The following is a 70,839-nucleotide window of genomic DNA, read 5'->3' as shown; positions in this document are numbered from 1 at the left end:
TGTGTCAGTGTGTGTCAGTGTGTGTGTGTGTGTGTGTGTGCCCAGATGTATGAGGTGTACGTATGTGCACATACACATGCATGTGAGTATATAATCACACAGAGGCCAAACTCTACCATCATGTGTGCCCCCATCGCTTTCACCTTGTTTTCTGAGCAGGTGTCTCATTTCCTGAGCCAGCCCCACCGGCTAGGCCGGCAGAGTTTGAGCTCCAGTGGTCCTCCTGAGCTGGGGCTGCAGGCATGGGGGGGAGTTCTAGAATCTGAATTCTGCTCCTCATCTTGTGCAGCAAACACTCATAACTGCTGAGCCACATCTCCCTCTCCAGTTTTTGGCTCCTCCCCCCCCTTGGACACCATTTCACGTAGGCTATGTGAACCTTAAACTTACTACATACTCAGAGATGAACTTGAATTCATGACCTTGGCTAAACTTCTCTGTGCTTGGGCTACAGGGGTGAGTTACCACCCCAGCTTTATACTAATTTTTAAAAACTAGTAAGTAAGTAAGTGACAGAATCTAAGCCACACATAGTGGTTCATGCCAACAGTCCCAGCTACCCCGGCAGGATGCTGAAGCGGGAGGATCATATGAACCCACAAGCTCAGGGTCAGTCAGGCCAAAATGGCCATTTGTCTTTTAAAAAGAATTAGGATGAAACAGCTACGCCTCTGTGGAAACAGAACTGGGCCCTGCAGCACTGCCCTCACTCCCTCCACAGGCCCTAACAGACTATGGGATGGTAACTGCTGTACTGGGAAACCGACCTCATCGCTGATGAGCACGTGGATTCCTGTTGGCCCCTGCTTGTAAATCTGGCTGATCTGGTGAGGAGAAATACTGAAAAGCTGAGCAATTTTCTCTGTTAATTCAACAGCTGTCAGCTCTTCTAGGTAGATAGCATGGTACACTGCAAAAGAAACAACAGCAGTCAGTGCAAAGGTGTCCTCGGTGCAGGCCCTGCCTCGGTTTCCCTTTCTCCATGTGAGCCAGAAACACTTATTCCACAAGCCTAGTCACACCCTCTCCTAAGGGCTGGAGATGTGACAGTCTACACTATGGACATTACTGCCTTTAATAAGCCAAACATAAGAAGTACTGGAAATAACATGTATGGATTAGAGTTCAATCAACGTGAGCCACTGGCTTTCCTTCTAGAACTCCAACTAATGCTGTGCTGGTCCACACTCTCACCACACCTGCCAGGAGTCATCTCCTTTCTTCCTGCTCTGCCCAGAACAACCTACCAAAGAAAGTACCATTTGAATCCCCGTCCTCCTGCTTCTGTTGTGGCTGTGGCGGCTGCTGCTGCTGCTGCTCCCTCAACTGCAACGACTCCTGACAGACATAAATGGTTAGCCTTGGACGCACCACCCTATGTGGAGAAGGAAAAGGACCAGTTTACATGATGAAACCTATTACTGCCTGGGCGAAAAGCAATTTACTCATTTCCTTCTCTCAGTGGTAGCCTGGTTGGTTGTTTACACTGGTTCATTACAACAGGAGGCGCCATTTAAGCTTCTAAACTCTGGCTTTCACTGAAGTTAGATGTGGGGCCAGGGCAGGGCCGATGCCAGACTCTTGGCAGGGCAAGTTCAAAGCCCTGTGTTCTACTCTCAGCACTAAAAACGGAAGGGGAGAAGGAGAGTGGGGAGACAGGGTAAGAGAACACTATTGCTAGCTTTAGACCTGCAATTCGGGGTCTTCATTCTCCCAAGACTTCACATGACCATTTAGCTCCTGCAGTCATTTGGGTCTGTGAGCGTTGGAGTGATGGTTAGACATACCCAAGATGCAGGAGTAACTGTTTGACATGAGGCTCGGGCTCTAGACATGCTGCTTATTTACAATATTACCATATGGTAGGCAGGATGGCTTAGCTGGTGAAGACTCCCTGACATACATATGCCATGTGCACGTCTGTGTGTGTCTATGTGTATGTAGGAGGGGCACATATCCATGTACATGTGGAGGGAGGATGGACAACCTCTAGAGTACTTTTCTTCTACCGTATGTCTTTATCCACTGATTACAATTTTTCTTTTAGTGTTCTGACAAGACATACTTATTTGGGCAGAATGCTGTGAAAAATCCCCAAACACAAACTCATTTAAGATCCATTCTCACTGGCATCTTAACAGAAGTACACACCGGCCTTTTAATGCGTTAAAGAGTCTGATTCCATCTGCAGGGCCGCAGATTTGGATCACGTCATCTCTAGTTAGTTTCAGTAAGTCTGCCCCTGGGATAAACACAGAAACACAGGTTAGGCAGGAACACTGCAAGAGCACATCAGGATGTGACAGTCACCACCTGAGCAGCATGTCATACAGTGCTGTCTCCTAGGGCAGACAAAGCCCTTGTGGCCTTTGCCTCACCTCTGTCTCAATTCTCATCCGATTAACTTCTCCACCTAACCCTATGCTTTCAGCCTGACTGTTGCTTTTCCTTTCTGAAACACCTTCCCACAATCTGACAGGCTCACACCAGCCCCTCCAGCCTCACCTCACACACTTCTGCATGTGTTCATCTAGTGCGTCTCCTTCTGATGACGAAACCCCTCAAATCAGAACATCTTACCAAGGGTACATTCCCACACAGATGTTCACAGAAGGCGGCATAAAAGTGTACTGTGCAAGTAATATGTCCAGTGGTATGTGGTAGGGGGGAGTTCAGTCCATTTGTTCCTTGATAAGTACCAGATGAAAGATGCCTGTTTCCAGAGTTAGGCCATCCTGGAACTCACCATGCAGACCCGGTTGGCCTTGAACTCATAAAGATCTGCCTCCCTACTGGGACTTAAGGTATGTGCCACCATACCACATTTTAAGAGTGCGTTATAGAATAAACATTTTAAAGTTTAAATGAGTTCCAACTAAAAGCTGCTTTGTTTTAAGGACTCACAGCACCATTGCAGCTGGCTGAAAAGTCTGAAGTGTCTCATGAAATTCATTTTATTAGGAAAAAAAAAAAAAAAAAAAAAAACGGAGACATTTCCCTACACATCCCATATGGAGGTCAAAGGAAAAGGTAATCTAACCTGAGAAGTTGGTGAAAAGCCTCGTGAACGTGGAAAACCGGTTTCGATGCAGCCACTGCTGGGCTTCCTGAGGCGTGGTTGTTGGCAAGAGGTTCTGAAAGAAGAATGCATTCTTTGGTATCTGAATAGATTAATCTGCTACCTCATTAGAAAACACACAACCACTTCCTTCCACACTCTACAGCCACACTGGCTGCTAAGAACTGTTCCTATCACACAGGGTCGTCTCCACTCCACTATGAGACTGAAAACTCTTTCTATTCAAGGGATGGCATTGGGTAGTATCAGCTATGTGAGAAACCACCACACTACACCAGCCTGGGGAACAAGATGAGAGCCTCAGAAAGAAGGAAAAGCAGCCAGCTGAGACGGCATATGCCTGGAACCCAGCACTGGCCAGGCAGAGGCGGGACGGCTCAGTGCGTCCTAAGCTAGCCCGGGAAGCCTATAAGCAACAAACAAAACACCTCCCGGTCCTGCTTGCTTCTAGTCCCTAGTGCAGCTCCAGGTTAAAGGTGAAATTCAGGAAGCATTTGTGGAGTGCATGAACAGCATGTGACAGAATCGGTCACCACAGTCTTACACACTACAAAGAAGTGACATTGGCTTTAGACTTACGTCCGTGACTGGAGGGGGTGGCTCTGGCTGGTGGTTGGGTGAGCCGTTTCTAAGGAGAGACGGTGAAGGTGAAGGGTGAGCCCAAGGCACTCTGTGTACGTCAGTTCACGAGTCACTGGCACGGTAACTCTCAAGCTAGAGAGCTCAGAGAGTCTCTACTTTGTCTGAAACGCTCTTCTTGGACCCAGTACTTAAGCTGTGTGCTAATTAACTCAGAACTTTAGGGGAAGGGAAGAAACTGTGTCATTCGAGACAGTTTGGTTTTTGTTTTGTTTTGTTGTTTTTACTTCATGACCAAGGAAACTAGGGAAAAATATCAAAACTTCAGTAAATAGAAACCGATAGAATCAATTATGGCATAATAAACACTTGCAGGGGGTAGAAACATACATTAGCATAAAACATTTGCCTAGGATTCATGAGGCTCTAAGTTCAAAAAATACTGGGACATTAAAGTCCTCGTACATATCTCTTATATTAAACATATCAATATTCATGTGCACGTACACAGGAAGATTCAGGAGAAAATGTATACTATGATCATATACTGGGCTGGGCATGGGACACACACCTTTAATCCAGCACTTTGGGAGGCAGAGGCAGGTGGATCTCTTAGTTCACCTGGTCTATATAACCAGTTCCAGGACAGCCAAAGCTACAAAATGTGACCCTGTCTCAAAAAACCAAAGATAAACAAACAACAAAAAACCCCTATTTTGCTGTCCTGGGAATTGAACCCAGTTCTTTTCTAGCACGTGCTAGCAACTGCAATTCCCTGCACCACCTTAGCTCCGAAAAACTCCTGTTTCTGTGAGCTGCCATTTGCTGAGAACTGAACTGGGTCATTCAGAAAAGCAGCCACTGCTCCGAAGGGCTGAGGCGTCGCTCCGGCCCTTGTGCGTTTGTTTTTGACTCTGATTTATCACTGTTGGACCTGTGTGACACTGGTATGGTGTGGTGCATGTGAGAGGACAGCATGGTGGACAGACAACTCTTCCATCCTCACGGGCTCTGGGGATCCAAATTCAGAGCACTAGCCTTGAGAGCCCACTCTACCCTCTGGCTCTCTTGCCAGCCCAGTTTATTTCCAATGTACTTACTTAGCTTGTGTGTATGTGTGTGTGTATGTGTGTGTGTGTGTGTGTGTATGTGTGTGTGTGTGTGTGTGTGTGTGTAAGAGCACTCAAAGATACATGTCAGCATATATATCTAAATGTGGAGGCCAGAAGAGAGCATCAGGTTCCTTGGAGCTAGAGTTACAGGAGTTACACTGAGATGTGTGGTGTATTTCGTGGGTATTGGCATCCAAACTCCTGTTCTCATGATTGAAAAGTAAGTATTCTCACCCACTGAACCATATTTCTAGCTCCCCAACCATTACTGTTAAAGTTGATTCAAAATTAGTGCTAATTTGTGATTCAACATTTATCTCCACACTTTCTGTTCTTCTTAAAGCTTCTTTTGTTTGTTGTTTTTTAAAGACAAGGTTCCTCCAAATAACAGAGCCCTGGATGGCCTCAAACTCAGAGATCCTCCTGCCTCTGCCCAAAGTTCCAGGATTAAAGGCATGCACAGTCACACTCAGCTAGTTTCCCCCTCCCCCTTCTCCACACCCCATTGTTTAGTTTTTCCACACCTTTCCTGTGTAGCCTTAGTTGTCTTTGAACCCACTCTGTGGACCAGGCTGACCTTGAACTCAGAGATCAGCCTGCCTCTGTCTCCCGAATACTGGGATTAAAAGCCTGTGCTACCACCAACAAGCTATATTTTCTTTGAGAGAAAAATTTGAGAAAGAAAAAAAGTAAAACACAACCCTAAAATTAGACTTTTAAAATCAACTCCAAGTGGGCAGCACCACCTTTAGGAAAATAAGAAACCCCTATTCTCTGGACAGACGTGGAGCCAGTAGTCAGTCAGGATTGTCTGGCTCCAGAAGTTCAAGGCCATCTTAGAAAAACAGATAAAACTTACATGCAAACATACAGAGGAGAGACAGGGTGTGAGAACAGCACTAGGCGCCTGCAGGACTGTTGTGAACTCAGGGATGCCCTGTTATACGGTGACTCAAGACTAGACAGGAGTATACAGCAAGACCCTGTCTTGAAAAAACAAAAACCCTTTCTTCTTCACTTCTGTTGTAGCTGAAAAATTTAAGCTTGATATTCAGATTTTGAAATGGCATCAGGGTTATAAACGGATGTATTCCTTTTATAACTAATACCAAAAGAAAAGGTATTGGTTCTTACCTTTTAACATTTAAGCTCTTTTACACCTTTTAAGAAGTAGGTTGAACACAAAGTAAATAAATCCGAATCCAAACAATTGTCTTCTTTTATGTGTTTCTTAATTGTGATGCTGAAGACCAAACCCAAGGCTGAATTAATGCACACCACAGCCAAGCACTCTACCATTGAGTCACACCTCAGGGTTCTACAGTATTCTTTCTTATCCTATTTATTTTACTATACATCCCGCTTACTGCCTCTACTCACCCCCTCCCACAATGCTCCCCCAACCCCTTCTTCTCTCAGAGAGTGAAGTCGCCCCTGGATATCCCTCACCTTAGCACATCAAGTCTCTGTGGGGCGAGGCGCTTCCTCTCCCCTGAGGCCAAACAAGGCGGCCCAGCTAGAACACATCCCACAGACAGGCAACAGCTTTGGGACAGCCCCTGCTCCAGTTGTTCAGAACCCACCTGAAGAAGACCCAGCCGCACATATCTATACATTCTACAAGTATTCTTCACAAGAAAAGCAAACACACCCGACTGCCTGTGCAGCCTGCTTTCAATCCCCACTCCCCACTCTCTGGTACAAGCATGAAACATGAAAACCCACAAAGCATACAAGACAAGGTGCATCAGGAGTTCAAACCTCACTCTTACCACTAAAAATCTACCACAGGAGCAAGGACCCGACACTGTCCATGGAGGAAAGATTTTACGTAAAACACGTTGAAAGACCTTGCTGATGAGAATGTGCTTAAAGGACCCATATTTAGTACAAATATAATCAATTGCCTTTCCTAGACTTACCCTTCCCCAAGAGAGAAACTGCTATGGGAGCTGTTGAAGCCAGGGGATGGGGCATTGTTGACGTAGGTGATCTCGGGCCATGGAGAACACTGAAAAGAAAGGAAGACTTAGGCAACAAGGAAGCCACGCTTCTATCAAGCGCTCCTCTAGAGCTTGCTCACATCACTACTGCTTACCTGCAGTCAGGAAAATACGCTCAGAACCAAGCTCAGACCAAGGTGGAAAGGACGTGTGCCTGTGTGTGCGTGGCCGGGGCTGCAGCTCAGTGACAGTGCCTAACACACACAAGGCCCTAGGTCTGATCTTGAGCACCACGGAATGGCTCATGAATAAATGACTGAGACTGCAAATGTGAACGGAGAAATCCATTTACCTCTGTGAGTATGGTTGTCTCATAAGAAGGTTGGTATTTCTCTTTTTCATGGGGCGTCCGTTTCTCCATCTTCTCTCTGTCTATTTTTTGTTTTCTGTCTGCACCTTTAGGCTGAAATGAGAAATAAGTTGCTTTAAATTCAACCTTTGATCCCAGGGCTCCAGAGCCAGAAGCAGGCAGATCTGAGTTCAAGGTCAGCCTGGTTTACAAAGGCTGTTACACAGAAACCCAGTCATAAATAAATAAATGAAGGAAAGATGGAAGGAAGAACTAACTTACACTTTGACCCAGAAACACCACTTTCAAACACTTAAATATTCACACATAAAACATACACGTGTAACCTACTGTAGAGGCTGTGTGCGTCAGCCACAGTCTGAAAATAGGGTATTTAAATGTTTGAGCTAGTGGGAAAGATCATAGATGGAAAGACTCTAAAGCACAAAGCCAACTGAAAAAAAGATCAAATCTCACAACAACCCATACAGTGTACTCACATTTATGTTTCAAAGAAAGGAAAATGTCTACTATACATGCGTATTCACCAAAGAACTGGGGGGGGGGGGGCACATGTAGTAAACTGTGACAACGGTGACCTCTGGAGTGAGGTTAAGGACTCAAGGTAAGAGTAAAAAGGGAGATACAGTGTGGTGCCCCAAGCCCCACCTTCCCTCCCTCCTTCCCAGCTTCCTTTTGAACCTGGGGATCTACCTTGCTATGAGCCTCAGTTCACCTCACTTGAGATGTGCTCACACTATATGGACCTTGCAGCAACCGTGCCTCAGTGTCTCCAGTGCTAAACTTACAGGCCTGAGACACAGCACTTAGGTGTGATGTGTGCTGACAGCCCCGGTACTGGGATGCACTCAGCATAAGTCTATCAGCAGCCAAGGCTATTGGTGGCTTAGTAAATCTGAGGCGGCTCTTAGGCTACTTCTAACCCATTGCCTCACAACTGCCCCAAAACAACAAAACAATAAACAAACAGAAGTACAAACTATTAATGTACCTAAACCAGTCAACTTTGCATGATTTCTGTGATACAGAAGAGCTTACAAGTTGAACAAGAATCCAGTTTAGCCTGAACTTTAACAAGTTCTCATTACCCACACCAAACTCCATGTGAACTACATTTGTAAGAAGGAACCAAACTGAAGCCACTATGAATAAAATTTCCATTCTAAATAGGGGCCAAATAAAGTTCCTAAGAGCTCTCTGCGTAACTGACATCCTGGTTGGCGAGTTGAGACATGAATGGTAGGCAAGTCACCAAATGCTTGTGGATTTCAGACACTGTGATTTGGGGTCACAGTTCAGCTCCTGGGTCTCTTCTGCAGCCCTGATTAATCTCTAGTAGTCAGAGCAGAATTAATTTTTGTCACCAGCTTAACTAAACAGACACTGGGAAAAATGCAGTTAGCTCTGGAGTCTATGCCGTTGGCCTGACTGTCAATCTACCCGCCTAACTCAAATATACAGCCTCTGCTGGACCCTCATCACTGTATTCCGAGGCTGTCTCACTGACTCCAGCTCTAACAAGCTGACTCCCTACTATGTCACCTCATGGTAAGACAGAGTGACTAAGAAAGCACTTGTAGATGGGCAGGGAGGCCCGTGCCTTTAAATTCCCGCAGAGGTAGGTAGGCCTGAGTTCAAGACTAGTCTGGCCTATACTGAGTCCCAGGACTACACAGAGATCAGACAGACAGACAGAAATGGCCCTGGGGCCAGCGCACAGTCCAGGGCACCTTGAAGACTTTGATCTGGCAGCTGGCCGAGTGCAAGTGCTCCGTGTACTCTCCGCTCTCGTTCTCCTTGAAGGTGTCGATCTGCACTCGGAACGGCACCCCCTTCTCCCCGCCATGCTTTCTCATGGTGAACTCAGTGCTAATGCAGTGCACCTGGAAGGAAGTGACAACAAGCTTCAGTGCCACCAGCCAGACCAGAGGCAAACCCTTACTGGGTATTTATCAACATCTCTTAAGTTCTTTCCATCTCTTACACTCTGAGGGAACTGGAGACCTGTTAGCAATTCACAAATGTAAGTGACTAACACCTATCGAAGATGCTGTCTTATGGGAAAGGCTGCTCAAAGGCAATACTCCTGAGAACAGGGAGCCACACAAACGATGCCACAGAGCTTCATCTAGTTTTTAAAAGGAGGCACAGTCAGTCATCGAACACAGCAAATATGAATGTTCAGTGTACAGAAGATTTGCTGGGCCACCATTAAAGTCTAAGGCCAGGCGGTCAACTCTGTCTAGCTGAAAACTTACTAGCTTAGATTAACTGCTCAATCACTCTAAGCCTCAAACACTATTGCTGCGGGCTGGACAGACCGTTCAGCAGTGGAGAGCACAGACTGTTCTTTCAGGGGATCCAAGTTCTGTTCTCAGGACCCACAGCTGATGGCTCACAAGCACCGAGGAGATGCCTCTGGCCTCTGAGGACACCTGCACTCTTGTGCACAAGCCCACACTCTAACACCCATACACATAATCTAAACATAAATATTTCAAGAACTATTCCTATTCCAAGGGACCATTATGCAAAGCCTCAAAATCATGTATACAAAGTATCAACACCATGACAACCTCACAAGTGACTCTCCGATGAACCGTTTGGTTGAAATGATTACAAATAAGCGGGAGTGGGGTCTGCCCTTTAACCAGCATTCAGGAGGCAGAGGCAGGGAGGGCTGGGTTCCAGGACAGCTAGGGATACGCAAAGAAACCCTGTCTCAAAAAACAAAAGCAACAACAACAAAAAAGAGGAATAAAGAATTCTGAGCAGTTTGCCTACAGGACATAATCATATAAGCAAATCAAACTTCAAGTCTATACAGGTTCAAGATAACTTTATGGATAACAAATGAAAAAAAATAGGACTATTTACATGTTAAACAACTGTTAGGCAAATTATCTATGATCAAAGAATGGTATATTATGAAGCCAACAACAAACATTTTAGAGATTTAAGTAAACTGGAAAATCAGAAGAACTATTCCAAACTCCTCATATTGAGAAGCCTGAACTTGGAAGGTTAGAATTCTGAGAAACAGAGGTGCAGCTCAGTATAAGAATGTGTGTTTGGCGTGCAGCCTTGTATACAGGGCTCTCTCGCACTCTCACAAACATACTTTGCTTTTTGTTTTGAGATGTAGGTCTTGCTATATAACCCTGGCTATCCTGGAGCTCAATCTGTAGACCAGGCTGGTCTTGAATTCATAGATACTTGTTAGGGCTGAAATTAAAGGCATGCACTACCATGTCTGCTACACAAAAAACAAGTTTAAGTTTAACACACCTTATTCATTTTTACTGTTACTTATTTGTTGTTTTAGGAACTAACTCACACAGCTCAGACAACCTTGAATGCACCTTGTAACCTTGATCTTTCTACTACCCAAGTGCTCACCATGCCACGTTTATAGAAGCGCTCTACAATGAGCTGCTCCTGCAGCCCTTCTATGCCTCATGGAAGTGACAGGCACGCTTTACGACTGCTGTGACAACTGCAGTGCCTTACCTGGATAAACACAGATGTCCTCTTTGCAGGGTCCCACAGGAACTCCACTGTGTTTAGCTGGGTAGGATTGGCCCTGGGATCAATTACACCCACAGACATTGGGATATCTGAGAAATACAATGGGAAGCACTCAACAATTCTGAGGGCTCCTTGGTTTGTTTTCAAGATGGGGTTCTTGAAGCAATGCCTGGGCTTAAGTAATTCTCCTGCCTCAGCTTCTGGAGTAGTTGGGACTATAGCCATGCCACCAGGCTCATGGCTACCATGGTTTTAAGTAAGAAAGCAACTGATTGTGACACACTAAGTATATATACTGACTATAATATCAAAATTATCCATTTTTTTGAGACAAGGTATAACTATATTGTCTAAACTACCCTCAAACTCACAATCTACCTACTTCTCTATCTTGAGAAGTAGGAGCAGAAAATCATAAATTATATTAAGTTCTGCTTAGCATTACTGCCAGGATGCCCATCACCAGGACTGTGTCTGTGCAGTTAATACGACATCACAGCCAGAGGAGGAACTGGCTGAGATCGATGCAGACTCAGGGGAAACACAATCTGTGACACAATAAATACTGAGGAGGGACACACAAACCAGTTATACTGCACATGGCATAACTCAAATACCATTTTCTGTTTTCAACTACCAACATTAAAACTGGGGATACAGGGTAGATGCTGGTGACACACGCCTTTCATCCCAGCACCCAGGTGGAAGAGCAGTGGATCTCTCTAAATTAGAGGCCAGTCTGGTCCACACAGCCAGTTCTAGGACAGCCAGGGCTACACAGAAAAACCCCATCTTAAAAAACTGAAAACCAAACCATCAGGATAAGACCTAGGAAGGAAGCCTGGGCAGTCTCGCTGCTACGGCTGCGGTAGAACTAGACTGCTTTCACATCAGTAATCCATGCGAGAGAGCGGAAGGAGGCCAACACCGCCTGCTGATTGTGTTGGAGTTATCCTGAGGTCAGTATCACACAGATCTTAGATTATCTGTATGATAACCAGCATTTTCTCAGGCAAACTAGTAATAGTTAAACTATTATTCTTATCAACAGAAAATAGTAACCACCCACAGAACAAAGACACACGTTAGAATCTAACACATACAGAGAGACTGTATTTGGCACACTGTATTTGCCAAGATCCTATCACTTAGGGAAAATGGTATTTAGGTATAGCAAAATAGGAGACCTCAGCTGCAGACCAAGGGTAGGAGACCTTTCTGGGTGTGGCAGGCGTGGACTCAATACCAGTCAGGTTGTTGTGGTGGATCCTATGTGGCCTCATGGCACAGCCAGGAAAGGGACTTAATACCAAGCCTGACTATTGAGTTCAATCCCTAAACCCACAATGTGGAAGGAGAAAGGCCGCTAGTTCAGTTCCCAATACCTGCATGGCAGCTACAAGTCTGCAAGTCCAGAGCCAGGGGATCCGAAACCTTTGCTGGTTCCCCTGAGCACCAGATATGTTTTGCATAGACGCATATACAGGCAAAAGACCTATACACATAAAATAAAATACAACAACAAAAAAATAAAACCAGTAAGTTGGGCATGGTGGTATTATAGGCTTTTAATGTTTGCATCCGGGAGGCAGAGGCAGACAGATCTCTGTGAATTTGAGACCAGCTTGCTCTACATAGTGATTCCGGGACAGCCAGAGCTACATAGTAATAAGACCCTAAAAATAAATAAATACATAAAACAATAATTAAAATTTTAATTAAAATAATAGATCAGCCAGGCATGGTTGAACATATCTTAAATTCAAGGCCAGCCTGGTCTACATGGCAAGCTCTAGGCCAGTTAGGCCTACAGAGTAAGATCGTGTTTGAAAAATAATAGTAGTAATAATAAAATAAATCCCTAAAAAATTTGAGGCCATTCGTAAGTCAGCCGCAGAGCTTGACTGATATGCAGGACCCTGGGTTCCACACCTAACACCACAAGAAAGAAAGAGCCAAAAACTGTCACATAAGGAACTTGAAGGCTACTGGTAAAAGTATTACAGGCATTTCTCAAAAGAAGGTTAACAATGGAACTGCATGTGGCCCAGTTCTTCCTCTTCTTAGTAAGGACAGAAGCATGGCGAGCAGTAGCTCGTCAACAGACTGTACTCGAGAGATAGAGACAGGAGGATCACCGTGAGTACAACTGGGCCACAGAATGAGATCCTGCTTCACACACATAAGAAACCAAAGCAGAGACTCAAACAAATGTTGTCATGTCCATGTTTACAGGAACACTACTCAAAAGAGCCTACCAGCAAAAGCACCGCCCCACCAGGTGAGTGGGTAAGGAGAACAGTTCTGCTCTAAAACCAAAGAAAGGTTGACATATGCTACAGCATGAACGGATCTCCAGAGACACTATGCTACCTCACAGAGGACAATACTGCCCTACGGAGACAGGGCAGGAGAGTGGTTCATGAGGACTGGGGAGACAGGAATGAAAAGCCACTACTTAAAGTAGACGAATAAATACACAGTATTATTCAATGGAAAAAATGAAGTGTTATACTATATACACGAACACATTTTATATTACCACAGTTCACTCAAAAGCTTCTTGTGAACCAGTTTACTGTTCAACTTCAATCCTAAGGTTGCCTTACAAGTTCTCTTATGCCTGGGAACAACCACTTCGCCGTCCTGCGGGCTGAGCCTCTGAAGCTCAGGAATCAAAGGGAACAAGAAGCAGCGAAGCGGTCAGCTCCGGACGCACAGGCGCGGGTGCCGGCTCTGAGTGCCAGCTCCCGACTCACCTATGTCGAGAATCCTGTCTCCCGGCCGGTTCCACCTCCAGCCCTCCAGCTGCTGGTGCTCAGTGTACTGCAGTCTCCTGTCGTGGAACACTACACGGAATATGCTCTAAAGAAAGGACAGTGTCAGCCCACAGTCAGAAAACCAGTTCAGACAAACTTAGCAGAGTTGATACTAGTTGGTTTCTAGATACAATCTAAAATCTTCTGGTCTTTTTACCCACCTCTAATTTTTTTTTTATAGACAGGGTTTCTCTGTGTAGCCCTGGCTGTCCTGGAACTCACTCTGTAGACCAGGCTGGCCTCAGACTCACAGGTCTGCTTACTTCTGCTTCCCCAGGTACTGGGATTAAAAGCGTGTACCACCAACGTTGGTTTAGTTTACGTTTTGTTCATTACATGTACTTCCTTCTTTCTTTATCGGAGGGAGTGTATGCACTCCACAGAGATTCTCTCCTTAGACCATGTGGGTGGGTTCCAAGGACAGAATTTGGGTCATCTGCTCTTGGGAACAGCACTTTTCCCTGTTGAGCCACCCTGCCAGCCTTGAGCATGATTCTATGCACAACCTGTAAACAGTGGTCACAGGTCACTTCCAGTCACTGTCCTTATGCTCCTCTCCCCACCCCCTTTCACAGCCGCTGTCAAAACTCCTATACCTAGTGTCCTTTTCGTTCTCCAAATCTTTACTGTGGACAACAAACAAAAAGTAGCTGCTGAGGTTTTTGGTTTTGTTCAGGTTATTTTTCATTTTATAGACAAAGAGTGTGTAAGTCTCCTTCACAGGACAGATAGTCCTGGATGACACATGCCATTTAGCGAAGTCAATGTTCCTTTTGTCCTGCTAGAAAGGTCATTGTCTCACACGCTGTGAAGACCCGTGTCCCCAGGAAACCCCAGAAAAGCTGCTGACTCCTCTTAGACTCAGGATGTAATGAGACAGAAGGAGAGACATAAACAGTAGTTTCTGGTTTGTTACAAGGCCAGGTATCCAAAGAACCAGAAACCTAACAGCTAGGAGTACATGTAGCTCAGTGGTACAGCACCTGCCCAACATGTACTAGGCTATAGCTTTGATCCCCAGCAACCCCCCCCACACACATTCTTACTAAAATTAAAATCCTCAAGGAGCTGATTTTATGCCACCAAAAACAATCCACCAAGAAGCTGTCCAGAACAAGGCTTTGCAAGTCTGCTGCTTCTATAGCTTTGAGAATCGTGGAGGCTCAGCAGGTAAAGATGCTTACCTCTAAGACTGACAACCGTGAATCCAATCCATGGGACCCACATGGTAGAAACAGAAAGTGACTCCCTCAAGATGTCCTCTGATCACCACACTCAGTTCTTGGCATGTGTATACAAGCACAGCCACATCATTCATTTAATCCACAGGGACAGCAAGGCTTACACTGACCCCAAAGATCACCAGTTCATGTCTCTGCCAGAAAATGGTGGCAGAAAATGTGTCATTAATTCCTGTCTCTAAGGATCCAGAAGAACATAAAACAGAAAAAAAGAAATCACGACACCCATGATGGTGCAGTTTTGAAAGCTCAGCACTACACTCTACTAAACTGAGGCAGGATACGGAATTCAGGGCCAGCCTAGGATATGTCATGAGTCTTTGTCAAGAAAAAAACAAAAATTAAAACAAAACACACTCCCTTCCTAAAATCTACAAAATACTTTGCCTGTTTTACCTTCACTAACTTGCCGTTGATTTCTGGAAGCTCTCCCAGTTTCCTGTTGTCTAGCATCCGAATTTCATAAGACTGTCCTAGAAGAAAAATAATTACAGATTACGCCTATCCCGACTCACTTATCTAGACACACTCAGAAAGAAAGATTCTACAGAATGAGTAAGGTGACACTATCATCACCTACTAGAGCTGGGTGGGCCCTGTGCTAAAAGCACTTTCATATCCTTGTCACAGGTAATAGACACGACTTTCTAAGTCACTGCCAATCGGTTCTGCAGATAAGGGAAGTGAAACAGGTGGAGCCGCTTGTCCAAGGCCTGTGACTATCCACAGCAGACGGGCGGAGCGGCACCAACTAGGAGTCAGAACGCAGACTGAAAGTCTCCTAAGGGTCTAGTTGATGGGCCACACTACACATCTAAACTGACCTACAGGCACGCACGTCACACAGTGTAGACCCGGCGGGACCCAGTGGCACTGACCTTGGTTGAGGTACGTGAGGGTCTCATCGTGGAGCTTCACTGCTGGGGAGGTGGCCGCGCAGAGGACGTACTGAAAAGGCAGGATCTCGTTCTCATTATCAGGGGGCAGACTTGACTCTTCTTGCTTAAATATGGGCAATGCAAGGACATCACTGGAATAAAACAAATGACCTCTACTGACTTCTGGTAGTGGTGCGAAAGCAGATTCACGAATGAAAAATTACCTATAAAAGTCTGTGAAGAGCTGTAGTTACTATTCACCCGGTAAAGCCTCATCCAAGCCATCAGCACGAAAGTAATGACAAGCAGTTTCTGCTTAAACCACTGTGTCGGCGAAAACAATATCCAGAATCCCCAAATGTTACCTGGGAGGTGGAGGGCAGTGGCTCTGCAACGGGGAGAACCATCAGCCTGTGACTCCAGTCTCAAGGAGGATAAGGCAGGAAGACCACTTAAGCCCATGAGTCCAGGGCCAGCCTAGGAAAACAGACCAAGACTCCCACCTCTTAAAAGATAAAAGAAAACCGCACTTCCTGTCAAGCTCAGAGTCCTCGTGTCAGAGAAGCTTTGACAACACAGAAACTCATAACTCCAAGTGATGACCAAGTGGGGAAAGTGTGCCCATCCCCATCCCCAAGGCTCAGGGGACATCCCAGAAAAGGACAGAAAACACCTAAGAGAAGTGCTCTGAAATGCTGTCTTCTGGAAGGCGTGGCTGTTGCACTAGCATTGGAACACATGAGATCAAGCGGGTGAGAGCTCACAAGGCCCATGGCTAAGTGAAGTGAGAAAGGCAGTGACAGCTCTGGAAGAGGGCGGAGCCTTTCCATTAGGAGGTGTGGCCATAGGTCCGTAGTCCATGCTCCAGTACATGCCCACACCCACGTGTATGTGCTCAGAGGGAGAACTAAAAAAAACTCATTGGGTTTGGGGGCAGGAGCAGGGGATGGGGTTGGGTATAAAGTATTGAAAGAACTATGTTAGGGGAAGAGGAGGGGAAATGGAGGTGACCATTACCAAACTAGATTTTACACATGTATAAAATAGACAAAGGGAGCAGGGGGACTGAAGAAAGAAAGTAATTAAAAGGCTGGAGATGACTTAGCAGTTAAGAGCACTTGCTGCTCTTGAAGAGGACCAGGGCTTGATTGACAGCACCTATATGGTGATTTACAACCTTCGGTATTCCCAGCTCCAGGAGATCTAATGCCCTCTATGGGTACCAGGCATAACTTGTGGTACATATCCATGCATGCAAACATGTATGTATACACATAAAGTATGTATTTATTTAAATGGGACACTGGCCGAGGCGTAAGTGATGGATGCTGAGCAAACGGAGCTCATTACCTTACATGATTATTATGCCTTTGGAGCTTTTGAATGAGGAAAGCCATACCGGGCTGTGATGGGTACACAACTTAACGCCAGCACGGAGAGGCAGAGACCTGCAGATGCAGGCAGGTCTCTGTGAGCTGCAAGCCAAGCCAGGGCTATGCAGTGAGACCCTGACACAAAACAACAAAGCAAAACAAACCCCACCCAAACAACAAACAAACCCCACCCCAGAACAACAAAACAAAACAACCTTAACCTTTGGAAAAAGGGAACAGTACTGAGGAATTTTTGTTTCATTTAAAAAGATATGTATTTATCCTGTGTGTAAGTGCAATAGATGTATGCCTGGAGCTCTCAGACACCAGAAAAGGATTCCACTGCTACGAAAGTTACAGGAATTTCTTTTTTTATTTTTTTTAAAGATTTATTTATTTCATGTATGTGGTTACACTATCTTCAGACAAATCAGAAGAGGGCATCAGATCCCATTACAGATGGTTGTGAGCCACCATGTGGTTGTTGGGAATTGAACTCAGGGCCTCTGGAAGAGCAGTCAGTGCTCTAACCACTGAGCTATCTCTTCAGCCCTACAAGAATTTGTAGGTAAGAACCTAAGCAGCTAAGAACCTAACCTGGGTCCTCAGGAAGAGTATTAGGTGCTCTGAACCACTCCCCTTTGCCTTAGTTTTTAAGCCCGTTTCTTAGGTGACCTTTATCTAGAGGTCTTCGTATCTTCTTCTCTACCTTCAATCCAGACTGCTGGGGTGACAAGTGTGTACCATTATGCCCAGCTCTAAACACACATCTTCTCTCTGTGGAGTTTTTCTCCTAATGGCGTGTGTGTGTGTGTGTGTGTGTGTGTGTGTGTGTGTGTGTGTGTACACGTGTGCACATTGAGAGGAGGGTATTCCTCTGGCAAAAAAGCCCAAGAAGATCAGAGATCCAGCCTTATCTCAACCATACTCCCTTGAGATAGGACTCCCCACTGAACCAGCGCTAGGGCTAGGGTAAGTGGCTACCAGGCCCTGAAATCCTGTCTCCACACTCACACAGAGTCTCGGGCAAGCACATAGCCATGCCTGGCTTAGGTAGAAAAGGAACAGCAGGAGACATCAGCTCCACAGAGCATAGCATCAGTGAGGTTCTGGTTTGACCCATAGCACCATGGGAGAAACACAACTAAAGAAAAATGCCAGATTTACATATGTGGGCTTTGGTGGTACATGTGCAATTTCCTCTCTCAGGATACTGAGTCTTCTTCACAGCCAGTGTTGGCCCTAAACTAGAGATCCTCCTGTCCCCATCTCCAAGTGCTGGGACTAAAGCCCTCTGTCACTGCACCGGGACATGCACAGTGCTCTCCCTCTCCTCGGTCTGTAACTGTGTGTGTTCTGTCCAGATGGGTACAGTTGAGGGTTCAAAGTGAGGCTGTAGAGAAAAGTTAGCATTAAAATGACTCACTGCTTGGTACCTTATGGTGTGGCTCACAGCCATCTGTAGCCCCAGTTCTGGGTATCCAACCGCTTCTTCTGGCCTCCACAGGCACTAGACACACACATGGTACATGCATACATGTATGCAAACACTCATACATATAAAGTTTAAAAAAGAAAGAGAGAAAGAAAAAGAGCGGGAAAAGCCCAGTGTGATGGCACACACCTGTAATTCCAACACCAGGGAGGATGAAGGATCCTGATATCAAAGCCAGTGTGGGCTATCTGAGAAACAAGAAAATCTACCCTTTCTAGGGAGTGCTAGTCAGGGAGAAATACTCTTGTTCCTGGAGACAATTTAAAACCAGACACTATTTCTATAAAAAAAAATTTAAGACCAGATACAACAAACACTTTAGAACACAAGACATACATTCAGAAACCTTGTTGGGGGCTCAGAGAAGGCTCAGCAGTTAAGAGCACTGGCTGCTCTTCCAGAGGTCCTGAGTTCAATTCCCAGCAACCACATGGTGGCTCACAACCATCTAATGAACTGATGCCCTCTTTTGGTGTGTCTGAAGGCAGCTACAGTGTAAACATACATAAAATAAATAGAGAGAAAAAAGAAACAGTATTGGGCATTGGGAGACTTCACTGTGACATCACCCTCAAACATCATCTCCGCTGGCTTCTGTGAAAGGTTAGTGATTACCAGGAATCAAGGTAAATTGGCTTTTGACATAGCAACAGGCCAACCCGCATTAACGTAGTTTGGTACTCTCCTCAATCTCAGTGTCTGGGGAGGCTAAGAGACAGATCCCAGTCTCAGCAGCGTGTGGCACTGCACTTAACCCTCCACAACTAAGCACAGATCTGTCATTTAAGGTTGAGATTCTAAAATTATTCAAAGCAGGACAGATATGTCTACATCCATAGGAGGTTTAGGTTACACTTACACACACACTGCACATACTCGGGTTAGAGGACAGCTTCCTGGAGTCTGTCCTCTCCGTGTATCACATGGTTTCCAGGAATGGAACTTGGGTCATCAGACTTAGTATCGAGCACCTTTACCTACTGAGCCATTCCACGAGCCCCTCAAATATTTCACAATCTAGAATTATTATTGTTTATTATTATTAGTTTCTTTACTGTTGGAGAAAAAAAAAACAAAAGAAGAAAAACAAAAAAAAAAAAACCATTCAGTTCTACAATCCTAGAGATGGAGACTTAAAGATTCTCTGTAAATACACCCTAGGCCCCTGCTTATTCTTTAAAAAAAAAAAAAAGAATTAAAAAAGAACCAATATGGAAGTAAAAAACCAGTGTGCTGGCTTGGTTAATTTGACAGAGCTAAAGTCATCCATTTTCTTAACCAATGGGGGAGGCTCTGGCCCATTGTGGTTGGTACCATCCTGGGTTGGTGGTCCTGGATTCTATAAAACAAGTACTGAGTAAGCCATGGAGAGCAAGTCCATAAGCAGCACCCCTCCATGGCGTTTGCATCAGCTCCTGCCTCTAGGTTCCTGCCCTGTGTGAATTCTTGACTGGTTAGTGTAAGCTAAATAAACCCTTTCTTCCTCAAGTTGCTTTGGTCATGGTGTTCCACTACACAGCAACAGTAACCCTAACTAGACACCAGCTCTTGTCACACACTCGCACACACGACAGAAAAGCAGAGAAAGAATCCGTGAGAGCAGAGTAATTCGGGATAAATGTTATCAGGAGGAGCATGTCACACGATACCCGTTGCTAGGTATAATTAATATGTACAGATGCAAGGAAAAAGGCTGTTCTCTCTCAGGGGGAAGCTGACTACACATTAGGAAAACCCATTCTGAAGACTCAGGAGTCTCTCCAATGTGTCAGGAAGCATTCTATTGTATCAAATTGCTTCATTCATTGAGTTCATTTCAATGAAGGGATCTGAAGGGCTGGCTTCTCTGTGCTTAGTGTATTACTGATGGGACCTGATATTTCTGCAGAACCATTCTGATGTACACTGTCAATTTGGCACATCAATTTTTTTTAGGAGGAATGGTTTTTGGGGGGCACTGAGATTTTTTTTGGTTTGTTTTTAAGACTGAGTCTCTCTACTTAGCCCTGGATGTCCTGAACTCACTCTGTAGACCAGGCTGACTTGGACTCACAAAGATCCACCTGCCTTTGCTTTCTGAGTGTTAGGATTAAAGGTGTTCATTCACCACCATGCCCGGCCAATTTGACGTGCTTTAACCAAACATAAAGGTATAGAGAACTCATTTGGTATTAGGATAACCTGAGTGCTAGAGATGTAGTTGGTACAGTGCTTGCCTAGCATGCGCAAGAACCAGCGTATGATGTGTATCCTGGCATAAACCAAGAAGAGCAGATCAGCCCTTTAATCCTACACTTGGGAGGTAAAGGCAGGAGGATCAGACCTAGTGATATGGCTCGGTGGATAAAAGCACTTGCCACCTGTACTGGCTGGTTTTGTGTCAACTCGACACAAGCTAGAGTTATCACAGAGAAAGGAGCCTCTGTGATAACACTAAGGAAATGCCTCCATGAGATCCAGCTGTAAGGCAGTTTCTCAACTAGTGATCAAGGGGGGAGGGCCCAGCCCATTGTGGGTGGAGCCATCCCTGGGCTGGTAGACCTGGGTTCTATAAGAAAGCAGGCTGAGCAAGCCAGGGGAAACAAGCCAGTAAGTGACATCCCTCCATGGCCTCTGCATCAGCTCCTGCTTCCTGACCTGCTTGGGTTCCAGTCCTGACTTCCTTGGGTGATGAACAGCAATGTGGAAGTGTAAGCTGAATGAACCCTTTGCTCCCCAGCTTGCTTCGTGGTCATGATGTTTGTGCAGGAACAGAAACCCTGACTGGGACATCACCAAACACAAACATGCCACACAAACAGACAAATGGATGATCGTCAGCTACAGTAAGCTCATGACCACGCTGGTATACAAGAAAGCCTGTTGTGAAAAACATGGCTGTGGAGTTCAGAGTGTTGAGAAGCACAGGAGTGACAGTAAACAGCACACTACGGAGGCTGCTGCACACGGTGGATGGACACATTGCCCTCCTGGTCTATGGCAATGACTGGTCTCCAGTTCTAACTCTGCTTTAGCCTTTTTCCTTCAGGCCCACCAGCTGTTAGGATGCTCTCTTCTAGAAAGAGCCCAGAGAACCGAGAGGGACAGGTGTAGAGTCTGGCAAAATCAATGCGTAGGAGATAAAGATGCCTGCCACAGTGCCCAGACTCTTTAAAGGAGGAAGAAACATACTTTATCGGCAGTACGGTTAGAGCATCAGCTGGAAGCTGAGCTGGAAGCTAGCATAGGCTACCTACAACCTTGTCTCAAAAAAAACCTAGCACCAAACTGAGGCTTGTGCATTAAACCTAAGTATTCAGGGGAGACTCAGGGAAGGTCACAGATTGAGGGAAGCCTGAATTACACAGGGAAACCAGGTCTTACAAAAGCAAACACATTAATATTTAATAAGTAACACAAGCTGAATCATTATATTTTGAGATGGTTATGTATTTTAATTCCCTAAATAATATAAGACTTTTTAAAATATACCATGTTCGGCTGGTGAGTTGGCTCAGTGGTTAAGAGCACTGAATGCTCTTCCAGAGGTCCTGAGTTCAATTCCCAGCAACCACATGGTGGCTCACAACCATCTGTAATGGGATCTGATGCCGTCTTCTGGTGTGTCTGAGGATAACTACAGTGTGCTCATATAAGAAAAAACAAAAAACCAAAAACCAATGTTCTCAAGTTTCGTCTATCTGTCTCTCTCTTCTCCCCTCCCCTCCGTCTCTGTGGTGTGTGTGTGTGTGTTCGCGCATGTGTGTTCTCATATACCTAGCACCTTCCATTGTCTATTCATTCTCACCACTACTAAGTTTTGCTGGGAGCAGAGAACTCTGTAGAGGCTTACCTGCTACCTTAATAAATTACTAAGTATAAGTAATTTACTCTAGGTGGCGATAGTAAGTGTCTTGAATCCCAGTACAGGTGGATTTCTGAGTTTGAGGCAGCGTGGTACAGACCAGCCAAGGCTACACAGAGAACCATCTCAATTCCCACTCCCCAACCATTAAAAAAAAAAAAAAAAAAAAAAAAATCAGAAAGAGCACAAATAAATGGCTTAATGATGCAATTCAAAAAAGCTAGAAAAACAAATACAAACCCAGTTGATGGCAAGAAATAATCAAGCAGAAATAAAAAACGAACAAAACAAAGCCAGAAAAAAAGAAAACAGTCCAAAGAATCAATAAATCTTAGAGCTGTTTTCTTTAGATGAAAACAGCTCTAAGACCCTTGGCCCAATTAATGAGAAGAAATAGACAACTCGAATTAACAAAGTCAGAAACGAACATGAAAACACAACAATAAACATCAAAGAAATTCAGAATAATACACAGGAGTATTTTTTAAAACTTGCACTCAGGTTGTGTATGATGACACACACCTTTAATCCCAGCACTCAGGAGGAAAAGGCAGTCAGCTCTCTGTGAGTTTGAAGCCAGCTGACCTACAGAGCAAGTTCGAGGACAGTCATGGCTATTTCACAAAGAAACCCTGTCTCAAAAAGCTAAACAAGCAAACAAAGGAAGCTTGTATTCCAATTAAGCAGCAAAACATAAAAGAAATTAATTTCTAGACTCACCACCAAGAGGAAACCAAGAAGTCAACAGCCTAAACAGACCCACAACAAATGAGGGGACTGAAATAGTACTAACAAGACCTTCCAGCTAAGAAAGAAAAAACATTCCTGACCAGACACGGGTCCACAGCGGAATTCTACCAGAACTATTGAAACTATTAAGAATAAAGAAAGAAACAGAAGGAACATTTTCAGACCCCTGCTTTATCAATCTAATACCTACACCAGGGTCAGACACAGCAACAACAGCAAAGAAAACTATAGGCCAATATTCCTGATGAACAAAGACCCAAAAATACACAATACAATACTTCCAAACAGAATACAGTCAAAGATCAAAAAAACTATTCACCAAGTTGGCTTTATCTCTGAAATTCAGGGATGGCTCAACATATGCACGTCAAGAAATGCAATAAACTACGTTAATGGGCTAAAGACAAAAGTCCCATGTCTATATGAATAGAAGCAGAAAGGGCCTTTTATAAAATCAAGCATACCTTGATGATAAAAGTCCTAGAAATCCAGGAAGAAAGGGTCCATGCCTCAACATAATAAAAGCCATATACAAGAAGCCCACAGCCAGCTGCATCCTCAATCACTGGCCCTCAGCCTTCCTAACACTATGTCCCTTTTCCACAGCTCCAAATGCTGTGCTGACCCCCAGCCATAAGATTATTTTGTGGCTACTTCCTAACTGTACTTTTGTTACTGTTATAAATCGTAATGTAAGTATCTGATATGGGGTTGCAGCCCACAGGTTGAGAACTGCTGTCACCCATGGAGTCAGGACAGGACAGACACCGCTATTCTATTCCTTTTCAGCTCTGCATTGAAGCACTAGCTGGAGCAATGAGGCAGGAGGAGGTCATCAACCCACCCCTATTTGCAGGATCCCAAAAGTCTACTTGGGATGTAGAAACAAATTCAGGAATGTGGAAGGATGCAGAGTCAACTTACACATATCAAATGGCTTTTCTATACACCAATAATAAATATACAGATAGGGAGCTCATGGACACATTCCCATTTACAGAATCAAAGAAAATAAAATTATCTAGAAATAAACCTATCCAAGAAATGCAAGACCTGGGACTGACTGCTCTCCCAGAGTACCTGAGTTCAATTCCCAGCAATCACACGGTGGCTCAAAACTATCTGTAATGGGATCTGATGCCCTCTTCTGGTGTGTCTGAAGACAGCGATGGTATACTCACACATAAAAATAAAAAAGAAAGAAATGCCGGACCTCAACAGTGAAAACGTTAAACCTCTGGAGGGATAGAGACACTAGAGAATGGAGAGACAGCCGATGCTCGTGGATTGGGAATCAACATTGTGAAATGACAGTGCACACATTCAATCGATCCCAATCAAAACCCCCATCTCGCTCTTTACACAAGCAGAAAACAACTATCCTGAAATTCATATGCAACCTCAGACAGCCAAATCAATCCTCAACAAAAAGAACAGTGCTGGGGGGTTACCACTCAGATCTTATGATACAGTACAGGGCCACAGAGATGACGCCACACAGACATGTGTACCAACAGAACAAAACTGAAGACCCAAAAATACCCAGAGATAACATCAGCTACTTAACACTCCCAATGAGGCTTAAGACAGACGTGGAGAAAAGAAAGCATCGTCATGGCGTTGGGAGAACAGGTTGCACACAGGTGGAGTGACATTAGGCATGTGTCCATCACGATGCACAAAAACTAACTCAAATGGATTAAGCCCTAATTCTGAAACTGCCAGAATAAAAGAAGGCAGTGTCCTACATCTCCTAAGAATGGGACGTCACAAAACTAAGAAGTGCGCAGGGAAAGACAATCCCCTGGGCTGGACAGAAGGACAGAGGCCCATGTGTAAGAGCACTGGCTGTCCTAAGTTTAATTCCCTGATCCCACATGGTGGCTCAGTCATCTGGAACTCCAGTCCTAGGGGATCCAACACCTTCTGATTTCCATGAGGAAAACATCTGACATCAACCTCTGGCCTCCACACAGATGTGCATGAACACCCCTCCTACATACACACCACACACAAACATGCATGAGCACACACGAGCCAAACTCAAGCACACAGAGACACAAATGGACAGACAGACAGACGGACACACACTGACCAGGACTTGGAATATAGTTGGTAGAATGCTTGCCTAACACTCACAAAGTGCTGGGCTTGGTCACTAGTTACCACATAGCCTGGGTGTGGTGACAGAGGCTGGTAATCCCCACACTCGGCAGAGGCAGGTGGAGTTCCATAAACTAGAGGCCAGCAGGTCTACAGAACACCAGAGCTTCACAAAGAAACCGTCTTGAAAAACAAACAAACAAAAACAAAAAAAAAAAAAGAGAGACATTCAAGGTCATCTTCAGCTAACCGTTGGAAGCTAAGGTGGAGTACCTGATATCCCAGCTAACAATGACAACAACACCCTGGTCAAGTCAGATATAAACTTACTCAGACAACTTATATAGTATTAAAAGTTCAATGAAAGAAGTATGAATCAGCCAAGGCTTACCTTGAAACATGCCAAGTGAAAGCCTTCTCACTTTATGTGTGCATTTTACAGGATCAGCTCTTAGCAGACCACCAATCTCATTCCAACACTGCTAACTCTGCGTCACCAGCCGTCCTCATTAGGTGCCACAGTAAGGGGAGGGATAACACAACCATGTTCATGGGGTTTGAAAGTTAAATATTCTAGGGGCTGACAATTTTGATAGCCAATAGGAATCTGTATTTGTTTTCTAGTAACTAAGACAACCCATATCTAGAGTTTGTTATAGTGTTGTGCCTTAAAATTTCTTTTTAGGTCAAAAGGGCCCACAAGTTCATGATTGCTTTGTCTTCTTTATCTTGCATTTACGTTTTCATCTTTGCCCATGCACATAAATAATTTTTTAAAGAGATACAGGAAGTTACAGGTGAGGAAACTTTGGTAAAGAAGGATGAAGAGAAAATGCGCTTAGATGAGAAAGGACATCTTATGTGTGCATGTGTAAAGGCAGAGATGGGGGTGTCCTGCTCTACCTTTGAGACAGGGTCTTCTCACAGAACTGTTTCTTCAGATAGGCATGCTAGGCTGAGAGTCACAGGGATCCTGGGGTAAAGAGTGCATGGGGCAGCAATTATGGAGTAAGAAGTACATGGGCAGCTACTCCTGACTTTCTCATGAGGTTGCTGGGGACTCAAACTCAGATGTTCTTGTACAGAATATGCTTGTAAAGCAGGGTCCACTGGCAATCTCCCCAGACCAAAAAAGGGATTTGGTTTTATTTACTTAGTCTTTGTCCTGCAACTCACTCTGTAGACCAGCTGGCCACACAAACTCACAGAGACACACCTGCCCTTGCCCTCCTGAGTGCTGGGATTAAAGGCATGTGCCACCATCACCAGCAAAAAGATTTTAGTCCTAGGGATTTTTCAAAATAGAAAAGTCAGGACAAAAATCAAGCTTAAGCACATCATAAAAAGTCTGATTAACTTGTTCTTAAAAAAAAAAAAAGACTGTATAAAAAGATAAACCTTGAAGATTTGTGTGTGTGCATATGTATGTATGTTATATTAGCTGTATTGCTATGTGGTCTGATGGCCCAAGAAACGACACTCTATTCCAGTTTTCCAAAAACTGTCTCCGAGCTTGGGCCGTCCCACGTTCTCAGGTTGTTGCGGTGGAGACTTCCAGTCCCTGCACAGGTCTGGTCTGCATCACTCTCCAGCACCAAAGTCCTTGTAGAAAACACATTTTTAGCCTTAAACGTCTGGGGATGGGGGGGAATTACAAGAGGAGAGAAAGACAATAAAATGTAGAGGAAAATGGGAAGGAAGGGAGTGAAGCTAAAGAATCGATCAGGTGATGAGTCAAGGCCTTGCTACCAAGTCCGAGTTCCAGCCTAGAATCCACACGATGCAAGGACACAAGCAATTCCCAGTTGCCCCTTGACCTCCACAAATGCACGCACGCGTGCACACACACACACAAATGGGAGGGAGGAATTCCAACACAAGTAACTAGATTTTGTGTGAAGACTATCAACACAGAAAGACTACAAACAAAGAAATAAAATTATTTATGTAGGAAAGAATGTTAAAATAGTAACGATCCAGGGCTGCAGAGATGGCTCAGTAGTTAAGAGCACTGACTGCTCTTCCAGAGGTCCTGAGTTCAAATCCTAGCAACATGGTGGCTCACAACCATCTGTAATAGGATCTGGTGCCCTCTTCTGTTGTGTCTGAAGACAACAATGGTATACTCATATACATAAAATAAATAAAAATTTTTAAAAAGTAACAATCCATGTTTAAGACCTGAACCTATATCACCTTCAAATACAGTCTTCCTACTTTCTCAGATATTTTCTGTGAATCCCAAAACAAGGCTTAAATTTTTTGTTTACAGTTAAAACATCTTAATTTTTGAAACCTTTTAGGACCTAAGAGTGTGCCCATGCATGATCCACAACCTGTTGTAAGGTTTCTTAAAAATTCTGTTTACGAACAACCAAAGAGGTGAATGAATTGAACAAAACCATCCTGGATCTAAAAACGGAAATAGAAACAATAAAGAAATCACAAAGGAAAAAAATCTGTTTAGTACAACTTCGGGCACCACCAAAACCACTAAATTAGTTACTGTACAGACAGTTTTGATCCCTTGAGAAGCCGAGCCCCTCTCTCAGGTGTGTCTTTCTTTCCTGAGCACACCTCATTTTCATTAGTCCCCCATGTGGTGATGGATGTTGAAGACCTTTTAATAAACTTCAACTCTGCCCCATAGTGACTTATCCTGAAATCTTTTTCTGTGACAAAGTCAAAAATACAGCTTCAGGCCGGGGCTGCGGTGGTGCTTGCTTTAATCTCAGCTGTTGGGAGGCAGAGGCAGGCAGATCTCTGAGTTTGAGGCCAACCCGGCCTACAGAGATCCTGGACAACCAGGGTTTCACAGAGAAACCCTGTCTCAAAGTAAATAAATAAATAAATAAATAAATAAATAAATAAATAAATAAATAAACAAACAAACAAACAAACCCCAGCTTTACCTAAGCTGCGGTTCCTGAGGGGAAGAAAACTCCTCCAGCTGCTCGAGCCTTGTGGAGCAGAGTTCTTCACCATCTTTCCTGACAAAAGGATATTTTTGCCTGATGCATAGGTGTCTAGAAACATCGAAAAGTTATCTTTGCCTTTTTTAAAGGCAGAATCTCAGGTAGCCCGTGCTGGCCTTACTATGTAGCCAAGCATAGCCTTGAACTCCTAACCCCCCACTCGCTAAGTGCTGGGACTTCAGTTCTGCGCCAGTATACAAGGCTTTCTTTGTCACTTTTTACAACATTCTCAGCTCAAGTTTCCCTGAAAGAGAACCTTAAAACAAGTCTGTTGTAGGAGACAGACTTGTGGACTTCTTGCCCAAGGTCTCCCGTCTCTTCCCAACAAGTAGTCAACCTTGAGCCTCAGTTCCCAACTGCCCAACTTCCTTAGCCATCTCTGCCCCTTCCTTCTTCACATGAATCCAATCAGTGCCCAAGCCTCCCACACCAGCGGGATGCAAGGGCCCTACAGAGTTGACTCTTCCTAGAGTCTTTTTCCTTTACCACACGGTCCTCAAACCAAAGGGGGAAAAGAAGTCTGCCCATCACGCCGCAGGCGGTTTTCTAAACCGCACAGCCGCCGTCCCACTTTACAAGATCCTACCTTTGTTATTGAGAAGGTGAGGTCTGGGAGGTGGGGGTGGGGGGGATCTCACTCACCTCATACTGTAAGCACCGGCACCCAGTTCCTGGCCAATGCCAGACAGGCTAGCATCAAAGTCCTGCACCAGCCCCGACTCGATCACTTCGTCAGCTAGCGGCAGCTTCAGAGCCCAGGCCATCCCGGCTCTTTCCCTGCCCTAGCAGGCGCCGACTCCGGTACAAAGGCGAGGAGGAGTGTAACTCTACCCGGCAGAGACAGGACAGTAGTAGTCAGCTACAAACCCGGCTCCGCGCGCAGCACCCCGAGCCTGACCTACGGGCTGCACCCCGGCTGCTCCTCGGGTGCCCCGGTGACAGGAATCGCTCTCGTTCCGCTCTCGGGGGCGAGAGGCACCGGGTCCCGCCGGAGCTCAGCAGGACTCGGGCTCTCCAAAGCCCACCGCCCGTTCAGCGTCCTCCGCTCAGCCTCAAAGCGGAGACGCGCTGCTCGCCGGAGACTCCGAGCGTCCCCTCCGCCCCCTTACGTGGAAAAAGCTCCTCCCTCCGGGCATCTGCGCTTTCCCTCAGGCCTCGCTTCCGGTCAGTCTGATAACTTCCGGTCAGCGGTTCTCCCCCCCACCCCCTACTCCGCCCTCAGAACCCAGGGTTCTGCGGAGCCGTCCCCACGCCCACCTTAGCCCCCACGACCGACTGAAAGCGTGGACAGCGAAAGTTCGGCGCAGACTCCCCAGCGCAAACCGGCACCAGCGCCAACCAATCAGGACGGTCTCTGTAGCCTGGTGTGACGTCACCTTATCATTGACCAATGAGAAGGAGACTGGCTCTGCCTCCGTAGCGGTGATAGGCTATCAACGCAAAGGTTCCGCCTCCGAAGTGGTGGGCGGGCTCAGTGCCTAGGTGTGAACCCGTGTCGCAGGCTCTCAGCCCTGACCATCGAGCTGCGGTTCTAGCTTTAGATAGCCCGCGTCCAGTCCCGGAGGGACTTTCCTTCCCGGGTGTCCCGTCCTAAACTGTCCTCATTTGCCTTTCCTTATCTTCACCCTTCTCGCTAACGCATCTGCGCAGGAGACAAGGAAAAGTGTTGGGGTTTTGTTGTTGTTTGAAGCAGGGTCGCTAGGTAGCTTTAGTGTCCCAGAACTGAGATCCACACCCCCAGCCTGAGTGCTAGGATTAAAAAGCATTTTCACCTCACCTTGCTTGTTGTTTTTGTTGTTTTGTTTTTGTTTTAGGCAATGATGAGTGTTTGGGAAAGATCTAGAGAGCAAAGTCAGGGCTGGCATCTTTATTTATTGTTTAATAACGTAAGAGTAATCTCCAAGAGATTGGATTTACTAAATTGTAAGTAAAGAAACCACTAGTCAGGCATGGTGGCTCATGCCTTTGATCCAAGCACTCCGGAGACGGAGGCTGGCAGATCTGATTTCCAGGTGAGCCAGGACTAGATAATGAAGACCCCGGAGCAAGGGGTGAAATCTTTCCAGTTAGAATTCTGTGAACTCCACCCCACAGTTACCTGGCGCTATAAAAGGGGCTGCTTGCCCCTTCTTACTCTTGCTCTCTTCTCTTGCCCACTTGCTCTTACACCTTTGTCCCCCCTCTTCCCATTCCCTTACCCCCCCCCCCCCCACGTGCTCATGGCCAGCCTGTACTTCTCGCCTCCTCTCCTCCTCTCTGTCTCTCAGGCCAGTCGAGACAACATAGCAACTTGCAGAGCAGCCAGGTCGACCTAGCATCTCTAGTCATTGTTTACTTGTTTGTGGAGACAGGATTCTTTTTGTAGCCTTGGCTGTCTTTGAACTCTGTACACCAACAGGGTCTTCTGGTGTATCTGAAGAGAGCCACAGTTACAGTGTACTCATATACATGAAATAAATAAATCTTAAAAGAAAAGTACCTGTTAGTATTTATGGACACCTTCTTGGGGTGTGTGGAAGGCTACCCCACCCTCACAGAGAATGCCCCAATAGTCACAAAGAAGTTTCTTCGGGAGTTAGGTTTGGACTGCCCCTGGTGTTGGTATTCAATTGCCTGGCCTTCATGGCCAAGGTATTTCAAAGTTTGGAAAGAGGTTAACTATCAGTCAGAAACTGCATCGTGCACACAGGCTGCGCAGCTGAGAAAGAGTAGAACGTGAAGGCTGCCTCCCTATCCCCACACTCCAGGACGTCCCCAGGCAGAAATGCTTCCTCACTCCATTCCCAACTCTTTGCAGGTTTACAGGAAGCTTACCAAGCTGCTCTCTGGACCACCTCGAGCACACAACACCAGTTCCACTTGGTTTGGATAAAAAGGAAGCAGGCCTGGGACCTGTCTGGAAGGGACTCTACCCAGTTATCCTCACTACCCCAACTGATGTCAAACTAGCTGTCTCTCCCTTGGGTTCATCACTCCAGACTAATATAGGTCAGAGAGGATGACGACCAATGGACTGGTCGTCTAAGAACCTCTGAGCTCTAAGATAAATGCAGGCTTTGTGTTTCTTTCTTCCTCCTCCCTGGGGTATGATCCCATAACCACTATAGACCAGAAAATTGGAACTGAGAAAGACAGGTAATAGAAATGATTCTCTTTAACATAACTTCAGATGACCAACCCACCTTCTGGGTGGACCTCTGTGCCCTTGTGACCGTGCCTACGAGGCGACAGCAGGGGGGGGTTGAGGTGTGTGTGTGTTGCGTGTGTGTGATAGGATAGGTTGTGGTACTATCTGCCTGCCAACAGTTTAGCAGTTTTTGTTCAGCAGTGTTTGACCTGTGACTCGCCGTCCCTTTGGACATCGAACAACTGTTTCACAGGGGTCACCGAAGAGCACCAGAAAACACAGACATTTACATTAAGACTCGGAACAATGGCAAAATTAGAGTTATGAAGTAGCAACAAAAATAATCGTGTGGCTGGAGGTCACCACAACATAAGGAGAGGGGTCCAGACCCCTGTCCAGGAAGCTGGCAGTGCCCCTGAGCAGCCATGGGATGTGAAAAGAATCCTCCTGGGACACAAAGACCCCTATCTCCAGGAAAAAGAAAAATGGAAAATCCTCCCATAACCTGTAGTGCTGGAAGGTAAAACCTGGAGGTCATTAAAACCAGGGCCTACGGGGTTGGTGCTTACTATTGTGTGTTGCAGTAAATGTTAAAAAATAAAAGGGTTTAACTCTTTATTGGCCCTGAGGTCTCACTCCTCAGGCCCGACCCTGATACGGAGCAACAAGTACCTCTGTCGCGCGGCCCAAGCCACCCTTACAGCCTAACCCTGTCCGTGCAACTAACTCCCTTCCCTGGTGGTTTTCTACCGCCTGTTCTCTACCTCTGTCCTGGGGTGTTTCTGTACCCCCAAATCCCACATAAATACAACTCTACAACCCGTTTGCTTTTCATTCAGGTTTATATATTCAACTCTCAATCCACAAACCCTCTACACAACAAGATTACATCAAATAGACAAAGATACAAACTGCCCTTCTGTATCAAATACTAGACCTATAAAACCCTTAATGTTCATAGCTTTTTAACACCAATCAATCCCACCTGGGTCTAGCTGGTCCTGGGGAACCTCCAAGTTGCAGTGACCTCCACCCTCCTCCCTGACCTCTCAGACCTCACTCCTCTCCACCTTCCTTGCCCCGTTCAGTCTTTCCTTTATTTTACTAATTAAAATGGGAAGGTTCAGATGAAGTCACCTGAAGAGTAGGCTGCCCTTCTTGGGGAAGTGGAATTAACCTTAAAATACAAACAGCTTCTGGACAATTTACAATTGTGTCACAGGGAGAACCTGGGGAGTCAGGATTTATGTGCCTCTGGAGGGCCTGCTGGGTGACATGTTTTTGCCACATAGGGCTTGTCCTTGTGATCCAAAGCCTTGCTCATGTGACACTTTTTTTTCAGTACTGAATAGAGTTTATTCAGGTCATGAGGGAGTTAAGAGGGTAGTAGAGGCAGAGGTGGGGGGGGGGATGTAGAGAAGCACATGAGCACCTGCAGAGAGAGGGGGAAGGGAATAGGGAGGGAAGGAACAAGTGGAGGAGAGCAAGAGAGAGTAAGAGAACAAGAGAGTATAAGAGCTCATGTGACACTTTTAAACCCCCAGAGTATAAATTACCTGGTGCTCTAAATAAATTGACTATTTCGTGAAACTTTAGTCTGCCTAAATTTTTTAAAAATATTTATTTATTATGTATACATTCTACAGCTTTCTGCCTACACGTATGCCTGTGCGCCAGAAGAGGGCATCAGATCCCATTACAGATGGTTGTGAGCCACCATGTGGTTGCTGGGAATTGGACTCAGGGCCTCTGGAAGAGCAGACAGTGCTCTTAACCACTGAGTCATCTCTCCAGGCCTAGTCGGCCTCGGTGTTAGGCTCCACTCCCCCAGGTTTACACAATCAACCAAAGAGGCACACACTCAGCCATCTGAACCTGACCTAGGACAAGACTGTTGTTGGCTATGTCTGGACCCCAAATCCTCTTACTATGTAGGAGGTAGATTAAATAGACCCTAACCCTTCAAGAGATTCCCCAGACTGTGACTAGAGTCAGGGGTAACCTTGGAAGATCTCCAAGAAAAAGACACTTGCATAGTCTCCTCTAAATAGGACATAACCAGCTCCCCTTATGTTGAGACTTGTAATAACAGCCAAACCACCCAAAATGGAGGATCGAATATCCTACCATGCTCTTGAGAACACCTGGCTGGCCTGCACCAACGGACTCACTCACTGTGCTTCCTCGGATCAACTGGAGGGACACACTCCACTCCTCTGTATACTGTGTGTGTGCTTCTCAGATGTATGTTTATAGTGGAGAAGAAAGCAGGGCACACCTCAGCCTAGACTCAGGACTAGTGAAGACCAAAAGGGCTGTCCCCATCTTGATCCCAGTCTCAGCAGGGGGCAGCAATGGCTGGATCAGCCAGTGAGCATCTCGGTTCTCATCATAGGAGATAAAACAAAAACAAAAAGCTTAGGATAGCTCAGTCCCCAGGCAGGTCTGTGACATAGGGCAGCTGGAGAATTCCACCTCCAGATTAGAAAACCAGGTAGACTCCTTGGCTCAGGTAGTCTTACAAAACCAAAGGAGCTTAGATCTCTTCATGAAACACCAAGACAGACTTTTGCCTGGCACTGGAACAAAACCTGCGGCTCCTATGGCAACCAGTCTGGTGTCATCGGAGAGAACCTTGGCATGGTCAGAAACAATATAAAGGACAGTGGGAAAGGAGACATGACTCTAATAACTGTACCTGTCCCTTCTTCCTGGATACATTGGCTACCTGTCCTGGTCTCTGCCATCACTGGCCCCTTAATCCTCCTCTTGGCCTTAGCTATCAGCCCTTGTATTCTTAAATGTATGGTTAGTTATGTTAAAAATACCATTTAATTGGGCTGGAGAGATGGTTCAGTGGTTAGAGCACTGACTGCTCTTCCAGAGGTCCTAAGTTCAAATCCCAGCAACCACATGGTGGCTCACAACCATCTGTAATGGGATCTGATGCCCTCTTTTGGTGTGTCTGAAGACAGCTACAATGCAATCATATCAATAAAATAATTCTTAAAAAACAAAACGAAACAATTCAATAAAGCTCTTATCCTCTGAGCTATCTCCCCGGCCCTCAATAAAACCCTCAGTCCTAAGAGGAAAACATAGTCCTCTTCACCAGGATGAGTCCACAATTTGACTCATGCCCTCCCACAGAACCAGAGGCGATATGAAAAGAGCTAGATGACCATGGTGACTCTGTTTTAGTCCCCTTGATGAACTTCGTCTTGCTGAATGAAGAAAAAACAACAACAACACTCAGGGGTGTGGGCTCCCTAATGTTCAGCGTGACCCTGCCATTTTGCTAACTGGACTGCATATTTTGGCTTTTTGTAACTGTCTGCTTAGCCTTCAGTTTCAGGAAGGGAACGTTGGGAACTTTCCAGCCGTGACGTGGTTTTCTTGCTTAAGTATGGACGAGAAAGGCTCAGGTCCCAAGGACCCAGGCATAGTCATCAGCCAGATGGAATAAAGACTCTTTCAATTGGCTCCTACCTGTGTCTGAGAAGTCCTGTCTAGCGGCAGGCCTGCAACAGTGGAATGCTACAACAGTGCCAAGTGCTGGTAGGTAGCATAGCCCTAGAAAAAGAGCAAGAAGTTCTCCTCAGCACTGGCCCATCCAAATGGAACACAGCCTGCCCTGAGACACAGGCCACCTCAGCCTGACATACTCCCCTCCCTCTACCTCCCCACTGAAAGTAAGAGTGAAATTGGAGTTGAAACAGTGATCCCAGGGCCTGCAGCTCCTTAGAAATTCAGCAACAGCTACCTTCAGGCCGAATTTCCGTACTCATTCATTCAACCTATAAAAGCGTGTTTCCCGTTAAACATAATAAATAAAACCAACAAAAGGTCCAAATGCCTTATTCTATAGTGAAGCTGGCAATGAGTTCAAGTCTCATAGGTAAGTCTATCTCAAACCTCTTCCTGCAAAAGAAACTTTGTGAACGATTCATTTCCCTAGGTTAGGTTCTAAACCGTCTTAAATAAAAATTCCCCTTCCAAACCATCCATATGGCAGTGACCTGCAGCTGTCCACAAACCTACCCCACTTTCCTCTAAAGTCTAAAATCTTTCAGGCCAACTGCCAAAAACCACTATCAGCTGGTCTGAGGCAGAGCTCCAGGGACTCCACTAGGGCAGGCTCCCTCAGGGCAAGCTCCCTCATTCCCCAGTTCTCCTTCCCGAGCCCGCCTCCCAGTATTTCCTTGAAGGCAAATGTAGGAAGCATATTTACTTTCCCCTCTGACAATTTCCAGTCACCTCTTGTGCTCGCACTGCTGGAGTGGCTAGCTAATCAGAGTTTGAGCTCTAAGGGCTGGTGCTCCACTATACTACAAAATCCCAAGCCTTGGGTCAGAATCTTCGGCGGCCATTTAGTTGGTCACAGAAGTGGATCTGCAATGATCCAGAGCCCACGTGAAATGGACGGGACATCTTATTCTTGCCGGTTTAGCTTGCACAGTTGGGATGCATTCACACCAGGCTGGTGAGCCGTGGGAGAGCGCGAGGGAGGGTGGATACCCTCCCAGGAGGGGCACAGGTTGAGGGAAATCCACCTAGCAGCTGTCATTTCTTGGCTTTATTTGCATGCTGGGGAAAGTGTCAACAAAGACCCACTTTGCCCACAGCCACATTTTAATAAAGAGCTGTATGAATCAAGCTATCAATATTATGATCAGGTCATGAGGGTAGAGAGCCCTTTAAGAGATCCTGGAGGGAATCAGGCGACATTCTGTGTGAAGACATCCATTGCTCTGGAAGAAGCCCTCACAGAGGCACCAAAACTACCGGCAGGAACTTTCGCTTATTAAAAGCGGCTCAAGAGGAGGAATTTTGTTACAACCTAACTTAAAGACTATAAACAGGAAGTATGCCTACCAAAAACATAATCTGCCATTGGGATGCAGAAAAGAGGGGTTCAAATGTAGGCTCAGCAGGAGATTCTGGGACCCTAAGTACCAGAAAGGCAGGTTATAAGAGAAAGGGCATGGCCCCTTAAACCTTCGCACTGCGGCCCGGGAGGAGAGTCAGGGCTGGGGGAGGGGGAGGATTAAGAGGGATCTTTTGGAGTTGCAATCGTGACGCTGAGCTGTGTCCGCCTGCTGGTTTGCTAGGCAAGCCAACCGCAAAGGCAGCCATGACCTCTGACACCGACCTCTGACAGCCTTGGCCTCTGACACCGGCTCCCTCATATTTGGAAGCAACAAAATAGGCCGAGAAGTAGGAAAGAAAAAATACCGTTTATTCACACGATACGGCAGTACTCCCCCATCCTCCCCACCAGCCCTCAGTGGGCGGTGCGCTGGTGCCAGGACTGGGATGTGGCCCACCAGGCAGGAAAGGAGTCCTGGGCATAGGAAGGTGACTGGATTTTCCAGAACACAGACACATCAGGTGTTCTCATTCCAAACTCACGTGCGTTCACGGTTCAAGTGACCAGTTTCTTCTGTGGACTTCGCTCGGGTGGGGATGTGCCAAAGTTAGTGCAGGGTTGAAGGGCGCAGCTGATTCAGCAGGGTCACAGAGAGTCTGGTTTCCCATCACTTAAAACAAACCAACCGTACAGTTGAACTACTTCCTCCCCTTCTCCCCTTTCCAGGGCAAAAGAGTGTGGGCTTAAGTCAGAGAAGGTGCTTTCAAAATAAAACTACTAACACCCTTTTAGAGTCTAATGCTACCAAAAATAACAAAGACCGCAGATCAGTAGCTCAGGTTGGGGTAGCAGGGGCAGAGTTCAAAGGCCAAAGTGAACCCCACTTTGGGTACACTTTGTATACCTGCACCCCTTGTTGAGAGGCCCAGCCTGTAAACATCTGGGGTCTGGTACTGTTCTTCTGAAAGACCCATCTGTCTTCCCAGCACAGGAGAAGATGGTTCATTCTAGCCCAGCCTTGGGAAGACAGATTTACACATGGCCAGGCTTAATTTAGACCAGTGGTTCATGATCTTTTTTTTTCCCTGTCATGCACAGAACATACGGTATCCTCTCCTGTGTCCATAGCATGGCTGCACAATGCATTACCTCCTGTGTGCAGGCTTTGAACGAGAAAAGCTGCATATAATTTTCTTGGGTGCATCACCTCGATAAGCTTCAGAACTTTAAGCGTCCCGACTCTCTCTCTCTCTCTCTCTCTCTCTCTCAAGATTTATTTATTTTATATGTACACTGTTACTCTCTTCAGACACACCAGAAAAGGGCGTCAGATCCCATTACAGATGGTTGTGAGCTACCATGTGGTTGCTGGGATTGAACTCAGAACCTCTGGAAGAGCAGCCAGTGCTCTAACTGCTGAGTAACCGCTGAGCCATCCCTCCAGCCCGACTGAAAGTTACAAGACCCTCCCGGCTTCCCATCTGGTGGAAGCAGGTTGATAATCACATGATCTAGAATTGCCCTGGGTGCATATTCTTTCTTGGGAGGCAGGGTCAGGAGAGCTGGCAACTTGTCCCTTTATTCTGTCCCAGACAGACTCTAGCAGGTTGTTCCCTTAGTTGGAATGCAGTTGGTGTGTGTGTGTAAAAGAGAGAGAGAGAGAGAGAGAGAGAAAGAGAGAGAGAGAGAGAGAGAGAGAGAGAGAGAGAGAGCACAATACCCAAGAGGGGCTAACAGTCCTCAGGAAAGGGACTGCACAGGGACCAGCGGAGACAGCACCAAGTCCTTGTTTGAGTGTCCTTTCCTCAGGGTAGATCATCTGATATCCAAATCAGCCAGAAAGTAAGGCTACGGAGTGGAGAAGAGCCAGGCTTGGCAGCACACAACTCAATTTTGAGGTTAGCCTGGGCTAAGTGTGATCCTATCTCAAACAAAACAAAACCCAACAAACCAACCAACCTCAAAAGTATCGAGACGGTTGACACCTGCAGCTTGCAGAGGGGTTGTCCAAGCGAATGTCTTAGCTCTTTCCTGACTTCTTGAAATCAAATACTAGGGGAAGGTGCTACAGACTGACTCTGGAGCCTTGTACACGCTAAGTTCTCTCTGCCGAGCTACATTCCTGGGGGCAATGCACTGAAGTGAAAATTCTGGTAGGCCTCTGTTGGCTCAGAGGAGCACCGCAGGGGGTGCAGATAGGGGGTTGCTCACACACGGACTTGGTCTACAACTGGACAAATCAAGGTCTTTGGACACCTCCAAGACTTAAAGTTAACAAAGAAAACTAGAGTTATGTCAGCTTCAACAAGAGACCTTCCCGGACTATCATCCCTCTGAATACTACCTTCCTCCCCGAGCCAGCTCCTCCCTGTCTGGCTTATCATTCCGTTTGCTCCTGTGATGCCTCAGTACCGGACTGAGATGAGTACAGGAACAAGAGAGGGAAAAAGTCAAAATCCGTGCCCCGGGCTGCTGCTGGCGCCAGCGGGCCGGGGAAATTTCCCAAGCTCTTTAGGTACTTTTAGCATTGGAAGACGCTGCAAGCAAAGGTTAAATTAAAATCTGGGTGGATGGCCTCTTTACTTTATACATTCCAGACCCACCACAGACTTAAGACTCTCCAGGATGGGAGAGTTCACTCTTGCTTCCTTCCGACTTGGTTCCCGGAAGAACACATTCTTTCTTAGCGCAATCCCACCGCCAGCAGGACCCCGGGAGAGACCTCGCTCTTCCGACCTCTCTGCATCACTTTGGGAACCTTCTGCCTTCAAGATCAAGGCAGTGAGTCTGAGCAGCACACACACTTCCCTGGATTCCATATTCTCCGTCCTTTAAGGGGTTCCATGTGCCCATATACAGACTAAGGGAGGCAGTGTGAGGCTGAGGTTCCACCGGGTGTGTGGTCACACTGGCACAACCACAGAGGAGCCAGGGGAAGGGGAAAGGGTGCCACCAAAAACAAGAGCTACTACACAGTTGTCCCCAGGAGTTGCTACAGCCCTGCCCCAAAGACAGAGCCTTTCTGGTTGATAACCAGAATCCACCCTTCAGAAGCCACCTTGGCAAAGTGCTTTTCTAAGGACCCCACAAACCCCCTCCTTCCACATGCCCAGCTCAGAGCCTAGAGCTCGCATGCAGCCCCTCGGATCTCCCCAGGGTGTGACATATGTGGGCAGAAGAGGCAGGCATTGACACACATGCACAGGTGGAGTCTCATGACCTCGGGCAGGCACAGCTGCACGCGGCACTGCCACTGCGGTGGTTTCACTGGCTGAAACGGGCACGAAGTGCCGAAATGAGCCGACAGTGAGCCCTACGGGATCTGAAAGACATTCAGCTTGCTGGTGTTCTTCAGGGTCTGGCGTCTATTACAGAACCAGACCCTCACCACCTCACGGTCATAGTTGAGCTCCTTAGCGATCTCGGTGATCTCCTGGCCGGTGGGCAGGGGGTTTTTCTCAAAGTAGGCATTGAGAGCCTCTATGGCCTGCGGTGTGAAGGAAGTGCGTCGCTTGCGTTTCTTGGAGGGCTCACCGCCCACAAACTCCATCAGATTCTGCTGGCCTTCCTGGTTCCGGAGCTCCGCCTCGTTCAACCACTTTTCCAAAACTGGCTTCAGCTTCTGGGCACTCTTGGGTGTGATGTCTAACTTCTCAAACCTGGAGACGGGGCAGAGACGTGTAGCTGTCTCTCCAACGCATCTCCCACAGGGGAAAAGCAGTACCCTGGAGAATAGCTCTCTTCCTACGTGTCCCCAGCCTCTTGGCCCCTCAAAGCCTAGATTCTCCAGACTTTATATATCCCAGGCCTATGCCACAGCCCCCACTAGGCAGGAACATGATAAGTGTGTGCTAACTTGATAGGAACGTTCGCCCCCAAATGACTGAAAGTCCTTTGAAGGGTCCCCTTAAAAGCCTCTCAGAGATAAGGACCACTCTCCTCTCTCTGTGCTCCCATGGCAACAACAACAACAAAAAGAATGAGCTGACCTGGCGGGCATGGGAGGCAAGGCAGCCAGGAGCACACTGGGGTACTGACTCGCTGAGGGCCCAGACAGGCCAACTGAGTGGATGACACCTCTTTCCTGCTACCCCAATGGGCTCTCTCAGAATCTAATACTCAGGGTTGGGAACTAAACTTCAAAAAGCCTACGTCAGTCTTCAAGTGTCTGTGCCCTCCCTAGGACAGTCTTCCTTCTGTGGAAGGGAGCAGCAGAAAATGTAGGGAACACAGAAAGGGGCTGGACGCCTGGATTCCCACAAGCACCGTCGAGTGTGTGGAGCAGGCTCTGGCTTTATCTTGGGATAACCACACGCTTACCTGCAAATCGCTGATTGGCTGTAAGCTGGCCCTTCTGTCGCGGTCAAAGCCTGGCCCACCTGGGTCTGTGTCAGACCCAGGGAGAGCCTCCGGATCTTAAAATTCTTGGCAAACTCCCGGATCTCTTCTAAGTTGATCCCGTCCTCGTCCAGACTTGGAGTGTGCGGCTCTAGGCCGGAGAGAGGGACCAGGGAGAGATGCAGGGAAATGAGGGACCAGGGTGTTCTGGTACAGCAAAGGGGACTAGGACACTTATCAAAAGAGTCCCGGCACCACGTCCCCTCGGACAAGCACAACTTGAACAAACAGGCCCTGGAATGACCCACTGAAGCCATCTGTTCTCAAATTCCCTTAGTTTAACGGCTGATCCTCTCCGAGGTTCCTTGCTCTGGTCCCAGCCAGACACACCTGTCTGCCCCCTGCTCCTCAGAGCTGGGTGAGAGGCCACACTGAGCCGGCCAGTGGCACGGTGTAACGGGACGGACGGCTAAGCAGCCTCCACCTCCGCTGCCTTCACAACCGACTCAACGGGAGGAAAGATACCAACATCACTTCCTCGTAGATGCTCCGTGGGTAAAGACGCTTGCCACTGAGCCTGAGGATCTGAGTTCAATCCCTGGGAACCCCCACCAACACTGTAGATAATCATGCCCTACCCCTAGCTTCCAAACAAATAAATCTACGTAAAAGAAAACATAAAGTCTTTCCACTTTGGGCCTCTATCTTTTCCTTTTGGATACCAGCAATCCACAGCTATGTCCAAAGTAAAGCCTCACTAGGCTGTCCTGCGACTCCAGGGCCCAAAGACTCCTCTTGTTTCAGCCTCGTTGGTAGCTGGAACTACATAGGTATCAGGGACCCCAGATCCACATCCTTCTTCTAAATCACTTACTTGATACCAACTGACTGACTGTAGGGGTCTCTGAGCAGGTGATTGGGATGGGAGCTGAGGCTGATGTCTTGAGGGTGGGGGCTGGGCTGGTGAGGATGACGGCAGGCTGGGGCACGGCTTGTGTCGGCTGGATAGGCTGCACCTATGAGAAAAGACACAAGCCCTGCTACCCCGGCCGAACTCAGTGGGTCAGAATCCTTGGGGTGAAGGGGCGCCAGGGCAGAAATGGACATGAGGTTCCTACCTACCCAGGCGCTCCCATCTGCGGTCACCAAAGAACAGAACAGCAAGCTATCGATTAATACCCACAATCAATGGGCTGTGATCGCTGTGTCTGTGGCTGACCCTCCCGCTTGCACCTCCCAAATGTTGGGATTATAGGTACGTATCACCAGACCTGTCATGAGTCCCGGTTTTTTCTCTCTCATGTGTCTGTGCTGTGTGCGCACATGTGCATGTGTGTGGAAACCAGTGTGCATATGATCCTGACATCAAGAGGTTTTCACAGTCTTCACCGAAGCAGAGCCTCTCAGCTGAGCCCAGAGCTCACTGATGTGGCTGGATGGCTCAGCCAGCAGCCTGGTTCTGGGATCCTCTGCCTCTGCCTTCCAAGTGCTGGAATTACCAGTGAACTACTACACACACCTAACATTTGCCTCGGTGCTGGGGACCCGAACTTCAGTCCTCACAAACACACGAACGCCTGCACCACTGATCCATCTACAGCCCTGTTCTTACTTTTTATACGACCCGTAACAAAACGTTCACTTAAGTTATCCGCCTTATTTACGGTGGGACAGACTCTGCATATCTGAAATCAGCATTATTAGTATGATTTCAGAACAAAACCATCTGGGTGTGATACCAGGCCTTTAATCCCAGCACTCAGGAGGCAGAGTCAGTCAGGTTTCTGTGAGTTCTGGGACAGCCTGCTCTACACATAGTTCCAAGACAGCCAGAGCTACACAGAGAAGCCCTGTCTCAAAACAAAACAAAAACCCATATGCCTTTTAGAAAATGCAGGCTTTTCCTGGATTTTCTGTTCCCTGGATTCTGCCTCCTGCTGGCTCTCAAACCTGGGCCACTGGCCTTAATGTGGAAAGCTTTTGGGGCGCTTGGCAAGACTTTGACACTGGGCCAGGACAAGGAAGTTGGGCCACTTCGGGCAGGAATTTGACATTGGATCAGGACAGGAAAGTAAGCTCAGGCAGGAATCTGATTTTGGGCCAGAACGAAGAAGCAGGCTTCAGGCAATAATGTGACTTTGGGCCAGGACAGGGACGTCAGCTCAGATAGCGACAAGCCTTAGAAACAGTGGTCGAAGGACTTTGTTTATTGCATTGTTGGTTCCCTGACTGCTTGTTCCCTAACCTAGAACTGACCTATCACTTGCATGTAATTAAAATGGTATAAAAGCCGACTAGGCAAAAATAAACCCGCCTCAGACCTGGCTGGGGTCATGCTACAATGTTGTCTAATTGTCTTTTTTCCTTTTAATCCTCGCTCCTGCTCTGCTCACTGACTGAGCTGGCTTGGTCACCTCAGTCTTTCCCTAAAACTTCCAAAGCCGAGGGAACAGCACAGTGATGCTGCCTCAGGCACGTGCGAGTCCCTGGACAACTGAGAAAAGAAGGAAAACTGAAGCTGCTGGCCTAACCAGATACAAGAGTCCATGCCTCACAGAGCCGATCTCGATCCCACCAAATCAGGAGTTTCCAACAGGATCCCATAACCCAGGCCGGGTCTGAACTCCCTGTATAGCCAGGCTGAGATTACAGACATGCACTACCTTAGTAGGAATTTCTATAACTCTATCTTAACGATGAGGTCAAGGGCTTATTTAAAAGCGTCTAGGAAGTAACATATTAGACAATCACAGGCCTAAATGTCACAGGGGAGCTTAGCACATCCTTGGGTCTAGTGGAGAACCATGCACTAGTCAGAGAACTAGTTTGCCCCAGTTCCCAGAGACAGCACGCACTACATCCAGCTCATCTTCTCCCTCTGAGGCTGTCCTGACCTCCGGTCTGTCACAACAGCATTTGTGGGATACCGAAGCCCCTTTATGCCTCCCCTGTAGTCTTTCGGGTGCTGGCTTGTCCTTTGCCACACTGAGTTACCGAAGTAGCTTCCTACCTAAGGCTAGTAAACTCATCTCAGCCCTCTTTACATCCTCAGCACTTGGAATGTAACGGGCACCGGATGGAAACAACAAAGAGCCAAAGCTCCAGTACCCGGGGTGTGGTGGTGGGGTACAGAATCTACCACCCAGGTCTTTTCTAGCATTTTGTTTGCGCTGAGGACGGTCCGAGCCCAAACTTACCACCCACCTTCTCTGACCTCTGTGAGCACAGACACACGTATGTGGTGTGTTACGGGCTGAGAACGGGTGCTGTTTCCCTGGTCAAGGCGTGTGTGCACTCATATAAGCCTTCTTTGGGGGAAGTGGGGAACACTCCTCACTTTTGAGAGGTGTCTTGCTCTCCTAGAACTTTCGGAGGGAAGTACCAATGACAGACAGGATCCCCTTCCCGTGTCCACCCACGCCCCAAGTGCTGGTACCTCACTCTTAGCAGGGGACTCCGGTGTGTTTGGCTTCCGGACAGCCACAGGTTGAGGCAGGGGGCTGCTAGCTAGAGTTGCGATCACCTGGCCCTGGGCATTCAACAAGAGCTGGGGAGTCACGGTTTGGACCTGCAGACTCTGTGCAGGTGCTGGTGTGGCCACACTAGCCGAGTTCACTACCCACGGAAGTGCTCCAATGACCTGGGAGAAAACAAGGTATGGACTCAAGTAGGAAAGGTGCACCCAGGACCAGCAATCTAAATCCCCATGGTTGCAGGCAAAGAGAGAAACTGCTAACGTCTTCTGCATCCCCAAAGGAGTAAAGGACTCACACCCAAGGATTTCCTTTCTTTGCTTTGTCCCTGAGCTGTGGTGGAGCAGGCAAAGGGGTGTGTGTGTGTGTGTGTGTGTGTGTTTGTGTGTGTGTGTGTGTGTTTGTGTGTGTGTATGTGTGTGTGTGTGTGTGTGTGTTTGTGTGTGTATGTGTGTGTGTGTGTTTGTGTGTGTCCATCCTCTGTCCCATTAAAAAAAGGAACCCCTGGTAGATTTGTCCTCAAACGAAGAGTTCATACATGGGAGAGAGCCTAGCATGAACTGGCCGACATGTGGGCACTCCGTGGATCAAATCCCCCAGTTAGGATTAGCAGTGCCAGAGTAGAGGGCAGCCCCACCCCCACCCCAGCCTGGACTCTGCATCAGCGGAGAGCTGCCACCAGAAGCTACAAGCAGCAGCCTGAAGCTCTGTTTGAGTTTTTCTGCCATGAGGCTTAGGCCAAGTCCTAGCTCCTTCCCGTCTGGCTGCCCCACAACCCCGGCCCTCCGTCCCACACTTGACCACTTGCCTGTCCCTGAGCATTAGTGAGGATCTGACTGCTGATCCCGGGCACGCTGGGAATGGTGTTGGTGATCACTGGAGCTGTGGTAAGGGAGCCCAGGATCTGCGTCGGTCCCCCGAGGGAGGCTGCACTGATCTGTGGGTGGAGGAAGAGCCTTGCTCAGAGGCCAAGAGGCAAGAAAGAGGGAAGAAAGCCGAGGGTACTGAGTGGTGACTGTGGGCTGCAGGCTCCAGTCCACTGGCTGCTACTCAAGACTAGAGAGACAAGTACAGGAGGACAGCAGGGAAGGGGAGCACAGCACAGGGGAAGGGGAGCACAGTCGCGGAGAAGGGGAGCACAGCACAGGGGAAGGGGAGCACAGCACAGAGAAGGGGAGCACAGTCACAGGGAAGGGGAACACTGTCACAGGGAAGGGGAGCACAGCACAGGGAAGGGGAGCACAGCACAGGGAAGGGGAGCACAGCACAGGGGAAGGGGAGCATAGTCTCAGGGAAGGGGAGCACAGTCTTGGGGAAGAGGAGCATAGTCACAGGGAAGGGGAACACAGTCACAGGGAAGGGGAGCACAGTCTCGGGGAAGGGGAGCACAGCACAGGGAAGGGGAGCACAGTAACGGGGAAGGGGAGCACAGTCTCAGGGAAGGAGAGCACAGTCACAGGAGAAGGGGAACATAGTCTCAGGGAAGGAGAGCACAGTCAAAAGGAAGGGGAACACAGTCACAGGAAAGGGGAGCACAGTCACAGGGAAAGGGAGCATAGTCTCAGGGAAGGGAAGCACAGCACAGGGGAAGGAGGAGCACAGTCAAAAGGAAGGGGAGCACAGTCACAGGGAAAGGGAGCATAGTCTCAGAGAAGGGGAGCACAGTCTCAGGGAAGGGGAGCTTAGTCACAGAAAATGGGAGCACAGTCACAGGGAAGGGGAGCACAGTAACAGGGAAGGGGAGTACAGTCTCGGGGAAGGGGACACAGTCACAGGGAAGGGGAGTACAGTCTCGGGGAAGGGGAGCACAGTCACAGGGAAGGGGAGTACAGTCTCGGGGAAGGGGAGCACAGTCTCAGGGAAGGGGAGCACAGTCACAGGAGAAGGGGAGCACAGTCGCAGGGAAGGGGAGCTTAGTCACAGAAAATGGGAGCACAGTCACAGGGAAGGGGAGCATAGCACAGGGGAAGGGGAGCACAGTACAGGGGAAGGAGGAGCACAGTCAAAAGGAAGGGGAGCACAGTCACAGGGAAAGGGAGCATAGTCTCAGAGAAGGGGAGCACAGTCTCGGGGAAGGGGAGCACAGTCACAGGGAAGGGGAGTACAGTCTCGGGGAAGGGGAGCACAGTCTCAGGGAAAGGGAGCACAGTCACAGGAGAAGGGGAGCACAGTCTCAGGGAAGGGGAGCTTAGTCACAGAAAATGGGAGCACAGTCACAGGGAAGGGGAGCACAGTCACAGGGAAGGGGAGTACAGTCTCGGGGAAGGGGACACAGTCACAGGGAAGGGGAGTACAGTCTCGGGGAAGGGGACACAGTCACAGGGAAGGGGAGTACAGTCTCGGGGAAGGGGAGCACAGTCACAGGGAAGGGGAGTACAGTCTCGGGGAAGGGGAGCACAGTCTCAGGGAAGGGGAGCACAGTCACAGGAGAAGGGGAGCACAGTCGCAGGGAAGGGGAGCTTAGTCACAGAAAATGGGAGCACAGTCACAGGGAAGGGGAGCACAGCACAGGGGAAGGGGAGCACAGTCAAAAGAAAGGGGAGTACTGTTGCAGAGCAGTGACTCCTACTAATCTTTCCAACTAGGTCCGAGAGCTTAGATGGCCAGACTAAAGGGACAAATGTGCCCCTTGTCATGCCTGAATTCTCTACTCTCACGCCAAGAGCCACACGGGATGGACATCAGCATGAAGCTGTGAACCTCAGGCAGTTCACAAGTCTGCAGGCCCTGAATATCCCACCCCCAAGGCTAATCCGGTGGTTCTGGTTTGGAGCATTTCCCATCCGTTGCTTGATTTTAGTCTGGGTAGGACAGACTGACAGACGTTAAGAAGACCTCAATGGGAGCCCATCTTTACTGAAGTGTCGGGAAGGGCTGTGTTCAAGGAGCTAGCTGGTCCTCCACTGTGTGGGATGTTCCACCCTCGGCCCAAGCTTTGGTCCATCCCTCGTCAGCCCTGGGAGAGGGCAGCAGCTTACGATCCCTGGGCTAAATGCGAAGCCTGCAGGCTGGACGGCGATCTGCGTGGCAGCGTCCACTGGCTTGGGGGTGGGGGCAGCAACGGTGGCAGCGGTGGGTTGTGGGAGTATGGTGGGCGTGGTCTGTAGCAGAGGCTGGGTCTGGAACAGCGTCTGGGGCTGAGCTGGTGGCCGGGGCTGGGCGGGCGAGGAGGCCTGGACTGGTGGGGCAGCTTGTACAGGTGTCGGGAGGGCAGTGTTCAGCACAGCAGCTGCTACGGAGCAAGGCAGAGAGACAGAGGTGCTCAAGCGCCTAGCCATGATGAGGCACAGTTCCAGTCCCAAAGGATCTGGCGCGAAAACGCCCCCAGTGGGGGCAGTGGGCATGGGGCAGCTGCATTTCCCTTGATTCTTATTCTTGAAGGGCTGGCTCATGCAACATCTCTCATTCCCCCCCTCCCTTGGGTCAGTAGATATGTAGGTTCGAGAACCAGAGGTTGAATCTTCTTGCAGTCTTTCTCGCTGGTCATGGGGTAGATGCTGTTGCGGGGGGGCAGGGGACAGTCTCAGGCAGCTGGCTGAAGGAAGGCAGGCCTGCTGGCCAGCCTGGTATCCTGGCCTAGAGTCCCGAGGCAGTACAGTGGCTCTGTGGCTGGGTGCCTATGACACTGGATCCCGAATCCAGGGTTGTTGCCCTGGGTGGGCCGTGGGTTCTGAGTCCAACGTGGTAAATACCCACTCAGGGGTTGCAGCATAGGATGGTGGGGGCCTGGTGCAGTCCTGGGGAGAGTTGCCGTTACCTTGGAGACCAGCTAAAGGTGGCTTGAAAGTTCCCCCCGTGGGAGAGGCCGCGGTCAGTCCAGGTAGGGCAGCCACAGTTGCTGTAGGGATTGTCCACACCGCCAGCCCCTGCTGCCCAGCCACTTGACCTGTAATACCGATGGGGATAAGAAGAGGTTGAGTAACAGCCCCTGCTGGAACCATAACTCCTGTCAGAACTGTGGCTAAGCTTTCCTGAGTCAAGACCTGCAAGAGCAAACGAGATTTCAGAAAGAAAAGAGAAAAAAAAAATCAACATCCACAGAGAGCGCAAACGAGGGGTCTCTCGGACCCAGCTGAGCACAGGCAAGCATCTGAGGGCACTGGGGCAAAGGCCAGGGGCAAGCAAAGAGGCCCAGCGGAAGGCCTAGCCCTGTGAGGTTCACTCTTCACCGTGTGCAGAGGACTTGTCCGGGAAAACACCCAGGGCAGAAGAGGGTGCACAGGCCTCCTCCACCCCACTGCCTGGTGCCTCTCAGACCTTCCCTGGGCCCATGCTGGCATGTCCAGGATCTGCTTTTTTAAAACATATTTCTTCTATTTTTTAAGATTATGATATAATCACATTCTTTCCCCCTTCTTCCCCCCCTCCAAGTCTCCAATGCACCCCTCCTTGCCCTCTTTCAATTTCATGGCCTCTTTTTTTCATTAACTGTTGATTTATACATGTATGTGTATACATATATATGTGTACATACGTATATACTATGTGTAGAGAACCAACGAAAGGCCTAGGCCCGCCTCCAGGACAGAGCAGAATCTCAGTCAAGCACTGGATATACATATATGTATGGTACATGTGTGTTTATGTATGTCCAACCTCCTCAGTCTGTTCAATGTCAGAGCTGACCATTTGGTATGTCTGCTGTTCTGTGGTCAGGGAACAGGAACCAGAAGCTGCAGCCAAGTGGTCAAGGGTCCACAAAGGCCTCTAAGAGGTTCTAACAGAGTTACCCTGGGGCAGAAGAGATCCACGCATGGAGCAGAGGTCAAGCAGTCTCTGCTGGCCGGTGGGGTTCTACAGGCAGCGTTTCAGTGGCTAGGCAACTGTATAATTTAACGGAAGACCGGCCGGCCGTTCATTCATTAACTCGTGTGCGGGAGGGGGCTGACAAAGGTGCTCCCTCATTTTGCCATTCGATAAGCACAAATCCTCTCATGAAAGAGTTAACGCCGGTCCTCTTTCCAGTGGGCCAGATCTGGGACAGGGGTAACCTAGAGGACACACCCTCCCTCAAGCCACAACCTCACGCGATCCCCAACCTCATGCCTCAAACCACTCCTCACCCACTGCCCTCTGTCCTGCTCCCTGGTGTGGTCCTTACCTGGGGGGCAGCTTGGACAGCCAGCGGTGTCAGGGTCTGTGATGCCTGAGGCTGGCTTGGGGCTTGGCTGAGCGTGGCAATGGCTGAGGCAGGACTCGGAGAGATTCCGGGCAGCGACTTCACTTCACACGGGATGGAGGAGGAAGAAGAACAAGAGTGAGCCTGTTGTGAGTGGAGGGTGACCATCCTGTCCTTCTACATGTAGCCTAGGATGAGCTGGTAGCCTTCCCTGGCCCACAGGCAACTTCCCAAGTGTTGCTAGTAATGACTAGGAAGCTGGGTAGCCCTGAGCAGGCCCTCTTCCCATCTAGAGTGGAAGTTAATGTAGGTCTTTGCAAAGCTGGCTCCCAGTGTGTCACTGCCTGGCTCTGTATGACACTAGTTTGTAGCTTTGCAGACACAGAGCCTGAAGCAAATGTATGTGAGGGTGGAGAAGCTGGAGCTGAGAGAAATAGGCAAGCATCCTGAGTTCAGCCAGCAACCAAACTGTTTTGTCCCATATTCAATCCATCTTTTTAGAAGCTCAGGGAAGGGGTGGATCCTGCAAGTGCAAACCCCCTGAGAACGGGGCATGTCACTGTCACAGTGCAGAGTCACAGGAGCTGCAGAGTCACTCGACTTTTCTCTGCTACGATGAGAAGCCTAAAGTCAAGATGGCCGGTTTCTATGAACTTCCAGAAGAAAGGTCTTTGAACCGCAACCTTTCACCTCCTCTTGCTTGGTCAATTCAGGAACGGGGGTGTCCTGCCAGGAAACCACATCATGGCCACAGAACCAAGAGGCAAAACCTCTAATTTTATAAACCAGACAATAACAGGAATCCAGGGCTGGGGTACAGCATGACGGTACACTGCTTACCTGGTCCAATCCCCAGCACCGTAGGATAGACAGACAGACAGATGATAGACAGACAGATAGATATATAAATAATAGACAAACAGAGGTTGACTGATGATAGGTAACTAATAAGTAGATATTGATAGATAAGTAGATAGAGGATAGATACACAGATAGTTAAATATATAGACAAATACATAGCTCAATAAATAAATAATGGAATCTAGCTGTTGGATGACGGATGTCGGACACATCAGTGACTTCTGAACCCTGCTAGAGAATATATTTCTAGGACCAGGCCTGAGTCAGAGTGTCAGGAATAGAGACCAGTCCTCAGTCAGTCTCTGTCCCCTCTTACTCCCCCCTCCCCCATTTCAAAGCTCCATTGGAAAACCGTGCTCGGCCAAGCAGACTGCCCTGAGTTAGATGACCTTCAGAGCTCTCTGTCCATCCCTGCCATCCGAGCTCATGTTTTTGTTTGGCTGTTTGTTATTCTGTTTTGAGACAGGGTTTCTCTGTGTGGCCTTGGCTGCCCTGAAACTTGCTCTGTAGACCAGGCTGGCCTCAAACTCTCAGAGGTCCTTGCCTCCCGAGTGCTGGAATCAAAGGCGTGGATCACTTTGCTCAGCCACAGATCACACTTTCTTGTGTTTGGGGATTTTGTTTTTAAATCAACTTAACCTAAGCCTATAGTTAAGTTCCCAGAACTTAAAATATTAAGCCCCAGAAAGCTAAAAGAACTAAAGTCACACACATACACACTCACACTCACACACACACATACATATACACACAACACACATACTCTCATACATATACACACACACACATACACACAGACTCACACACACTCTCATACACTCATATATACACTCACACAGTCACACACATTCACATACTCATACATACTCACACACTCTCACATTCTTACACACATACATACCACACACACATACACATACATATACACACAACACACATACTCTCACACATATACACACACACACACATACACACAGACTCATAAATACACTCACACAGTCACACACATTCACACACTCATACATACTCACACACTCTCACATTCTTACACACATACATACCACACACACACAAACACATGGACACAGGCCTGAAAGAAAGAAAGAAAGAAAGAAAGAAAGAAAGAAAGAAAGAAAGAAAGAAAGAAAGGAAGGAAGGAAAGAAGCCACGAGTCAGGTTTCTCTTCCCTCCAGAGGGAGACACATTGGTAAGTGCTGGGAAAAAACAGAGCTAGTCAGGATGTTCTGAATATACAAAAACCGGGAAGAGTTTTGTTGGACAAAATGTAATGAAATATAAGAACATGGGAATGTAGGGTTGACGAAAGGGCCCAAGAGGTCAGAGTTTTTGCTGACAAGCCAGACGGCCTGAGTACAGTCCCCAGAACCGTACGGAAGCCGGAAGAGAAGCAATCCTGTATGTTCTCTGGCCTCCATGTGTGTGCACGCCACGCTTGTGTATGTGTGCCTTCTGCATACAAACAATACATCACCCCATGGAAAGCCCAGGGAAAGGACAGAGGCTCACCATCTAGAGAAGCAGACACTTGTTTTAAGGTCCCTGTGCCAAACTAGGACCATAAGCCCAGTGTGTCCCATCTCTAGTTCTAGTATACAGGAGGCCCAGACAAGAGAATAGAGAATTCAAAAACGAGTTCAAGACTAGCCTAGCATGCTTGGTGGCACGCTGGGATTACAGTGCACACCTGTAAGCCCACTGCTGGATTTCATGAGGCATGATCTCCAAAACCCCAAACCAAACAAAGTAGAAGACACTCGGGGTCCTACAGACCCCAGAAGCACCAGCAGGACACCACTAAGTTGGATTAGCTAGCTTTTATTTTTTCCTGTTGAGATGAGGATAGAGGGGGTTCTCCCTCTGTAGCCCAGGATGGTTTCAAACTTAGGCTACCCTCAAATGGTTGCAGAATATTTGATCACACTACAAGATTGTGTTACCTGGGGGAAAAGACTGTGGTATGGCTCAGCCATCACACACACTTTTCACTGAAGAGCTTTCTGTTTATTGTAAACTGGATTAAATAAGGTCCACCATAGGTAAAGAGGTGGAGCAAGCCACCAGTTGACAGGGTGTAAACAGGAAAAAAATAAAATAAAATAACCATAGAGAGCAAGAGGAAGTCAGGAAGATGGATAGAGAGACACAGGAAGCCGAAAAGAGGCACATTCAGTTTGAGAGGTTTTGAGCTAGTGAGGTTGGAGAACTTCCTTTTCCTTTTGGAATGTCAGCAGTGGAGGAGGGTCAGCTGGGTGTTTTTCCTGCCTCTCTGAGTTAGTAAGGCTTTCACCACAGAATCTGGCCCCCAAATTTCCATTTGTAGAATCCAAGGACTGAGACCGTGTTTAAAAATAACATTGAATCCTCAGTCCTGCCTAGTGCTCCAAGGGCAGGGGTTGCAGGTGTGGGCCACACAGCTGTCCAAGGGAAGGGATTGCAGGTGTGGGCCACACAGCTGTCCAAGGGAAGGGATTGCAGGTGTGGGCCACACAGCTGTCCAAGGGAAGGGATTACAGGTGTGGGCCACACACCTGAGCAAGGGCAGGGATTACAGGTGTGGGCCACACAGCTGGCTCCACTTTTATCACTTTCTGTTCCTTTGACTTGCTCAAACCCCTGGTTGTTTCCATCTCCCACTGGCTGGGATTGTAGTAGTGTCTGAACCCAGCTGTGTGTGGTGGAGGGGACTAACCCAGAATCTCATGCACACCTCAGGCCCTTCTCAGTGTTTTCTTTGGCAGAACAGGCAGGCAACCCCTTAGAGCCAATTCTAACTCCTCCTTCTCCTTCCCCCCACCCCCTGCCTTTATTAAGACAGGGTCTTCTATACAGTCCTAGAACTCACTCTGTAGACCAGGCTGGCCTCAAACTCAGATCTGCCTGCCTCTGCCTCCTAAGTGCTGGGATTAAATGTGTGCGCCACTACACCCAACTCATCTCTTCTTATCGATAATATTTTTAAAAATTTTCTGCGTAATAATTTCGTTCTGTATCAACAGGTGCTTTTTTTCCCCCCTGAGACATGCGCTTTCACTCCACCTCATGCTATCCTGGACCTCACTGTCTAACCCAAGCTGATCTCAGACTCAGCACAATCTCCATTTCAGCTCCTCTGTGCTGCAGAGTAGCCACAGTGCTCAGCTTCAACCAGTAACATCTCCTCAAAAGAATTTAAGTGGACAATACTACCAAAAAAAAAAAAAAAAAAAAAAAAAATCAATCAGTACAAACATGTTCAAATAACTATTGTTGATGAGAATTTTTTAAAAAATTATTTTTTGAGAGTGGCCAAAATCAGAAGCAAATATGTGAGACTATGTCAGTACAGAATGTAGGGGAAGCAAGGGCTGGAGAACTGGCTGCAGTTTTCAAAGGACTCACTTGATGCTCACAAGCATCTGCTACTCCAGTTCCGAGAGCTCTGAGGTTTTCCTCCTGACCTCTGAAGGTTTCGGGCACACATGTGTCACACATGCATACATGCAGGCAAAAGACCCATACACGGAAACAAATCTAAGAAAAAATGTAATTAGAAAAGAACAGGCATGTGAAAGAACATGGGGGTACGTCTCATCCTCCGAAGCCTACCCTCTGGTAACTCAAGAAACACACAAGGACTAGATTGACAGGGAGCAGTAGATTCTTGTCACCATAAGAACATCTCCACAGACTTGTTTTGATCAGCATGGTCTCTTAATATTGCAGCTCCCGAAGGTCCCACACAGACTCCACGCACAGCTGCTTAGACGGCGTCACTGAAACACCTCCCTCACCTGACTGTCCACGGCTCAAACTCCCTGACCCGGAAGAAGTCTTTTGTGAGAGAAGATGGGAAGGAAGGCGTGAGCAGCTGACTTAAGGTCGGTTTCTGAGAGCAGGTCTGAATAATGAGAGAATTCTGACACCAGAAATAAACGGGGTCAAGAAGACAGGCAAATGGGACAAAGGTGGACAAACCCAAGAAACTCCCTGATTTTTTTCTGAAAAGAAAAGCATTCCACATAGCTCTGCTGAGTCCACAGTGTGGCAGGGGCAGTGTCCTTGTCTGTCCTGTCCCTTCTTGGAGGCACTTTCCCCTAGAAATGTTTTTTCCCCCTCAGAAGAGAGACTAGAAGTGATGTTACTGGGCTCCCAAGAACCTGCATGTGATGTCCAGTCTAGAGAAGGACAAGGAACAAAAGGACCAACTGTCAGTCACGGCATCGGTGACCTCATTCCCCAACAGAGAAACTCTTTTGACAGTGGGTAGTGGCTAATTCAGAGACTCACAATTGTCAAAGTGTGGAGAGTGAGTGTCAGAGGGGAGGCCAGCTCTGACTGACACACCCGGTTTGCTCCTGGAAGGCTTAGGGAATGTCTCAAAAGAGGAAACTGGAAGAACATAAAAGCCAGCAGGACTGTGAAATGGTGTTTTCTGGACATGACTTAGGGACTGCTGTTGGACTTAGGGACTAACGAAGCTGTTGTTACCTGCACAAGATCTTCTCAAGATGAGGCCTGCCACCATTACATCATGCATAGGCAAGGGGTTCGTGGGGCCTCATTCCTCACTAAGGAATTATGGCCCGTTAGGTACTGGGAAGTCACTTTCCTCAGTGGAATAACCACTGTAAGTTGTCCACATCTGAGAAACCAGTCACGCTTATGCAGGCAACCACAGTTAAGTTTCTCAGGTTTGAAAAACAGAAGAAAATGGATAGCCGAGCAGCCAGAGGCTTGATGAAAAGGGGTTCAGTCTGGTGTGGACCTAAGATCCTCTCTGGGCTGACTTGTGCCAGGCTTTGCCCTGAGCTCTCCCTATTCAGACCAGGGTGAGACCACAAGGAAACACAGTCCCAGACACAACGAGGGCAGGATATTCCTGGAAACCGGCCAGACTGTGGCCTCGTGGGCAGAAAATCAAGCCCCTAACGCCACCTGGGCCCAGTAGCACATTAAAACAATAGCCTCATACCAGTTGCCTCTGTGGAATGGCCAGGGTCACACGGCCCGGCCTCACCAGCAGGTCCACTGGCTTCTGCAGGGACTCCACTCTGGGAGCCGTCAGCGGCCACATCCTCCAGTCCTTTGCTGTCCTCCTCAGCCGGGAGCTGGGCGTCCACTCCGACTTCCAGGACTCGGATGGTCTCGTGGCCTGACATCACAATGACCTTCAAGCAGAGGATGGAGATAGTGAGGGGAAAGGGCACAGTTCTGGGAATGACTAGGAAGAGGGTGGAGGACTGTCCAGGGAATGGGATGTGCTGAGACTGCCGAACCTGGGCTACCGTCCCTGATTTCCAGCAAGGAGCTGTTAGAGGAAAGCACAGAGGCAGAGGAAAAGAGCTGCACAGAGCCAACTCACCAGGAGGTGTTTCTGTTTGTCTCCTGGCTCGCACTTTTAGCTCAGGAAGTGGGGAAGGGTTCGTCTAGCAAGCTTGTGAGAGCATCCTCTCAGCTGCCGAGACTTTGGTACTACCCATAACAAGATGGGGACCCAGCAGAAATCTGTCCTAATGTCCCTAAAGACCACCTGGAGGCTTCCCAGAGGGAGAGAGTGGGAAGTGGGTGCTCTGTAGTATTGAGCTCCCTGAGATTGTATACTTCAGTGTGTGTGTGTGTGTGTGTGTGTGTGTGTGTGTGTGTGTGTGTGCTTGCGTGGCATTCAAAGGCAACTGTCAGGAGTTTATGTGTTCTCTTCTTCCACCTTGCTGAGGCAGGGTCTTTCTACCCCCTCAGCTTCCAGAGGTTCCCTCAGCTTGTGGCAGGAAGGCTGAGATTACAGACATATTACCACATCCAGCGTTTTACGTAGGCTCTGAGGATCTGAGGCTCTGGTTGTCTTATGCCCCAAATGGTTTTACCCACTGAGCTGTGGCTCCAGCCCTTGAGTAACTTTTAAACTCAGGATACCAGAATTCCCTGCAAAGCTAATTTCCCCCAAAGAAGGGTCAAGGAGTCAATTACCAAAATGCAGTCTCTCCTGCTTTACCCTGACCTGTTCCCGGCCCTAGGAGCTGACACAGGCTGTCGAAAGGCCAGGGTGCCCTCCATGAGCCCTGCTCAAACATCCTGCACTAAGATCTTTATGCCATTGCTTAAATGTGCCATCCTGGCCTTTAAGAATCCCAGGTGAATCCCACCGGTGAAAATGTTTTGTGTAATTCTTCCTTGTCCATAAACTGTGCCTGGAGCCACCCCTACAGTATCCCCCGAGAACTGGCTGCAGCCACGGACTATACTGGAGAAGGCATCAGGAAGAACCATGGAGAAGAAGGAACATGTACCAAGGCGCCTGTGAGGGACGTCACTCTGAGGGACGTCGCTCTGATTACGTTTCGGGGATGCTGGTCTGTTTTCTTCTTTTAAGGAATAAACATTCATTTCAGAAAACATAGAAAATACATATAAACATAAAAAAATCTAAATCACATGTTCAAACACTTATCGGTATTTGTGTATTTTGATAGTTTTTTTTTTCAGATATTTTTATTTTATGTGTATGGGTGTTTTGCCTGCATGCATGTCTGTCTGTACATACATCACATGCATATAGTGCCCTCAGAGGCCAGAAGAGGACATTGGATCCTAACCCTGTTGCAACTTAAAATCCCAAACTCAACCCCTGAGACCCTAGGTGACACTCTGGACAGGTGGGCTGGGATGACCGTAAACTTTAATAAGAGACAAATGAGGCCCCATTATGTCTGTCTCCCTTGGCTCAGCCCTCAGTCGGGACCCTCGCCAGCCCCACTTCTCACCCCAGAAGATACCTGCTCATTGACAGTCAGAGATGAGTCAGATCCAGTTCCGGGATCCATGGTCACTGCAGGGTGGGGCGGGCACCAGCCCACACCTAGTGCATCCTGGGTAGGAGGGGGAGAAAAGCACAGGCTGGCGTGACACAGCCACACAATGTTCAGACGGTCTAGAGAAGTCAGAAACAGGGTGTCAGGAGGGCAGAGGCCAGAGTAGGGAAAGTATGAGCCTAAGAGTGTAAGCCAGGCAGTGGTGGCGCACCCCTTTAACCTCCGTGCTCAGGAGGCAGAGGAGGGCAGATCTCTGTAAATTCAAGGCCAGCCTGGTCTACAGAGCTAGTTCTATATAGTCAGGGCTACACAGAGAAGCCCTGCCTTTCAGGGGAGGGGTGGTGGCAGACAAGAGGAAGACTTATTTTAACATCCCAAGAGAACACTCTAACCATGTTTTGGATGGCAAGGGAAAGCAAGGACCAGGTATCTATCCCTACGAGATTCTTCCACTCCCAGACTAACAGCAACCTAGCAAACTCCGAGGTGAAACTAGTAAACACCCAGAAGCCCAGGCAAAGGTGAGAGGGGCGTTGTGGATCAGTGTTCGCCTGGGTAGGTGTCCTGAAGAGCAGCGGAGACAGAATTACACCCGGTGGTCTCAAACTCAGGAGCTATTCCTAAAAATCCCACTCCCTAGACTGCTTCTCCCAACATCCCCTGGAGACTCTGATCTTGTGGTGGGTTCCCCAAGATCAGCCTCTGCAACAGTGGTTCAAGGAGGGAGCGTGTTTTCAGTGATGGATGGCTTGCCAAGTGCAGCAGGCGAGAGCAAGTGAACCCATGTGAAGACAGGCTGTCTGGCCGGAGCCATTAAAAAAAAAGGGAGGGAGGAAGGAAGGAGGAAGGAAGGACAGGACAGGGGGAAAAGGCCAACAAGTTAGACACTTGGACTTACTATCACTCTGTCGCCGTTGAGGAAACCCAGGAGACTGTCCAATGCCCCTAACTTTTTTTTTTCCTCCTGCAGAGTTTTGTTTTTTATTTTTTTGTTTTTTTTGGGGTTTTTTTTTTTTTTTTTTTTTTTTTTGGCATTATGGGGACTGAATCCAAAGCTCCTGAACATATAGAGCTATATCCCCAGCCCCACAACCCCCTTTAAATATAGGCCAAATTCTCCTGTGGTCTGGTTTGTACCCCTCTCCGATCCTATGTTAGAAACCTAACCCTGCAGTGGGAGATGGGTCAGTGAGGGTCCCTCTCTCGGAGGGCTACAGTGGTCTGGGGCAGAGTCTCACTGCAAGAAAACAGGTGCCCAGGACAACTGGACCTAGGACTGCCCAGCCTGCAGCTTCTTTGGCTGAACTTTTATTGTTTACCAGATACCCAGTTTATGGTATTTTGATACAGCAGCCACAACACCTATGAATTTCACACGATAGAGAACTCATCAGTTCAGCCATTTTATTGTATTGTTCCCTCTCTTTCTTGTGATGCTGGGGATAGAACCCAAGGCTCCGTGCGTTCTAGGCAGCACTCAGCACTGACATGCACTCTGTGTGTGTGTGTGTGTGTGTGTGTGTGTGTATGGGTATATGTGTACATATATGGATGTGTGTATGTGCATGTATGGGTGTGTGTGTGTATGTCTGTATGTGTGTCTCTGTGTGTGTGTCTGTGTGTGTGCAACAGATTTTCATTTGTTTATTTTTATTTATGTATTTAACAGTGCTGGGGGTTAGATCTATGATGTGTACATGCTGGGCACACGCTCTGTCACTGAGCTGTACCTCGGGCTCTGGAAATTTCTGAGCTGCTGCTAGTTTAGAGCGCTTTCTAGTGCACGGCTCTGCCTATGGGGACAGTCCAGAGAGACTTGCCATGGTGTCTCTTTCATAGCACTCTCTCTCTCTCTCTCTCTCTCTCTGTGTGTGTGTGTGTGTGTGTGTGTACATATATGGATGTGTGTATGTGCATGTATGGGTGTGTGTGAGTGTGTGTATGTCTGTGTGTATGTGTGTCTCTGTGTGTGTGTCTGTGTGTATGTATGTGTGTGTGTGTGCCTGTGTGTGTGTGTAGGTGTGTCTGTGTTTATGAATGTGTGTGTGTGTGTGTGTGTGTGTGTGTGTAAAGGGCATCGGACCCCCCAAGGCTGCAGTTACAGGCAGTGGAGCTCCGCCTGACAGGGGTGCTGGGAACCTGACTTAGGTCCTCTGCGGGAACTCGGAGCAGCCGAGCCACGGCTCTAGCCCCTTATCGGATGTTGTATTCTACTCTTGGCATGGGCTTAGGGTTGTTCTCATTTCACCCTTCTGGATCTGTGATGTGGGGACCTTTACTCTTCTTACTTTTAGTCAGTTAAGGGACAGAACACTGACAACTAGTAAATCCAGGCATGGAGAGGTGAATCTGGATTTCCTGGTGGTGACTGAGAAATGAGGAGATGAGGGAGTCTGCCAAGGAGAGCTGTGTGATGCTGGACGAGACATCCCACCTCAGGTTGTCACTCTGAGGACCGAGGTTTGAGGGTGTCTGAACCAGAATCAGTGGTTAGAGCACTGACCGCTCTTCCAGAGGTCCTGAGTTCAATTCCCAGCAACCACATGGTGGCTCACAACCATCTGTAATGAGATCTGATGCCCTCTTCTGGTGTGTCTGAAGACAGCTACAGTGTATTTATATATAATAAATAAACAAATCTTTTTTAAAAAAGTTTCCTCGAAGCATTTTAAGAGTTTCTTTTGGGGGATGTGTTTCGTTACTCAGATTTCCAGATGTAAGGTTTTAGGAATCAAAGTTCTTCCCTTCGCTTCTGTTGATGATTCTCTTTCCTGGGTGCCTTTGATTTAGAATCCGAAACTGTCTGCTCGGGCCAGAGGGAAGGAGGCAGGATTGAAAGAAGAAATCGGTTTGGCTGTGAACGAAACATAGCAAGTTGTGTCCAAATCTCCCCCCTTTCGGTGGTGTGGGGAGGTGACTGAGCACAGCGTGCCCACAGAATCCGTGAGAGTATTTCCAGCTCAGTTCTTCCAGCTGTGGTGCATCTCCTCCTCAATTCCCTACCAAGACGAAACCTTAAAAGCAGAGCAGGCGATTGGGCCTGGAAGAGCTTCCCAGAGGCCCGGAACCACAGACTGAGTTAACCAGATGTCAGTAAGGATTTGTAACTGCTTGACAGCTGGTCCAAGAGAACATTTTCTTTGTTTTACTTTTTTAATCTGTAAAGAAGAAAAGGTGAGGGAGGGTGGGTGGGCACCCAGCTGTGTTTCTTCTTCAGAAAGGCCGCTGGGGAGAGACAGCTTGTTTAATCTCAGAAATAACCTTCTTTTTTAGAGAGGAGGTCTCACTAGTTAGCCTTAGCCAACTGGAACTCAGTTTGTAGACCAGGATAGCCCAGAACATCATGGAGCCACCTGCCTCTGGAGTGCTAGGATTAAAGGCACCCACTTCCACTTTAACCATTTTAAAGTGTGTGTTTCAGAGGAATTTTATACATTTACAATGTTGTGCAGCCAACAGCTCTTCTGGTTCAAGAGCATTTTCAACGACCTAGAAGGAAATTTGAGATCCATAGTAGAGACTCTGCTGGCACACCCCTTTCCGGCCTGGGAACTTCCAGTTTTCTCTGTGGGTTTCCCTGCTTTGGCGGTTACAGGAAGACGGGAGGGGCCACCGCTGGGAACTGAACCTGGGTCCTCTGCTTGAGCAGCAAGTGATCTCAAGGATTGGGTCATATCCCCAGCTCCCAGGGTAACATTTTTTGGACAGGGTTTCTCTATGTAACTAGGTTTAATCATGTGATCACTACACTCCTGAGCCACTATGTCCAGATTTGAATTGGTAATATTTAATGTAAGACAGAGTTTCCCAACCCTACCAATGCTTCAACCCTTTAATACAGCTCCTCAGGTTGTAATGATCCCCAACCATAAAATTGTTTCATTGCTACTTCCTAATTTTGCTACTGTCATGAATAGCAACTTAAATATCTGATGTGTGACCCTTATGAAAGACTTGACCCCTGTTCATAGGGGTTGAGAACCAACGATGTCAAGCATTTTCAGTAGAGCACAAACACTGCTCTAAGTGTTACTGTTGTTGTCTTGGTTGATTTGTTTGTTGAGACAAGGTTACAATGTATCCCAGGCTGGCCTGGAACTCCCATGCAGCTGATAATGACTTCAAAGTTCTAGTCCTCCTGCCTCCCAGGCCCAGTGCTAAGGTTACAGGTACAGGCACTCAGCTGATGGGGTCCCAGAAATGGATGGGCAGGCACTATCCCAACCCAGTTACACCCTCAGTCCTGTTATTGCTACTATTTTAACTGAAATAGAGCATTCATAGAAGATGTTTTAAATAATAAAATATTAAGGAATGTAAAAGACTTCTATTATAATTGTATTTACTTGTTTATTCATAGCCCTGTGCATGGAACTGTGTGCTCTCATCGAGGCACCGCCCCCAGTACTAATGTCATATCAAATAAGTCTTGGAGGGAAATATGAGTTTATACCAGTTTCTTCTTCCCCATCCCCTCTCAGAGACAGGGTCTCTCTGTGTAGCCTCGGCTGTCCTGGAACTCACTAAGTAGACTGAGCTGGCCTTGAACTCCCGGAGACCCACCTGCCCCACCTCTCCTGCTGGGATGAAGGCCTGCAACATCCTCGCCTCGCTTTTTCTTTCTTTTTTGAAAGGCTCATAATCTTATTCCTGGACAAACACCCTAATTTAGACATGGGCAAGTCTCCAGGTTAAAAATGTTGAAATCCATATGATTGTTGACCATAATTCAGCATAAGCGCTCAGTCTTGCCGTTGTGTGACTCCTCACAGGCCCAGCTTCCTTCTCCTCCAGTGTCTTCTCTTAGAGTTGTACCTGACTTTGTTACCAGTTTCCACCTGAATCCACTGAGGAATAGGATGAGTTTGCTTTTGTTTCTTGGCCAGGAATCCCTTGAGTCTAAAAGTCTTGTGAGATGCTATGGCGAGAAATGGAATCAGGCGTAGCGCCACGATGGCCGAGGAAAGAGAAAAGCCAGGCCGGAAAAACCCGAGCTTTTCTCAAAAACAGACTTTTTTTCCTCTTTTTTTTTTTTTTTTTTTTTTTTTTTCTGTTTCTTTGTTTGAGGCAGGGATTCTCTGTGTAAACCAGACTGGCCTTGAACTCAGAGATCCACCTGCCTCTGCCTGGGATCAAAGTGTTCACCACCACTACCTGGCCTTCTTTCTTTCCTTTGTTACTGCTTTCTTCTTCTTCTTCTTCTTCTTCTTCTTCTTCTTCTTCTTCTTCTTCTTCTTCTTCTTCTTCTTCTTCTTCTTCTTCTTCTTCTTCTTCTTCTTCTTCTTCTTCTTCTTCTTCTTCTTCTTCTTCTTCTTCTCCTTTTCCTTCTCCTTCTCCTTCTCCTTCTCCTTCTCTTCCTCCTCCACCTCCCTCTCCCTTCTCCCTCTTGACCTATATTTCTTAGTGTGTGTGTGTGTGTGTGTGTGTGTGTGTGTAGATCTGTGGGGACACCCGAGTGCCGTGGTGCATTCACACAGCTTGTGTGTGAAGACTGAACAACTAGCAGTGGTTAGTTCTCCACTTCTCCATTCGGTATTGGACGATGACACTTTAGAGTGACAGGCTCGGCAGCAGATGCCTTCACCTGCTGAAGCTGGTGTTTGGCTTGGGTTTTGTCTTTACTTTTTAAGGCACAGTCTCACTGTGTAGCTTTAATCTTCAATTCTCCTGTCGTTGCTTCATCCCTGGTTACTGGGGTTACAGCTGTGGACCACAGCCTTGCTTTTCTTAGTTGCCACATTACCTGATTTCTTTTCATGTTTGTCATCCCTTACTCACTCCTGGACAGGTGGGGCTTTGTCTGAGTGCAGCGCTTGCTGGTTTTTTGTTTTTGTTTTTTAAGAACCAAAGAAGGAATGAATGTGGTTCTGCTTTACATATGTAAAGAGGTCCCGGGTCACAGAAATATCATCCGGAGCACAAACTTCAATCAAAAGGGAACACACGCCCAGCATGCCCGTTTGCAGCGCTGGCTGCTGTGGATAACCAAAGTGACCGTATATATGCATGGAACTGGGGACCAAGCTTCTATTTTGTGAGCAAGGAATTCGAAAGAGCAAGCCGGCTACAGTTTTCTCTGTGTCTGCTGGGAGCTTCCTGTCTTCGGCCAATGAAGCTTCTGGACCGGCTTTCATTTTCTCCTGCCCAGGCGCAGTGACTGCGCTGTAGAGGTTTTGGGCTTCCCATCCAAGCTGAGGAGGTGATCTTAGCGCCGAAAGCGGCTTAGAAGCCGCTTAGAAGCCACTCTGCGGATGCCTCAGCCCCGCCAGGTGCAAATGTCCCGGCAGGAGATACTGGGCCCGTTTTATGACATTATTAATACTAATACTGTCATTAAATATTTATGAAGTGCTCACGCTCTGATCGACGGTGACCCTCCCACCATTTCCCCCATCCTTCCAGCAACAGCGAGGTCTCTGCCCCAGAGTCCCACCAGCCCTTTCTCCAGAGTAGTGACAGGTCGCCAGGGAACCCAAGCGTCCCGGGATCCAGGGCTCTGCGCTCCTCTCCCCGACATCCCGCCCCCCTCCGGGGCATCCATCCACCCGGCGGCCGCCCTTCCACGAGTGTCCGCGGGGACCGGGAACCAGGGCGCGGCCCCGGGTCTGCGGCCCCAGGTGGACAGAGCGCGGCCGTGGACTCCCAGACCTCCAGCCACCCGGGCCCGCCGCCCCGGCCCCGCGCCTTTTTCTCTCTTTATCATAAATATATAAATTATGCTAATTACGGGCATTGCATATTAACCAAATTCGAAACCTCCCCTGCCCGGCCCCCTCCCCCTCCGTGCAAAGCCCTCCCCGCCCCGGACCCCGCTACTCACCGGAGCCTGAAGCCCAGCCTCCCGCTCCCCCGCTGCCCAGCGGCCACCGACTAGACACTCATCCCCCAGCCCATGCCAGGGGGCCGCGGCCCGGGCGGCCGCCCGCAGACAAAGAAGCCGAATCGGCTCGGCCCGGCTCGCTCGGCCCGGAGCCACTCGGGACCGGCCGCCCCCAGAGCCCCCTCCGGGGCTGGCAGAGCGGAGCGGCGGTGGGTGGCGGGCCACGCGCGGGCCGGGACGCCGGGGGCGGGGGCGGCCAGGTGCAGTCCCCTCCTCGCCCCCTCCTCCCTCCCCCCTTTTCCCTCCTTCTGCTACTTGGATTTTTTTAGCTGCTGCGTCATGAGCATAATTTATGCAAAGCGCTTTGCCGCATGCTGCACCTCCCGCGCCAGCCGCCGGGGGCGGCGGTCAGGAAAAGGAGGGGGGTCTGGGGAGCGGCGAGCGGCGTATGGGGGTGGGGAGGAACCCCGGGCCTCGCCCGGACTGGGACCCAGGGCCTGGGGGTCCGCTTGATTCAACCCCCTCCGAGAGCAGGACTGGAGTCTCGATCGGAGACCCCACGTCACCTCCCCTTCATTCGAGGTTTGGGCAGTAACAACCGTGACCCTCTGGTGGTCAACTGTCCTTCTTAACGGCGAACCTCAAGTTCATGTCTGTCCTCCAGGCTGGGAAAGAAGAGGGAACTCGGGGGTCACTCGGGCTGAGGGCCTCCGGAGCAGCTGTGTCCCCGTTGCCCATCCCAGAGGGACCAAGGTCCGGGACACTTTGCTCCCTTTTCCACCTTCAGGAGGGGCGGGGTCCTTCCCACAACCCGCGGGCTAGTCAAGCACAAAAAGGTGTGAAAAGGTACGCAAAGTTTGACGTAATGGAGAAAAACAAGCCACTGTTTTGGGGACCGTGATGGTGGGAAGGGTTTGTAGAATCAATTGAGTTTTGAAGGTAGAGGAAGGCTTAGAGGGCGATTAGGGGGCCGGGGGGGGGGGGACGACGAAGGTTTGGGAGGTAATGGGCAAAAGAAGAAAGACAGGGCGGGGGGAATGAGGAAGAGGAGACAATCAATGATAAGACTAGAGAGCCTTATAAATCCGGCCAAGTGAATTCCCAGAGTCAAGCGTTTGCTGTCATCCTAGTGGTCCCCCTCAGCCCACACTCATGTCCCGTGGTCTAGGATGACCTCGGTGGACCGTGCAGACGCAGCATTAGGAGAAAGCAGATGAAGAGTAAAGCCCTTGCCAGACAGTCCCTGAAACCTCTCCCGCGGAAGCACACATCCTAAGGGGAGCACCGGCTGGTTTGACTAACAGGTAAGCTCCAGGCTGCCCCGGTCTTGCTGGCTACTGGTGCAGCAGAACTTGGCTGTCTGCCGGTCTCCTGGGGCCAGTGAGGAGGCACTTCGGATGACACTCACGAGTCGAGAGCCAGAAAGCTTGGGGTTTTATCCCATGCTTTTATATAATGCAGTTTAGTTTTACAAAAGGAGGGATAGCCTGGTATCACTCCACCTGTGGGACCAGCTGCTGGAGGGGCTGCAAACCAAGTGAGCCTGTGAATAAGGAAGCAGCCTGAACAAGAGTCTCAAACACACACACACACACACACACACACACACACACACAGGAGCACGAATACCACACACAGACACAGCCCCCACACACCCCACATGAGCAAACAGACACACATGCACAGAGACATACCCCACACATTTCCTACATGTGTGCTCACAGACGTAATACATGCACACTCGAGAATACTCGAACACACACACATTCACACCCAAATGTACATGCACAGCACATACACCACACACACACACTATAAGCACACTCATGCACACACCACATGCACACAGACATGCACATACACATCATACACACAAGCACACACACAGACACCCCTCAGAAAAAGAAAAGAAAGGCTGGGATGTAGTTCGGTTGGTACAATGCTTACCTAGTATGAACAAAGCCCTAAGGGCGTCCCCAGCTGAGTGTCCATAGCTCCAGCTCTCAGGAGTTTGAGGCGCACTGGTCACATAGTGAGTTCCCAGGCCAACCTGGGCCATAGAGTAGCTTCTGCTTTAAACAGATGTGGGGAGAAGAGAAGGCTGAAGAGATGGCTTAGAGGTTAAGAGTGCAGCTGCTCTTCCAGAATTCAGATCCCAGCACCCACAGAGGGTGCTCACAACCACCTGTAACGCAGCTCCAGGGGACCTGACACCTTTTTTCTAGTAGATACTAGTACATGTCTGTAATACAAATACATGGATTAGAAATAATCTTCTCCTTCAAAAGCTTAATTACTACAGTGACAGACAGCTTTCAATTTCTAGAGGCGGGGATGTCTCAGGGAGACTACGGTCACTCACGGTAGTGGCCACATGGTGGCAGGGGATTGGGAAACTTTTGGGGGCTCACCCATGATCTACTCACCTCCTGAATGTCTTGTCTCCAAATACCATTACATGTGGGTTCAGATTTCAACATAGGAATCGGGCTAGAGAAACAACCACCTATGATAGCAAGCTGGGATGCAGGAAGGGAAGAAGAACTGCCCAAGAGGAGGGAGGTGGAGCCCACACCAGGCAAACTGGGCCACACATCCCGGATTCATTCTAGTTAATTGGACCTTTTTTCTTTTTCTTGCATTATTTCTTCCAAGAATCCTTCTTAAGTCTGAATGCCACATTGTTACAAAAGGATTTGGCTTTAATTACATCACTGTCCCAATAACTTTGTAATATAATTTATAGCTTGTAAGTCACATTTTTTTGTTTATTGCATTCACTCTGAGGGGGTGAAAAGGGAGGGAGGGAGGTAGGGAGAGAGAGAGAGAGAGAGAGAGAGAGAGAGAGAAGGGGGAGGAAGGGAGGGAGGGAGAGAGGGGGAGAAAGAGAGGAAGGAGGGGTGTCCGGTGCTCCATTGCAGGTGAGAAGACAAGCTCGTTCTTTCCTTCAACCATATGGGGTGGGTTCTGGGGATCAGTCTCAAGTAGGGAGCAAGCACCTTTCCCCAGCTCCTCTGGCTCTGTGTATATGGTTTACCCAAAAGATAAATGACAAGGCCTTTCTTCCTCCTTCTGCTCATCCAGACACTCAACCCGTGAAAGACAAAGTGGACAGCAAGAGCCTTCCTTGTCATGGTGCCAGAAGGCCCCAGCAGGTAAACCTTGGGTTCCCAACCTCGTTCTACCAGCACCCATGAGTGTACTCGGAACCCTCGGTGCATGGGCAACTTGGTCTCCCTTCCTCAGCAGTTCCTCAACTGTTGCTGCTGTGAGAGATGATGGGTGTGAGGTGAAAGCTGCCATAGCAGCGCCTCATGTCGGTCTCTAGGGGACAACCTCTCTGCTGTGAAGTGCAGAGCAGCTGCCTTCTGTGTACAAGAGAGAAGATTCAGCCTCACTGGTCCCTGAAGTCCTGTGAGGAGACCACAGAGGAACCGGTTGCTGCTGACAGTGCCAGGCGACCTTATAGGGTGAGGAGCCAGAATTTTAGAAAACATTCATATGGCAAAGACTATAGCCAAAACATGCTCCGCTTTTAAACCCTATCCGAAAAGCATCTCACACTGCTTCCTTCTACTTGATGTTAGCAGTGATGTAAGGCTGCCTGGGCCCCGCCGCCACCCGCTCAGACAGAGCTCCCTACAGTTCAAAGGGTAAACATGTTGTGGATTTTTAAAAAGTTTTTGCACAGTAACTAGGTGAGGAAGGCTTGAGTTCATGCATTATTTACCAGCCGCGCAGGCTAATGGGCTGTGTGTCTGTCATGCGTTATTCATGAGAAGTTCCCTTCAAGGGCTGCAAGAAAATGAGGTTGTTGGCTGAGGGGTTGAAGAAATGAAGGCTTGCGTCCTTCGCTTTTCTTCCCTGCTAAGTCTCTACATTTACACACGCGTGGCCAGAGCGCTCCCTTTCTGCTGGGGAAAGGAGGGAGACAGGGTCTTGCTCCATGGTTTTGGGTGGGAGAGAATGAAGCTGTTGGTTGAAATATTGAAGGAATGTAGAACATTCTACATAGGCCAGCTTGGCCTCAAACTTATGACAGTCCTCCTGCCTCAACCTCCTGATGCGGGAATTACGAGTGTGCACAGTCTTGCCTAATTTGGGACACCGTTCATGCAATAAAAGAGTTGTTTCAACAAAACGTGTAGGGCTGTGGCTGGTTATTAACACTCGTGCTGAAGAAGTATCTGTTCAAGCCTGGGATCAGCCTGGTCTATGTAAGCTAGCCAGAGCTACATAGTGAGGCTCTGTTTAAAAAAGGAAGGAAGGAAGAAAGAAAGAAAGAAAAGAAAAAGTGAAAGGAAAAGAACTTAGGTATGGCAGCACATGCCTTTAACCCCAGCAGGGCAAAGAATCTCTATGAATTCAAGGCCAGCCTAGTCTACAAAGCAAGTTCCAGGCCAGCCAAGGCTACACAGTAGGACTTGTGTCAAAACAAACATACAAAAAGTATTTGTTTAAAGGAAAACCAAGGCTCTTGCCTTCTTGATATTGCTCTTACCCCCTTGTCCCTCCTCTCCTCATCTCCCCTCCACATGCTCATGGCCGGCCTCTACTTCTCTACTCCTTCTCTCTCTCTCTCTCTCTCTCTCTCTCTCTCTCTCTCTCTCTGTTCCTACTACCGTCCTAACTCCCCTCCCCATACCCTGAATAAACCCTATTCTGTATTTTAAAAGAAAGAAAGAAAGAAAGGAAGGAAGAAAGAAAGAAAGAAAAAAGAAAAACCAAGCACAGCAGTGCTGGTGTGTCCCTTTTTAGATCCAGCACTTGGGAGACAGAGGCAGGCAGATCTCTGAGTTTGAGGACAACCTGGTCTACAGAGTGAGTTCCAGGACAGCCAGGGCTACACAGAGAATCCCTGTCTCAAAACCCAAACAAAAACAACAACACCCAAACAAACAAAAAAAGAAAGAGAAAGAAAAATAGAGGGATTGGAAAGATATCTTCACCATCAAAATCATGCATTGCTCTTGGAGAGGACCTGAGTCGGTTCCTAGTGCACATGTGGGGTGCTCACAATCCCCCGTAACTTCAGCTCCAGGGAACTCCAGCACGTCCAGCCACTATGTGCACGCTTATACATACTCATAATCTTAGAGAAAAATCTAAAAAGCGAGGAGCTAGAGTGATCGTTTGGTGGTTAAAAGCACTTGTGGCTCTTGCAGGGAACTTAGACTCAATTCCCAGCTTTCACTTACCTGCCTGTAACGGCAGTTGCAAGGGATCCAACACCCTCTTCTGGCTTCCGAGGGTACTACGTGCATGTGGTACGCATAAAGGCACACCCATATCCACTCAAATAAAACTAAAATTAAAAATTAAGATGAGGACACAAAATACAGAAAAATAAATAAATACATAAGAGTTTACTAAAACCAGTCCTGATTGGGGTCTGTTGGTGCTGATCTATGATCCCAGCTGTTCCACCATTTGAGACAGGAAGACCAGAAGTTCAAGACTCTGTCCTGGAACTTACACTGTGCACGCCAGGCTGGCCTCGAACTCTCTGAGATCCACTTGCCTTTGCACCACCAGTTGGTCGGTGTCTGGTGTTTGTGATCTGAGCGCTCGGGAAGCTAATGCAGAGGGCTAGCTTGGGTTACATAGGAACCCAGCTTTAAAATAAAATAAAGCTGGCAAAGAGGCTTTGTGTGGAACGACAGCAAGCCAGGTCGGTATTACTATCCTTCAGTCTGATCCTCATAGGAAGTGCCTGAGGTAGATATAACATTCAGCATTAAAAACCCAAAGAGAAGAGAAAATGGAGTCAGTGAGAAAAAGGAGGTCAAGGCCTGGGGGCGTTTCCTTTCTTACCCCATGTGCTTCAGTTCCTAAGTCCTCAGAAGAATCAAAAGCCACCATTTCCACAGCAGAAGCATCTCATGAGGTTGTGATTTCCATAAATTGATTTTATTCATTTTATTGTCTGTTATTTTATTTTTATATTTTCATATTTTTATTGGTTATTTTATTCATTTACATTTATATCCCCTTCCCACTTTCCCCTCCACAAACCACCTAGCCCTTCCCTACCTCAGTGCCCTAGCATTCCCCTACACTGGGTCTTTGAGCTTCCACATGACCAAAGGGCTCCTCTCCCACTGATAGCCATTGTCTTAGTTAGGGTTTTACTGCTGTGAACAGACACCATGACCAAAGCAAGTTTTATAAATAACATTTAATTGGGGCTGGCTTACAAGTTCAGAGGTTCAGTCCCTTATCATCAAGGTGGGAACATGGCAGCATCCAGGCAGGCATGGTGCAGGAGGAGCTGAGAGTTCTACATCTTCATCCAAAGGAAGCCAGGAACAGACTGAGCATCCTCAGGCAACTAGGAGAAGTGTCTCCAAGCCCACCCCCAGGGTGACACACTTCCTCCAAAAAGGCCACACTCTCTAATAGTGTCACTCCCTGGGCCAAGCATATGCCAACCATCACAGCCATCCTCCGCTCCCTCCCCCATTGATGGACATCCTCTGCTCCCTCCCCCATTGATGGACATCCTCTGCTTCCCCCCCCCACTGATGGACATCCTCTGCTCCCCCCCATTGATGGACATCCTCTGCTCCTCCCCCATTGATGGACATCCTCTGCTCCCTTCCCCATTGATGGACATCCTCTGCTCCCCCCCATTGATGGCCATCCTCTGCTCCCCCCCATTGATGGACGTCCTCTGCTCCCCCCCCATTGATGGACGTCCTCTGCTCCCCCCCATTGATGGACATCCTCTGCTCCTCCCCCATTGATGGCCATCCTCTGCTATGCATCCAGCTGGCATCGATTTATTATTATGCATGTTTTCTTTTGTTCCTCTGTTTGGCTAGTGGCAGCAGCAGCTGACCTTCCAGATTTAATTTATTTCCTGGGGCTCAAAGGACAGGCTGTGAGATGTAAAAAATAAAGTTTTCAGGGGCTCTGAGACTTTTCTAAAACACCTGTTTTTGAGAAAGTAGACAAAGACAGAATTTACTAGAATGTGAGACCCCAATGACACAGAAATGGCTGAAGTCAGACTCAGAGACTTTTCAGTCATCCCAAGGCTATGAGATCCCACCTGTGCCTGACAAATAAAAACAATGGCCCAGAGTAATTCTCAGAAAAACCACAGAATATACTGACTGATAGCCACCTGGTCCTCTAGAAAGCCCTAGATAGGGTCTTGACGCATGTCATAGTTAGCTCATGCTCTAATCACCCAATTATGAAAAACAAAACAAGGACAAAACCCACAGAATTTGCTGGCTGAGAGCCAGGTCTCAAGGAAAAGACCCAAATATGCATCATCATCAGCCTAAACCTTTCATCCAATGAATCCAAGGTCACTGCAACCCACCAA

General features: G+C 48.0%; 2 protein-coding genes across 4 annotated transcripts in view; both read right to left on the bottom strand.

Moving 5' to 3' along the window:
* TFCP2 (transcription factor CP2) overlaps nt 1–29,150 on the bottom strand; it is a 36,829-nt gene extending 7,679 nt beyond the window's left edge. The window contains exons 1-13 of one of the 2 annotated variants that reach the window (XM_080939004.1): nt 28,732–29,150; nt 15,550–15,701; nt 15,068–15,144; nt 13,371–13,476; nt 10,594–10,700; nt 8,814–8,966; nt 7,066–7,176; nt 6,693–6,781; nt 3,659–3,707; nt 3,041–3,134; nt 2,152–2,242; nt 1,248–1,375; nt 768–910 (exon numbers count right to left, since the gene is read on the bottom strand). In XM_080939004.1, the coding sequence (XP_080795130.1) occupies nt 768–910; nt 1,248–1,375; nt 2,152–2,242; nt 3,041–3,134; nt 3,659–3,707; nt 6,693–6,781; nt 7,066–7,176; nt 8,814–8,966; nt 10,594–10,700; nt 13,371–13,476; nt 15,068–15,144; nt 15,550–15,701; nt 28,732–28,853 (1,422 nt within the window). In that variant the 5' untranslated portion in view covers nt 28,854–29,150. The remainder of the gene's footprint in view (nt 1–767; nt 911–1,247; nt 1,376–2,151; nt 2,243–3,040; nt 3,135–3,658; nt 3,708–6,692; nt 6,782–7,065; nt 7,177–8,813; nt 8,967–10,593; nt 10,701–13,370; nt 13,477–15,067; nt 15,145–15,549; nt 15,702–28,731) is intronic. The other variant, XM_080939005.1, reaches the window with a different exon arrangement.
* A 7,342-nt stretch (nt 29,151–36,492) lies between these two features.
* Nucleotides 36,493–63,631, bottom strand: POU6F1 (POU class 6 homeobox 1). 2 transcript variants are annotated; one of them, XM_080939782.1, is made up of 11 exons: nt 63,504–63,631; nt 56,648–56,740; nt 54,850–55,045; nt 48,999–49,120; nt 47,655–47,880; nt 46,876–47,129; nt 44,694–44,834; nt 43,861–44,064; nt 41,299–41,440; nt 40,407–40,575; nt 36,493–39,745 (listed from the first exon to the last, which is right to left on the bottom strand). In XM_080939782.1, exons 2-11 carry the CDS (start codon nt 56,693–56,695, stop codon nt 39,400–39,402), a joined length of 1,848 nt encoding a protein of 615 aa, XP_080795908.1. In that variant the 5' UTR covers nt 56,696–56,740; nt 63,504–63,631; the 3' UTR covers nt 36,493–39,399. The 2 variants fall into 2 exon arrangements, with proteins under 2 accessions (XP_080795908.1, XP_080795909.1); XM_080939783.1 differs by lacking the exon at nt 63,504–63,631 and having other exon boundaries at nt 47,655–47,783; nt 48,999–49,115; nt 56,648–56,761.
* Between the last annotated feature and the right edge of the window lie 7,208 nt (nt 63,632–70,839).

Source organism: Micromys minutus (genome assembly GCF_963924665.1).
Source record: "Micromys minutus genome assembly, chromosome: 27".
Taxonomy (NCBI): Eukaryota; Metazoa; Chordata; class Mammalia; order Rodentia; family Muridae; genus Micromys; species Micromys minutus.
Note: the sequence above shows the minus strand (reverse complement) of the source record. Positions and strands in the feature narration are given on the sequence as shown.

Excerpts from the sequence above, each read along its gene's own strand:
- POU6F1 (XM_080939782.1), bottom strand. The coding sequence starts at position 56,695 with ATGGATCCCGGAACTGGATCTGACTCATCTCTGACTGTCAATGAGCAG. Across the intron at positions 47,130-47,654 it reads ACCTTTAGCTGGTCTCCAAG|CAGCTGCTGTGCTGAACACT; the intron begins GTAACGGCAACT and ends CTTGCTCCGTAG. Across the intron at positions 39,746-40,406 it reads AGCCAATCAGCGATTTGCAG|GTTTGAGAAGTTAGACATCA; the intron begins GTAAGCGTGTGG and ends CCCCGTCTCCAG.